Source organism: Ostrinia nubilalis, chromosome 22, assembly GCF_963855985.1.
Source record: "Ostrinia nubilalis chromosome 22, ilOstNubi1.1, whole genome shotgun sequence".
In the NCBI taxonomy this organism is placed as follows: domain Eukaryota; kingdom Metazoa; phylum Arthropoda; class Insecta; order Lepidoptera; family Crambidae; genus Ostrinia; species Ostrinia nubilalis.
In genome coordinates, this window is record NC_087109.1 from 8663531 (window position 1) to 8714099 (window position 50569).

The 50569-nt window shown below is 37.8% G+C and overlaps 2 protein-coding genes across 3 annotated transcripts; one reads left to right on the forward strand and one right to left on the reverse strand.

The window, feature by feature from the left end:
• The first annotated feature begins 9309 nt into the window (after window positions 1–9309).
• On the forward strand, window positions 9310–39670 carry LOC135082836 (DGAT1/2-independent enzyme synthesizing storage lipids). Its single transcript, XM_063977599.1, has 7 exons — window positions 9310–9620; window positions 29573–29711; window positions 30177–30271; window positions 30740–30904; window positions 31646–31839; window positions 32802–33005; window positions 36759–39670. Exons 1-7 carry the CDS (start codon window positions 9392–9394, stop codon window positions 36948–36950), a joined length of 1218 nt encoding a protein of 405 aa, XP_063833669.1. The 5' UTR covers window positions 9310–9391; the 3' UTR covers window positions 36951–39670.
• Window positions 39671–39728: 58 nt separating this feature from the next.
• LOC135082974 (AT-rich binding protein-like) lies at window positions 39729–50321 on the reverse strand. Of its 2 annotated transcripts, XM_063977739.1 has the most exons (4): window positions 50107–50321; window positions 49073–49198; window positions 43036–43123; window positions 41526–41616 (listed from the first exon to the last, which is right to left on the reverse strand). In XM_063977739.1, the coding sequence occupies exons 1-3, from the start codon at window positions 50239–50241 to the stop codon at window positions 43076–43078; spliced, it is 309 nt and encodes a 102-aa protein (XP_063833809.1). In that variant the 5' UTR covers window positions 50242–50321; the 3' UTR covers window positions 41526–41616; window positions 43036–43075. The 2 variants fall into 2 exon arrangements, with proteins under 2 accessions (XP_063833807.1, XP_063833809.1); XM_063977737.1 differs by lacking the exon at window positions 43036–43123 and having other exon boundaries at window positions 39729–41616.
• Between the last annotated feature and the right edge of the window lie 248 nt (window positions 50322–50569).

Consider the following 50569-nt stretch of genomic DNA (forward strand, 5'->3'; position numbering starts at 1 on the left):
GTTTCATCATTTTTTTGATGACATGCTTGTGTTGTAGTAATAACTAGCAAAACTGGTTAGTTTTGAATTAAAAAGAAGACAAAAATCTGTTATTGTGCATATTCAGATGTCTTATTGTAATCAAGTATGAGTTAGAAGTATGTTTAGTTACATTATGTTGAGTCACTATGATTATTAATTTTATGAAGTAGGTCACAATCATTTTGGTACTTGTACCACCAAAGATTGAATTTAGACTGCACAACTAGTTCAAGGCTGCCTAGATCTTGAAATTAAACTTGATATGATGACACACCTAGTTACAAATTTCTGTTTTAGCTCTTGAATCTTAGTTTAATTCATAATCATAACTTTTGCTTAACTTTCACTAGCCTATAACTATATCATTTCATATCTATGGAAACAAATCAATTTCTTTTTACAGTAAACATTGTTATTTAACACAACAAAATATTATCAGTCCGGGAGTCCATTCCGGTCTGATAATATTTTTTTTCATTCTTTATATTTTATCTCAATATCCTGCTAAAGAATGTAATCTATATGATAAAATATTCTCAGTTAATAATGAATGAAGTAAATAATATAATCATATTCATTTGGTTTTATATTAAACAACATTACTGTGCTATTGCTCATACAGAATAACAAAGATAATAAAAGTCTACCATTTTATCTAAACTTGCATCTAAAAGATCTGTATTTTAATCCTAACAGATGTAACAATAATAATTATTATTAGTTATTTTTGGATCGCAATGCAAGGTAATAATACAATAATATAATATTTTACTAATGACAAGTCAGGCTGATGCAATATTTTACTCAGATTGCGATGTGTAATTATTAAAAATTAGCTCTATTTCTGATGTATAAATAAATACTATAATATAAGAACTATTAGACTCGTCATTCAGAACAGGGTCAATTGATGTGCAAGTACATTAATTTTAGGTCAAATGATAATAGAAGAATGGCTAGATATTTTTTTATTTATTGCCAAAATGCTGACTGACTGACTAACAGTGATCTATCAACGCACAGCCCAAACCACTGGACGGATCGGGCTGAAATTTGGCATGCAGGTAGATGTTATGACGTATGCATCCGCTAAGAAAGGATTTTACGAAACTCCATCCCTAAGGGGGTAAAACGAGATCCACGCGTACGAAGTCGCGGGCGGCCAGTATCTTATAATTGTCGAATTTAATACTTCATTTTTTAATATCTTTTAATTATAATGCCCTACTGATGAGCAGTTGGTAAACTGAATGCATTATTTAATAATACACATAATTCAAACACAATTTTCATTATATCTAAGAGTTACTAATATATTAAGATCTTCATCAGAAACTTACATAATTTAAAAAATTATAATGTAAAATAATTATTTAAAAAATAGTTTTTCCAGTTGCCAGTTGATCCCTAAATAAAACTGTTCCTTTATTAGGTACAACATAGATTTTTAATCCTTATTTTATCCACATGATAAACAACAGTCATTTATAACCAACATGATGCAATAAACATTTATGACTATGACTATAATAGTCTACTCTGAATTATTCTTCTGATACTTTACAAGCTTAATATTGCCAAGATTCATCAAAATACAATCACTACCTTTTTCGTAAAAAAATTATCAGTTTTAATACTCATAAAGTGTACCTACTGATTTATAATTATTAATATCGTTCCCGATAGTAGGTTTTTGACGATTGAGACACAGAGACGTAAACAAAGACTTAATTAATTATTGTCAACAGATAGTTAATAAAAATGACTTTGCTCTCAGTAGTTTGGAAAATCTCGAATATCTACATTCTACATACTTTAGTTAGTAACAATATCTATCCATTTAGGATCTTCCCATAGGTCATTTTTAACGTCGGTAAATGCTTTGCGCATACGGTATGCGCAAAGCATTTACCGACGTTAAAAGTGGGTTGGGTATGCGGCATACCCAACCCACTGATCAATGGGGACGACCAGTGGGATAAGTGGGACTTCCCCTTGCCCACATAGGTCCTACCTACATAAACCCGACACGGTGTCTATCGGAGCCCAATGAAACGGAGCCGGGAGTTATTATTATGGTAAAGGAGAGGCCCCATTAGTCCGTTGCGCTCGCAGCGACGCTGCGACGTTTTCCATACATTTTTAATGACGCGACGCACAGCCGATTTGTATGAACTGCTAGGGAGCGGAGCGGTTCCTCCGGACCGCATTACTCTAAAACGCTCCCTTGAAGTTCATACAGATTGGCCGTGCGGCGCGGGTCCGCACCAGACGGTCCGCGTGACACTAAAACCAGCCTAATGGGGCCTCACCCTAACTTGGACATTAATTTCATCCGCAGCTCCGTCTTCATTGTCGTGGAAGTCTAAGGCTACGGCCGGATACTCGCGACACCCCCACTCGGGCGATGACAGAACGCCGCGGAGGTTTTAGACTTAGTCCCCCCTCTTTCCTCCATCGTCCTTTTCAGGACGGAGCAGCGCCCTTTTCAGGGAGCTGTGAGTCCCACACACTACCCTGTCCCCCGGCAGAGGTGAAGGTGCGCAAAGTATTTCCTCCGCGACAAAAAAAACCTCCGTCTTCATCTCAAATAAGCTAACTTCAAAGATTTTTTAGAATTTCGCGCTCTTTTATTACGGAACTGGTTCGGAACTCATAAAAGTCGCCTGAATCTTATTAAAAGGATTAATATGCAAGCCAACAGACTAGAAAAACTCCGGTGGGTCCTGCTGAAGGAGCTGCCTTGTAATCATCATAAAAGTTAACGTTTCAGCGTTGCGGTTTAAAAGTCAAGGTCGCTCGTCAGTTAGCTACAAGAATGCATGGACGGTAGGCTCAGACTTAATTACATTAGTATAATAAGCTCGATCAAGTTCCAGTTCTGTCCTGATACTTGAATCCCGTCGAGCGTTAAACTAGTCTAGTGTAGCCGGAGCTACTAAGCCCACTAAGGCTAGCGGGAATATTGGTAGTCAGATGCGGGACTTCGTAATGTTTTGACATAAAAAATCTAAAGTTCGATGAAAACTTTAGCTTAGCTAGGAAAACCTATCGTATGAACAACAAATAGGGTCCTGCGATAGCTTTGTCGCGACCTTAAGAATTGGCTCATCCAGTGCCTAACTAGCTCAGATAGAAGATCAGTCGCCCGGCAAGCGAAAGGTCGTGTAAGTATGGATTCGATTTGATTTTGTATGATTATAAACCACAACCAGCCGGGCTAGGATACGCGCCGTGATATACTTTATCGACTTCAAAATGTATGGATAAAATCGATAAAATAGCGTGATAACTGCTTATTGCGGCACGCATCCTTAGAGTAGGCGCACACCGTTGATTTTTCGTCGGCCGATAGTTTAGTCGGGCAGTTGATCAGTATGGGCATGTATGGGAGTGCGCACACTACGCCGATTCGATTTGGCCGATTCTTCATACAAATTAAAATCGGGCACAACTATCGGCCAACTAAAAATCAACGGTGTGCGCCTACTCTTAGCCTACAGGCTAGAGCTAGGGTAGGTTTACGACAGTTACAGTGGAGAAAGTTCTCGTAACCATTACAAACTTACCGTTTCCATTTCCATTGTGCTAGTAACGTTACGCTGGGAAGGCAGGTGTATGTACGTACCTCAGCTCGTATAGAAAACACGCGATCGGGGTAAAAAACTAGTTGCGGGATGAGCAGGTGTCGCCAAGTGGGGTTACGTATGAATACCGAGAAACCTAGATTCGCGTGCAGATATTAAATTGCAATAAACATGTGCAGGTTAAAGTTTAATAGCTTTATTTTCTAACTATCCTTTAAGTTTGAAAGGGTCTATAAAATTAAGTTGCCGCCCATGTCCAGAAGAAATGGAGATGCCTTCATCTCCATTTCAGGCAGGCATCTCCATTTCTTACGAATAAAATTATTTTTTTAAATATTTCAATATTTTCGGGTTTTCGGTGTTCCTCATGTTGGAACTTTGCTTTTAAGTGAGAGGAATGAATGAAACTCCTAAAAAGAACTGCTGAAAAAACTGAAATAGTGTAGGTACACTATCGCCCCAATATCTCGATATGTCAGTTTCTTTACTAGCTCAATTTAACTCATTGTGATATTTGTGATACGATACTACAGCCCAATAATTTTTTTAAATTCTTGTAACTATAAGAAGGGTTCCGTCAGATCTCTTAACAACCCTAGCTTGTCGCAATTGCCCGCTTTCCGCACCAGTTCTTTAAAGGTTAATGGCCAGCCTAATTATTACCTACCCTTAGCATCATCCACGGTCATCATCTCATGATCAATAACTGTAGCTATTTTTATAAAACTCGTCACTAGATAGGCATTTATCAGCAGGTTCAACGAGCATAACTTTAAATACAAAAAGAAAAGATAAAAAAGATGTTATTGTTTTTCGCACCAAGAAAGCTGAAAGTATTAATCTTGTAAAGAGCTTTTATGTGTAGAATTTTGGATACCTAACACCTAAACATTATAGTCCAGTCGATCGTGGCAAGGCAAACAAAACTATGCTGTTTCATTTAAGATTTCAAGAAGTATGTAAGTAGTAGATCGCCCGGGGTTTCGTAAGTAAACAGTTGATCTTATAGTACGAGAGCCCACGACCAAAACCATGTCTCATAGCAATACGGCAAAAACCCTATAAAATCGTTAGATTGTATGATTCTGAACCCGACTAGGTGTGTAGTAAAGGTCGAAAGTGTAGCAACTGCGTGGGAGGCCATTTCTGCTGTGTCAAAAAAAAAGACAGTCGGTATTATAGCAATACGTCTGATAGTGAAAATGTACATAGATTTTATAATTGTATTACGAAAAAGTTTGTTTTCAGACATTTTGCGCGTAGCATATAGCCTGAGCGCATTTTTGAAAATGTAAACAAATTTAGCCGACCTGTATCATAGCAATACGGATAAAATTTTTTTTTCAACTTTTCGTATTGCTGCCATGATTACCAAAAACCTGTTTTCAGACACTTTAAGTGTAGCATATACTTCCAAAAACGAAAATATATAGTCCAACGATTTTGAAACGTCAAGTGGCAAAAATAAAAAACGAACAACCCAGTATTGATAGAGCCTTCCTTCAAATATCATAATCAATTGCTTTAATCTAAATTTTCCATGCAACGTGGCAGTAATCTGGGACGGTACAGTCACAGTCATCTTTATTCAATACAGCAGCATCCGCCTTTAATGACATCAAAGCTAATTGACAAATACGTCATTACTTTAAGCCTATTATAGTAGCCAAACGGACGTCACACACCAAAAAATCATGGGCATACCTTCTCCAGAAAACACACAACTTCCGATTTCTGTTATGTACCTACCTAACTTACATACAGAGAAAATCGTTAAAAAAGATGCGCTTACGCGGGATTATTGTACTTTGTTCACCTGGGTGATATGGACGACCGCTTTACGTATCAATTCACCTGGGAAAAATGGTTCCGAGGTGAAATGAGGACACTGAAAATGCCACTTCCTTCACCCAAGATGACCCAGGTGAACAAAGTGAACTTCATGATCCTTTACGGGGGCAATTTGCTCTCCTCGGGCAATTTTTAATGCTCGGTTCGTGCAATTTAATTGCTCCACTCGGGCAATTTTTTCGCATGCGTCATACTACCGTCTGTGGAACATTACACCCTATAAAGTTCAGTGCCTAGTCGAAAACTCATACGTAAGACCGTACTATCCTTTGTAAGGAATCCCATATCACCCATTGTTTTAACAGCCTGTCAATGATCTTACGGAGGTTGTTGGGGATTATAATGTTGAGACTAGCTATTGCCCGCGGCTTCGCCTGTGTAGTTTTTCGTCTGTCACAGCAGAAAATCTTTCGGATATAGGTACTGCGATCAAAAACAATCTTCTTGCCAAAAGCTTCTAAATTCCCATACATGAAGTTAGAAAGTTCTCCACACATCATTTCAGGCTTATTATGGTTTTTACGACATAAGAGAGATGGCCTTTTCCCATTGATACTGAATTTGATGCTGAAATTCCGCATTTAAATTCAGTGTGAAAACTAACAAACAGACATACTCCGCATAGTCGTACTTTCGCATTTATGATAATAATATAGTTCAGATAGATGATAATATGATTGGGAGTGATACGACTGTTTGTGAATGCGTCACACATAAACAATAACTTGTGTGCACTTCTTATAGCTTTTTTTTATTATCTTCTCACACATATTTCTCGAACAAATCGAATTCATTATGACTAACAGGGACCTAGGTGCCCTCTGTCCTGTGTCGTTTCAACCAAAACTCTAGCTAGAGACTGCATTTTGTTACAATGCATATTAACAACAATTATTTAATGACTCTTTTTTTAGGTTTGTTTATTACTAGCTTTCCGTCACAGAAAAACTTTATTGCGGCGTCCCTGTTTAAAAAACCGGGATAAAAGCTATCCTATGTCCTTTCCTGGGACTCAAACTATCTCTATGCCTTTAATCAAAATCGGTTCAGTGGTTTAGGCGTGAAAGCGAGACAGACAGACCGACAGACAGACAGAGTTACTTTCGCATTTATAATATTAGTATAGATAGATTATTTTTTATCAACCATATTAGGCTGTAAGTATTCCGCTTTGTATTGTAACTTACTGGAAAAGTCCTCAGCTTCGAAATCTTTTATTTTCTTCTGAGTCATTTTGTTGCGTGACTAATGGACAGTTAAACTTCACTGTTTGGGTTTTATTGACTCATGTTATGGATCCAGATCTACATATCCATCCATCCAGATAAGTATTAAGAACAAGAAGTAGTAAATGATATAAAATTAATAAATGAATATTATTATTGTATGTAGGTAAACGTTCTGTAAATGAAAACATAATAATTATTTCATTTTTAATTGAATTATGAGAGTGTTGAAGGCCTATTGTGCACGCGATTGAACGTTTCGAAGATTCTACAAACTACTTATGTAATTATAATAACTTTCAAAATCATCCATTTTATAAAATTAACTCAATTTTTTTTTAAATATGATTTTGCAGGCCGCTACCAACCGGGCAACATGGAAAGCATTTAGGGGAGGCCTATGTTCAGCAGTGGACGTCCTATGGCTGAGATGATGATGATGACTTTGAAAGTTTGTAAATGTAGAGCCGTGTTGGTCCGGCGGAGTAGAATAGGAACACACCCACTCCACTCTACGCGGTCAAATAAAGGCGTTTGCATTGGAAATTCTCTGCTTTGGAAAATGATTTCCACGTCGCATAATGAGTACATGTACCTACAGGGTGTTTGGCGGAAGGTTAGACAAACTTCGTGGGTGTATCTACACTATATATAATAATATTATAAAGAGGAAAACTTTGTTTGTTTGTTTGGTTGTAATGAATACGCTTAAAAACTACTGGACCGTTTTTAAAAATTCTTTTACCATTCGAAAGCTACATTATCCACGAGTAACATAGGCTAAATTTTATTTTGGAAAAAAATAGGGTTCCGTAAAATATGTAGATAATGTAGTCCACGCGCGCGAAGCCGCGGGCGGAAAGCCAGTAGGTAATAATTTTCAGAGTACAAGTTCGCTCATTTGATCCTAAGGCCCAGTTTTTTGATTCGTAGTTAAAATAACAAATTGTTAAATTTTGCTACTAATGGTTAAATATTAACAAAATGTTAAGTAGTAGTTAAAAAATGTACTAAAAGTCAAGCTAACCATTGTTCGAAAAACATTTTTTTCTGATATTTAACCACTTGTCATTTGACATCTGTCAAATTTGACCATTGGTTATTTTAACTACGAATCAAAAAACCGGGCCTAAGCTACTTATGTCCGAAATTTAGGTCTTTCAGAAAAAAAAAATACAATCCCAACTAATATTATAAATGCGAAAGTAACTCTGTCTGTCTGTCTGTCTGTTACGCTTTCCCGCTTAAACCTCGCAACCGATTTCGATGAAATTTGGCAGGGACATAGTTTGAGTCCCGGGAATGGACATAGGATAGTTTTTATCCCGGTTTTTGAAACAGGGACGCGCGCGATAAAGTTTTTCTGTGACAGACAAAATTCCACGCGGGCGAAGCCGCGGGCAGAAAGCTAGTTCTAAATAAAAGTTGTAGTATACTGCAGAAGCGTAGCAGAACAACGGGCTCAAAATTAAATTCTCCAATCACCAGCTTCTGCAGGAGGCCTGTAGCGGCATAGATTGGCTTCTAGCTTTCTGGGGGGATCTGGGGAGGTTGGAGTAGGAAGATAAACCACAAATCGCGCACAATGGCCCAATCATGAGGCTGTGACTCGATTGCCAACTGTTAGCTAACTAACTAACGCCCGTATTCACAAACGATGCTTGCTTAAGTGAAGCAGCAAATCGAACGCACAGCGTTGAATAGAGCTCTGTGATTGGTTCGTGCGTGACCCTGTGCGTCCTCGCACACTGTGAGACCTCATAGTAATGTTTGTGAATACGGGCGCAACATGTAGGTATTTATAACCTAAATGGAAACATCTCGACTGGAATTTGGGAAGTCTCAAAATACTTGGTTTTAACGTCTTTGTCTCAATTTATGTCGATGCCCTTTGAAACAGTTTCGGCAGTTATTTATAAATATTGACCGCGAAATTAACACTTTCCCTGCGTTTTCGTGGCAAAACATACTTGCAAGTTCGGGGAAATTATAAATTTCAAAAATCAAAATCATCAAAAAACATTTATTAAACCCTTCACAATTTAGGTTCTTAAAAGTAAACTAGGCAAAAGATTTGTAACCCAAAGTGTGAGGGACTGGTGCCTAAAATAGGTTTCAAAAGTAACCAAAACGTTTTCAGACGCATTAATCTTTAATGTAGTAGATAGTAGTACGTAAACATTTAATTACTGTACGCGTTATTTACTTACTTTAACACCACTAAAAAGATTCACACAATTTTGTCATTTCATGTATGTATTTCTGAAAACTCTCCCTTGGCGTAACAAACACTATTGACCAAAGGGTTAATGGAAAAAAAACCCTGAAATTTATTTTTAAAAGATTTTCCTCTGTCTGAAGGAAATAAATGTATCAGTTCCTTAATTACTTACTTCAATACTCTAATCATTCAGAAAAAAATAGTGAAAAAATTAACTCTTAAACGCTGCGTCTTCTTAAGATTAAAAAGTAATTACACTTACTCTTTTACGATGATCGGTAACAGCAATTAAAACCAACCTCTGTCTTCAGCATAGATACAACGAGTGCTCGTGTACTTATTTATTTATTGACATCCGTTTTTCTATCTGTAACACGAAAGCGCGTTAGATACATACAGACCGGTGCCGGAATCGCACGCGCAGTATAACGCAGCATAACGTACGAGTCGTCGCGTCGATACGTTTGAAAGAAAAAATTCGGTCCATGCACCCGCCGGATGCAAACCCGCTCTCGGTCATCGGGTTATCGAGTGCAGTTTTAAAAATTAAAAAGATAAGCCAATATTTTGCAATGGTGGACAAACAGTGTGTCGCCGGGCCCGTAAAGGCTTACATCATGAGTGACCTGCTGAAGAAGGTCGATTTTGACACGAAAAATGACTTCGTCAAAGTCGCCGTCGCCATTGCCGGGTTCTACATGGGAATATTTTATCGTATGTATTTTTTTGTGATTTTTTAATGTGTTTTTTTACGCTGCGAAAGTTTTTTTGTGATATTTTAATCGGTGATTTTTTTGTGTTTTTACGCTGAGAGAGAGTGAGACATATTTTAAAGTGCATGTAAGTTTTCTAGACTATTATTTTAATATTATATTTTTAACCGTCTCGAATTTATCTGTAAGTAAAACAATGTACCTATCAACATCTTATTAATACTTTAAAACAATATAAATACAAAAAACAGTGTCATAAAAACCGTTTAAACGTTATTACAAACTCTTCATTATTTTTAACAATATCAGTGTTGAAATAATTTATTGAAAAATCTGTGTTACATGATATTATCATTGCGTGTTGTCTGCAACTACATTATAAAACAAATTCTTATTATTTTTAGGCCAAACCAAACGTCACAAAAATAACAACGACTCATCAAAAAATAGTTTTAATCGGAACTCGCGTTAGGTGTAAAACTAATTATTACATAATTATGTATCAGATTAGCTGTTTGAGGGTTAAATATGAATAATTGTTTATCTGTATTAGGTCAGGTCACGTCTGGCCGATGTACAGTCAAGTCGAAAGTGAATTCGCACATTTGGTAGTGGAAATTAAATAAAAATGTCTTTATCCATTTGACCAAGATTTGGCGTTTATGAAAGAGGAAATTGTTACTGGTGTTGGTGTCAAACTAAATGAACTTTCAGGCGTTTGAGAAGCCTAATCGTCAGCTTAAATAGATCTGTGACAACTTTTCAATTGACATACCTTTTATGACCTGTCAAAAAGCGTCTCCTTAGATTTTGTATCATTGTATGGCGAAGGGTATGGCGTCTCTAGCTCGTCCACTATTTTTATTGTCTAACTTAATTGATTTGAAAGCTACTAAAACTCTAATTTTACAACAAACTGAAAACCAACTCGGTTTTCACGACAAAAGACTGAAAGAACTCATCTCTGTAAGTACCTAGTTGCTTAACGATAAATAATTTTATACTAAAGAGATAAGAACTTAACTGTCTGTTAAAAGTGCACTATCCACTTTTGTTGCTGACCGTACATGGTCCGATGTGGTCAATTTCTTCATCATGCGGTTTAATCTAATACCCACTACCGCATGTGTACTAGTGGTAACTTTTACTTTGGAGCGGGTTCAAAAAGATTCTTTGGAGAAAGAGAAAAGGAAGAACCAAGTAAATAATTAATAAGAATTTATTTATTTAAAAACTTTATTGCACACCAAAACTTGAATTGTGTATTAGGACTGGAGTAAGAGATGCCTATCAAATTACACTGGACGCCCGTTTACACAAACGATGCTTGCTTAAGTGAAGCAGCAAATCGAACGCAATTTTTTTTATCTACAATATTAAGAGTACTTTCCCTCCAGGTGACCTTACAAAATTCCACCCTGTCTATGTAGTATCCGTTAAGCTGGCACCCATAAAACAAGCATATTAATTGCATACTTTGAGGCTAGATAGCGCTGTGTGAAATTGTCCAAAGATATTTATTTATTTATTTATCTCCATTGCAGGATAACGACATTAACGACCTTCTCCAATAAACCTGAGGAAAATTGAGATTTTGATTGAGTGTTCCCTCCCCCTTATTAATAAAAGTTAATTAGTTGAACTCTTGACATAAATTGTCATTTAGTATGGAAATGTCATTTTAATTTGAGGTTCATTCTAGGTGGAACTTTTTATTATTAATTAATTGTTTTGTACAAACGGGTTGGCTTGGGTTATATTGTACTCTCTTAAAATCTGTTACTCACCCGTCATACTTTCCGATAATATGTCGAATGTTGTTAATATTATGTTAAGTAAGTAAACAAACCAACCAAGTATGTCAGCATTCCGCTCACTCGGCAAAACAATGAAAATCCGCTAAATAATTGGAAGTGTGTTATGGTCTGGTTAAAGTTAAATTAATGTAAAATGTATATGATGTGGTTAAAAGTGATGAATTTAATATTCAATCGTTAACCAGGCCCAGAACTGAGATAGAAATTATAATTTTAAGATCAGGGAGAAATATCTTATAAATAAATGATTATATACACTAATTCACTAATAATAATTATCAAACTCCAAACTTATATTTAAATAAAAATACAGTGAGATCTCACATTTTGTGCTTATACTCATACTATGACAACTAGATAACGCATAAACATATTAAATACTTGCGATACATAAACTATACATACAGTTGGTGACTCATTTTATTCGTATTTCTACTCTTAAACATTTCTCATCTAAATATATCAGTCATACACGTTCTCCTCTAGTAACAGTAACAGATAATGTTTCATAGAGACCGAAATGACTTGATTTAAAAGTGACTTAACTATTTACTTTACTCTACATTTTTTACTTAAAATAATGCAAAGATAAATTGTCTGACTAAACTGTGCACCCTTTAAATCATCATCATCATACTTTTTGGATATTATAGGGTAGTATTGCGTATCGATAGTCCATCATCGATATTCTTCCCTTTCAAGTGAGTCTCTAGAAGTAAAAATTATGTTTACTGTCACATGAAAATTTATTATATTCCAACTTACACACACTTTGCATAGACCCCTTTGGTGGTCGATATTTAAACCACTTTGGGTATCACTTACTAAATACACTGTAATCTTGTAATTCGTCGTTATTTTATCTCTAAACATGTGCTTTCCAATCACGAATTAATCCATCAATAAATAATGTAAATCTCGTCACGTTAAATGTAAATAAATGCCTAATCTGTTAATCTCTATCAATGACCGATAAAGGTGGTTTCAAGATAAAAAATACTACGATGTAGATTTATATTTTAATGCATTGCACTGTGTTCCTGCATTAAGAACTTTTAGACTCGATCTACTTTGATTTTTTTAAAGAATATTAGTAGTTTGTAAATTATTGCAAAAAAACTAATAGTCCCGTTAGCCCCTCGTACTAAGCTTGTGCTTGTGTTACGAGTGGGCTCACCACAATAGTCGAGCGGCGGCGGGATTCGAACCCTCGTTCCTCGGATGACGAGTCGGCTAGTCTTCTACCCATCACCGCTCGGCTATCGTGGCTTCAAATGCATATTCACATTGCATAGTATAAGGCAAGTGACGTCTATCCACTAAAGCATCATGAGGACATTAAAAAAATCCTGTAGGGATGTTTCCTGGGTAAAAAAGCAAGAGTTTTAATTAGTCCGTTAGTTAACTTATTAAAAAATACTCGACACCTATTTTTCACTTTTTCAAACTAATGAAAATTTAAAGAGATACAGCGCGCCAAAGTTCAAAAGAAGAGGCCCGTGACGTCAATGAGTGCTTAAAATTGCAGCACTTTGTGACGTCGCGCGGAACTTCAATGCACCATAACTTTGTAATTGTGTGTTTGATTGACAATTAAAAATATACGTGTCCAATATTTTTAGATATTAAAATTTACAGAGTAAAAAAATTTTTTTAGGAAACTAGCCTATTACTTGACTCCTATTTTTTCTGATTCCTTTCCATATTGGAGTACGTTTGACCAGTAGGTCTAAGAAAACGACGATGATAATATTTGATTTGATACGACGCAGAAAATTGTATTGTGTTACAGACGAAAAGCGAGCTGCGAGAGTAGTACGTAAAAACAATTGACAGCTTTTTTTCCTTTTTTTCTTTTTTTATAAAAAATTATCGAATCAGCCAGTATGCTGAGCATGGAGGTATTAAACATACCCCCCCACTTGAAATCACTTAGGGATTTCAAAAAAAAGTAAATTAAACCTCTTCAAGAGGAAAAGAAGAAATAATAAAAACACTGCACGCATTCTTACAGGGACAGTGAAAATTAAATTATATTGCACTCTAGCAACAAATTAAAAGTCGCAAGGATAAGTACTTGCATTAAAACAAAATTAATGAATTAATTAATTAGGAAACTAAAACAAAACTTCCTAGACCTATATACATATTATTATTATACACCTCAAAGCGGGAAAAAACTTAACTATTAATAGGCAATGGACAAATTTTTGTAACCGGCCTACGAAGAATACCCGTTGCCGTTCGGAGCGTAACTACGCGCACTACATTATCTGCTCCCGGATGTAGTTCTACTACCCTACCATAACGCCACTCCAAAGGTGGTAAGTTTTGTTCGACTATGATAACAATGTCGTCAAGTTTAACGTTAGGCTTATTTTGAAACCACTTATTCCGTTGTTGCAATGTATGCAAGTAATCACGCGACCAAATGCGCCAAAATCTTTGAGTTAACTTCTGTAATAATTGCCACCTTTTGCGAGGAGGTAAGTAAGCGTCGTCAAGATTCGGTTCCGGTAACGAAACTAACGGTCCGCCGACCAAAAAATGACCAGGCGACAGAATATCAACCTCACGTGGATCTGAAGAGATCGAGCATAGCGGCCGTGAATTAAGAACGGCTTCAATCTTAGTAAGAACCGTCGTGAGCTCCTCGAAGGTGAGAATCTGAAGGCCGACTACGCGTTTAAGATGGTATTTCATTGACTTAACGCCGCTCTCGAATATACCACCAAAATGGCTGCCCGTTGGCGGATTTAGTTGCCATACAATGCCACGTTCAGTGAAATCCTTATCCAGATCGGACTGATTTTCTAACAGAAACCTTTGAGTTTCGTTAAGATACCGTTTCGCTCCTATGAAATTTCTACCGCAGTCACTGATTATGAGCCTGCACAGTCCACGGCGTGAAACAAACCTATCAAGGGCTGCTATAAAAGCTGGAGTCGACAAGTCAGTAACAAGCTCCAAATGAACAGCCTTAACTGCCAAGCAGACCATAATGCAAACGTAAGCCTTATAAGTGCGAGCGTTACGTCTAGTGCTTTCTTTGACAGTGAAAGGTCCGGCGAAATCTATTCCAATATTTTGAAAACAACGAGCTGGTTGTACTCTCGGGCCTGGAAGGTCTCCCATCAAGGGCTGTGCTGGTGATGGCTTGACCTTGAAGCATGTGACACATTTCGCAAGTCTGGATCTTATCATATTGCGAATACCAAGAATCCAGTATTTTCTTTGCACCAAGGACTGAAGGACACGCGGCCCACAGTGTAAGTATACCCGGTGGTAGTGATCAATAATTAGCTTCGACAAATGACAGTGCTTCGGAAGCAGAAATGGGTGAATCGCTGTTAATGGAAGCTGCGCATTACGCAAGCGCCCCCCCACACGCAGTAATCCAGCTTCATCAAGGAATGGACTGAGCTTGAGCAGCGATTTGTTACATCTGGAACTGGAGTTGGTAGCAAAAGAGTCCAGGACTTCAGAAAAATGGCGTCTCTGTTCATTATGAATAAGAACAACCAGTGAGCTCTCAAGTTCCGTGGTAGTCAAATCCGTATTATGTTCACGGTCGTCCCTTTTCTTTTTCATGTTGCCGATGAACCGAAGGCACCATGCGAGAACACGCTGAGAACGTAAAAAGGATGAAGATCTTTCCACGAGCTCGCTAATCGCATCAATATTAGTTTCCTTTGACGCAGTTAAAGTATGAGAAGCCGCCGGTTTCAATTCGGGTACAATATCTGGAGGGCTGATATCAGTTTGCACGGGCCACAACGATTTCTCAGTCACAAGCCAAGCAGGACCATGCCACCAAACTTGGTGAGAAACAAGCTGGGAACAGCGAAATCCACGGCTGCATAAATCCGCAGGGTTATCATGCGTTGCTACGTGCTTCCAGTTATCAACACTGAGATCATCCGTAATTTTTACGACTCTGTGAGCAACGAACATTTTCAATTTGTGTGGTGCTGTATTCAACCATGCCAACACAACGTTACTATCTGTAAACGCCGTAACCTGAACGATGTTTATTCTGTTTTCCAGTAGTTGGTGCATGTGCTTGAGAACGCGTGAAAGCAGTGCGGCACCTAGTAATTCCAAGCGATTAATAGTCACAGGCTTAATTGGAGCAACGCGAGACTTGGCTATCAGCAGATGAGAGGTTTTGGGCTCATCTAACGTAAGTAAATATACGCAGCATCCATACGCCTTAGAAGATCCATCACAGAATCCCACTAGTTCACATCTAGCAGTAGTTGAGTGAACTACTTGCCGAGGTATACTGATACTAGATAAATTTGTCAGTTCTCGTACGAAATCTTGCCATTTCTGTAACATTTCAGTAGAAACTGGTTCGTCCCAGTCTAGTTGTAGACGCCACAGTTCTTGTATAAACATCTTGGCCAATAGTACCACTGGCGTTAGCCATCCGAGTGGATCATAAATTCTTGCCACACTCGAGAGAACAATCCGCTTGGTACAAGCCGGGTTCATTTCTGAATGAGTGTAAGTAAACTTGTCATTGAGTGGGTCCCACTGAATGCCCAGAATTTTGAGTGTACATTGAATTTCTTTATCACAAAACGCTTTAGGTGTTTGACAATGATCAGCTGGAAGATGTGAAAGAAAATCAAGAGAATTACTGCTCCATTTACGCAGCTCAAATTTTCCACAATCGAGTAAGTTTATTAGCTCGTCTTTTATTTCTAAGGCAACGTCCACTGACGGAGCTGTCACCACGATATCATCCATAAAGGTGTCTTTGAGCAATGCAGTTGCTGCACGAGGCCATTGCTCACCATGATCCTGAGCCAACTGATGAAGTGTACGAATAGCCAGATAAGGTGAGCTACTCACACCGTAAGTCACAGTGTTTAATTCAAATTCACTCACAGTCTCTTCCGGTGAGTCTCTCCAGAATATATGTTGATATTGTCTGTCCTCGGGACGCAGATCAATATTTCTGTACATCTTAGATATGTCAGCTGTAAAAACTATACCATCCAGCCGAAGTGCTGTGATAATATCAACAATGTCATTCTGTAGTTTCGGTCCAGTATAAACAATGTCATTTAATGATTTTCCATTTCCAGTCTTCGCGCTAGCATCAAAGACTACACGGAGTTTTGTGCTGCTGCTCTCCGGGCGAATCACACAATGATGTGGTATGATGTTTCCATTCGCACCTGAAGGTGAATCCACTAAAGTCATGTGTCCCAAATCAGAATACTCTTGCATGAACTGAACATAGTCAGCTTTCAACTGTTGGTGACGAATAAGTCGCTTTTCCAAATTATGCAAGCGAGACATAGACATTTGATGCGAATCACCCAATTCTTCAAGTGGATCCTTAAGCATTATAGGCACCACATAACGACCATCTGAGTTTCGCCTTACAAGATCAGAAAACATGTTTTCACACTTCACGTCTTCTGGGTTAACAATCTTTACTATAGGAGGTTCTTCAACTTCCCAGAAACGCTTGACTACATTGTCTAGGGCAAGTGTAGAAGCGAAGAGAGAGGTGGTTGAAGTTGGTGGTCGACAAGAAAGATCCAATTTTCCACTGATCACCCATCCGAACACGCTGTGAAGAGCTACTGGCAAGTCAGAGCCAAAAGACAAACGTTGGCCATCATAGATGTTATGAAATAACTCTGCTCCAAGCAACAGATCAATTTCTGCAGGTCTATCAAACTGATTATCAGCTAACACCAAGTGTCTAAAAGAATCTCGAACGTGTGAAGGTACTTGCGCTGTTGGCATTTTATTTGTAATGGTATCCATTACGATTGGTGAGATTTCAAACCGAGGTTCTTCAGATAAACAGGGGTGGATAACGCATGACGTCACACCTTTCACCTGGTGTACAGTATTTTGTCCTAGTCCAGCAACTGTAATCCTACAGCGCCGCAATGGCAAGCCAAGCCGCTGAGCGCACGAAGAAGTCATGAAACAATCTTGGGCTCCACTATCGATAAGGGCTCGAACCTTAATCACACCGCTGGGACCACGAGCTTGAACAACACATGTGCCTAAAATCAGTTGCGATTGGCCATGAGTTACATGGGCACTAGCATTCACTGCATTCACTGAAGTATCAGTGTTAGGTAACTGCTTGACAGTCAAAGAGGTACTGGGGCAAGCAGTCACATCCTCATGAAGTAGTGTGTGATGACGTTGCTTGCATTTTGAACAATTTGATTTAGAAAAACAATTATCTTCCTGATGGTTCAGGCGTAAACAATTGCTGCAAAGGTTTTTTCTTTTAATAAAACTTAATTTATCAATGGTTGACATTCCATGAAAAACTGGACATTTGTAAATAGAATGATGAGAATAACCACAACATGAACAGTCAGGGAATTTATTTGATGCTGAATACACCCCTGTGTTCAAGTCTGGTTCGGAATTACAATCCTCCCCGTGATCATCAGAAGTCAAATACGGCCCTGTGCATGAGTTCGACCCTGTCTCTGAACACAATCCCGACTCAATAGGAAAAGAAGAAGATTTTTGATTATAATTTGTTTTAGGTTTTGCACCCTGGCCCTGCTTAGAATTTGAGTTTTGAAAATTGTTTGTTTTGGTAGAACGACCGCAGGCTTCTAAAATTTTGATGTAATTTAACAAAAAAGTTTTTAAGTCTTCAAACTCAGGTACTATATTTCCAACCTTAAAGTTCTCACTCTCAAAACGCTCACGGGTTTGAGAATCTAATTTCTTGGATGCAAGATAGAATAAAATAAATTCACCCAAATTTGAAATTTTCATTGCTTTTAAAGCATTAACAGATTCTACTAGCAAGTTAGTTAACTTTTGCAATTCACTGAAACTATTTGTTTTCAATGGTGTGAAATTAAATATTTTTTCCAAGTAATTGACAGCTAAAATTCTTTTGTTATCATATCTTTCAATCAATGCGTTGAAGACAATTTCATAATTATCAGCAATTACTGGTATGCTTTTAACCGTTGACAATGCAGATCCAGTGAGACAAGAAAGCAAATAATGATATTTCTCAATAGTACTGAGGTTTGCGTTTTCATGAATTAAAGAAAGATATGTGTCATAAAATGTTCGCCATAACTCAAGATTGCCATCGAATTTTGGTAGGTCGATTTTTGGCAAACGAACCTGGGGACATTGTTTTGGTGACGCGGGGTCACTGACCTTACTCGCAGCCGCGGCAGAATTTGACGCTAACGACGGCAACACCTCGTCAGCCACCGAAACAACGGAATAATACAACAAATCAAATGATTCTACCTTCTTGTAATCAATTTGTGTGTCTGGATTAATTGTTAAAATTAACCGGTTTATTTCGTCTGTAACTTCGACAAATTCAGTTCGAATAGCATCTATGCGCTTGAAACGACTTTTAAATATCGCAAGTTTGCTCCTGTCTGTCGTAATTTGTTGAGATAAATCGTACAATATTTGAATCTCACGAAATACATACTCCCGACGAGTATTCAGTAAAGTTAACTTTGAATCATCATCCATTTTGGATATTGCTAATACGACAAAATGTTAAGTTATCAACGATGGAAATGAGTGTGAAATGACGAGTTATTATTACGATTTTACGATATAATTGACAAGTAAAACTGTGTTTGCTTGAGTCAACGTTTAAATAACGTAAAAGTAAAACAATAAAGATTGAATTGATCATGAATATTGCCAATACGACATAATGTTCAAGTTTTCAACGATGAAAATTAGTGTGAAATGACGAGTTATTATTACGATTTTACGATATAATTGACAAGTAAAACTGTGTTTGCTTGAGTCAACGTTTAAATAACGTAAAAGTAAAACAATAAAGATTGAATTGATCATGAATATTGCCAATACGACATAATGTTCAAGTTTTCAACGATGAAAATTAGTGTGAAATGACGAGTTATTTATTACGATTTTACGAAATAATTGACAAGTAAAACTGTGTTTGCTTGAGTCAACGTTTAAATAACGTAAAAGTAATACAATAAAGTTTGAATTTTCGACTTACGAAATTAACAATGGCGTGCTAAAAAGTGCTACCTGGAAATTTTAGAGTTTTCGATGAGCGTTTTTTATTGACTGTAGAATCCAAAGAGCTATCCGGCTCGAAGGACCACAACAAATATGGAGTACGTTTGACCAGTAGGTCTAAGAAAACGACGATGATAATATTTGATTTGATACGACGCAGAAAATTGTATTGTGTTACAGACGAAAAGCGAGCTGCGAGAGTAGTACGTAAAAACAATTGACAGCTTTTTTTCCTTTTTTTCTTTTTTTATAAAAAATTATCGAATCAGCCAGTATGCTGAGCATGGAGGTATTAAACACATATGGATTTGAGTTCGACCGCGAATCAAATAAATGACAACGTGAATCATACAAAAAGTAAATTAAGATACATGTTAACCTCGACATTGCACAATTTTATTGCCTCTCGTTCGACTGATAATAACAGAACAAACACGATTCAAGCTGCATATAACTTTAGGTAATCGAATATCTAAATTAATTGTTTTGTTTTACTGAAAAATCTTTTGTGGGGTCACTTTAGATAGACCCTAACTGATCAGCCACTGTTATATTATCAACACAATAGCCTTATCTTAATTCATAAAATATAAAATAAACTGGCAAGTGATCTTGAACCCACTTGCGAAAACACACTGGTCATTTTCAATGTCATTTAGTAAAAATATCTTATCGTTGAACTGCCTACGGACCGGTTGGGCGGTTACAGGGAGTCCCTTTTTATAGTGTGCGAAATACTTGCTCATACCATGTAGTTCTAGCAACCACCCGTCATGTGATATGCCTAAAAGTGGTGGGGATGAGTAAAAATGGTGTAACTGGCACATTAGTTTCGATAATTATAGGAATTTAATAAATAGCAAGTAGCTTAGTTAAAGGTCCCCCTGATCCTCTCGGACTCGATATAGTTATTATCAAGAAGAAATAAATACAAGGAACTGAGACTAAACTTTATTTCAAATATAAAGTTTGGATTCTTTCTACATCTTAGTGCGATATGATATCGCAAAAAATATCAAAAAAACAACAACATAATAACAGATTACTAAATTGCATCAAACTTTTTGTGCTTCCGAAAATGTATTTTTGGAATCTTATAAAAGAAACGTATCACAATCCTGACTTTGGTAAGGTTATTATTGTCTATCGAAAGTATCGATAGATATCGCTAGCGTATCTCACATAATTATCGATATAAATGGCGTAGTAGTAGGGTTCTTGACCACTGCGATGTTAGTCGTCAATTTTATTTAAGAGTTAGTTACAGACGCTTATGAACTTTGGGTGCTATTTCTAAAAAATTCAAAATTTCATGTTCTAGCTACTTCTTCATTATTAACTTAATTAAAAATGAGTATAAGTATCTCCTCAATAATATTGACGTCGACAACCGTTACCAATATATTCAAGCTCAACTATCGATACCCAAAATTTATAATTATCGATTTTTCCGCAACTCTAAATTTTTCCTGCATGCGTAAGAAGCCCATGATTCATTAAATGTTTAGGAAAATAACCGGTAACATGCATTTAATGACGATATAAAGATTTATTTGATTGCTCATCTCGTTTATTTCCACAAAATGCATGCACATTTTATTGAAAAATGCTGAAATGCGCATACAAAATCTAGACTTTACTTAATATTTTTTTGTTTTCTCGTGTAAGTAATTATTTATGCCCAATGACAATAGAAGGAAAAGTCCCTCCAGTTAAACTAAGTGGCGAGGATCGAACTAACTACTCTTTGAATCGGCTTTAGACATTTGCATTTTGAAGTTATTGTCGCTTTTCTAATAACTAGGTATGTCAACTATTAGAGTTTTTTTTTATTGATTTGGGTGAATGTTCCCAAAAGTCAACAATTGACCTTATTATTCAATGTAGAAACTGATATAACAAAAACAAACACTCTATATCTGCTATCAGTTGTTAAACAAACTTATTCTGGACGTTTTATCGTTTATCGGGGAAATTATGAAATTTCATAATTGTACCTAATCGTCCAAATAATCGTTACTTCATACTTTAAAGTTACCATACTTTCGGATTTTTAAGGACTTTTTGAGGACTTCTGATTTATAGACCCAATAAAAAATACGTTTCGTTACAATTCAGTCAGGATTTTTCCGAAAAAAAAAACAAAGATTAATGCGATACAATTTACAAGTCAAAATCTTACTCCATAGATAGAACTAAATTGACTAACTTTTATTGATTTTTAAGTTACTAAAAACCTAATTTTAGGGCAAAAAAATACGAGATTTCAAAGGGACAGTCTTTTTTTAAGAATTGAAATTGCATCTTGGATTCCTAATTCTAATAGTATCCAATTTTATCAACTATCCCAATTCTTTTTTAATTAATATATTGCTACACATTTTACTCATAAATAAATGAAAAACCTATCTTCAGATCCTAATTAAACGTAATTTATAATCATTTAACGAAATAAACGGAAATAAGCAATTTCACTGTTTATTGTTTCCTTTGTGTAATAAAACAAAATACTCTGAATATAAATTAAACGTAAATGCTATTATAAATATAAACTAAGGGCTAGTTTTAAAAAAAAGGATAAATAAAATAATTTCTAATTTAATATTGTTAAGATACTCTTTAAAAATCGTGTATTGCACTACTTTTACTCAGGCTTCGATCTATAAATTAATATTTTAAAATTTAAATTCATAGCGTGCTATTTTTGAACACCATTTACTTTAATTGAAAAATGCATGTCCATTCCATAAGCACTGCATGTACCTATTACTTAACCTGAAATGCTCATCTTACCATAATAGGTAGGGTGACCACACAACGGTTATTAATATCGGACGTGGACGGGACACTGACATCGCTCAAACATTTTAATGGCCTCCGGTGAGAACAGGCTAGGACAGGCTAGACTTGTCCTTGACAACCCACAATTACACCACATTTGCATAGTACTTGGAACAGTAATTTCATTTAGCCTGGGGTGGCATTAATTATGGAATTACGGGGATATTCCCGTTTTCAGCCACGCTTTTACGTTTAATACCTATATTCAAATGTTAATAGTAACTGTTTTTATACGTTTTCAGCTTCTTAAACGCGTACCAATTTTGATAAAATATTTGTTTAAACTTTTTTTTGGAAAATAAAAAGTACCTTTAAAACAATCTGTAAAAAATTGAAATACATACCTGAAATTGGTCATTTCTATCCTTTACTAACTTCTATCCTACAACATGATGATATTAACTTTTTTCACAATTAACTCCACAATTTTCCTAAAAAGGTATAATTTTAAACAAAAGATCTCCCCGACTAATTACAATGTATAGGCTTCGCTTGCCTTATACGATTTTATTACCAGTTTTTGTTATAAAAATATTGAACGCTGTGCAAGACCCGTGAACTTAGCTTTACCAACGCCGTGTTGCCAATTAAAAGTAGGTATATAAAATTAAATGCAATGATTGTACATATGGTTTTGCACGCGAAACTCTTTACAATCCACTGGTTATGGTTTTTTAAAAGTAATGGACGTAATTAAAACAAAATAAATTGAGATACTTTTTACTGTGTTGCCATACATAGTTTTTATTACAGAAATGAAATATGTTAGACTATCATAGTATAAAACAAAACAAAGATATTACAATTTATAAACCACCATCTATAAAAAAAAAACCCTTTGAAGTTGATACTATTGATCATAATCGAAGCACAAAGTTCTCTTAAATAATTGAATAGGAAATTCAATGTCTCTTCCACTTACTCTAAAATTACTTTTTACAATGTTAAGGAAAATCTATGAAGGAGTCGCGTTTTGTCAGTTCATAAAGGTAACATGTCATTTGAACTAATTTGGGGTGTCAGCAACACAATGAATTGATTTTTTATTATACTTAACAGTTGACACTTATCTTGTCAGAACCTAACTCTACCGTGTAGGGCCCAAAAGATAAGGAGACATTTAAAGTGCCCCTTCTTCTTCTTCTTCTTTTGGTTGATGGCTATGAACTTGCGTTTTTTCGCCACTGAGGGCACACTGTTCCGCCAATGTCACGTGTGCAGCTTTTACAGAGAACTAGTAACTCTAAAACGATAGCCCTAAAGGTGTGCCAATGAACCATCGACCCGGGTTACCTCATAACCTAACTCTACTATCTGGCTGTCTAGCCGCTGTCTAGAGTCCAAATCGCCAATTAAAATTATCGTCGTCCACAGTTCACGTGGCGACAGGAATATTTTTGTGCCGTCAACTTTGGACCGGATTCGATAAGGGACGGTTCCATTCCATAGGGTTCAACGGAGTTCGCGTCTGGAGGAAGCCACTTGGAATGTCATGGCAAAGTCGATTAAAATATTTATAAATTGGGTAGATAAAGGGTTTATTTACACTGCAGAAGACACATCATTAGAGTCAAAAAATATGAAACGTGAGCATCAGGTGCATTAAATTAGAAGTTGATAAAGTAAAACTACTTTTAGCTCAAAACTAAATATACTTACGCACTCATACAGTCTTATAATAATGGTATGTTGCCATAAATAGGTACCCTTAAATAAATAAGGCTTAATGTATCGTAAGACAGGCACATAAGATAGAATTCACAATTTCCATTAATTAGAAGCCCAAAAAATCAATACAGTTACCTGCATACCCAAATTGTGATTAAGATGGTATGGTACTGAGTAAGTGATCGCTTTGGCAATATTTTTTTCTTGTTATTTTTTTTTAATTACTAGAATAATTTGCCAAACAAAGTGGTTTTCTTTCTCCGTTCTATTAATTGAATAGAGTCTATTCGCATTCAAAATTAAAACCTACAAAAATACATAATAATATTATTATCAGTATTATCAAAACTATAGCAGTATTATCAAATAAACCCTGCTAATCGTCAATCCAAAACAAAAGTTCAATGCCTAACACTCTCGCAAACATAATATAGAAAACATAAATAATAATTTATGTATACCTACCAAACATTAATAATAATTATGTATAATAAACATAAATAATATTACTTCCGCAAACTATAGCACTTCTTTACCATCTCCCAATCGCATGAGTCAAGTATGATTTACTGCCGTGTCAAAAGCTATCACTGTATTATGAAACATTATTATATAACATTATTAAACCGCCTCTGTGGTCTAGTGGTAAGACCACCTGCTTCAGACGCAGAGGTCCCGGGTTCGATTCCCAGTGGGGGCAGATTTTTCTGTTCGGTTTGGTTGGTGGTAGGGCTTGTTCTAAGTCCGCCTGGCTAGCTACCACCATCTTACCTAAGTCTGTCGCCATAACAACAATGTTAACAGCATTATTGTGTTCCGGCAGTTAGAGGTAAGATAGCCAGTTCCTCCGTGGTTGAGGATTCCGGGTGAAGCTCGCTTCCACCTTCGGCCTGATCGTCACTTATCATCAGGTGAGGTACAGGCTAAGAGCTTCCTCGTTGTGGATAATAAAAAAAAAAAAAAAAAAATGACACGTAATCTCTGTTTATCAAGGATAAAAGCAGTTCCTCGGATATGACATTACTGACCTAATACTGTTGATTTCATTAGAAAAGTAGCTCTGTTATTTCTAATATTAGCCTACATTCTAAAAATTATTATGACACAGGACCGAAGAGTAAGATGACTATAATTTTATATAGTTTCTAAACGCCAATCCCAATATTTGAATTCAAACCTAGTCAACATTTTACTATGTCCTTCCCACCTGAAAATCCTGCACTGCAACTATGTATATTAAGTACTAAATTTTGGACTCCAATGATGCCCGACCACCAAAGGCTGAGTTGAGTAGTTACGGGAGATAGCTCAATATCATAGAATGCGCAATAAAAATACAAAATCTATACAGCCGAGCTTTACATGAGTTGTCTGCTGTACCCCAATTTGCTTATCTCTATCTCTTAAACATGCTCTATTCGCGATAGATGGAAAATAGAAAGATTTGCCTCGCAATCTTTTAGAGTTCAGCTATACCATTACAATCAAATGCCGTAATGTAGCATAAGTATAGAGCAATTTGTAAAATTACATAATACATAGACGTCAAAACAATGGTAATAAAATTGATTCTTGTATCTGCGTACGGTTACACGATGAAAAATCAGACTAAACATACATTTTTATTGCAAAATCTACCCTATTACAACTGAATAAAGTACCAAAATGTGTAGCTTGATATGCTTTCGTCCATATTTGTCTTGCCATAGGCATATTCACGTCTATTATTTGGGGTAAATGACATCCGATCAATGGGCAACTTTTTTGTGCATCGCAAATTATTTTTTAGACTATAATTTGAAGTCATTCGATGCCATCAATAAGGCATGCATAAACATAGTATGTTTAGCATACGTGTCTTATACGGCATGGCAAATTATCTTTGAAAAATATTCAACTTGTCTATCTAATAATGCTAGGCAAACGCAATGATGAAGAAAATTTAAATACAGGGGGTGAACCTCCACAAGAGCAAAAACTTTTGCTATGAAAATGACATCAAAATAATATACTTAGTACTTACCTATTATTTGTGTAGTAATGAACCCTTTTCGTTCACACATCCATTATCTATTCTGTAGCTTAGGTATTAGCAAATATTCACGATATTTGTGGATGATACGCGTGATTTTTAGCATATAAACCTCCTAAACAACAAAAAGAAACGAATATAATTAATTCGCCACGGTTTAGCTGGTGATAAACATATGCCTCCCGCGTGATCGAGCTGGGAATTGAACCCAGGGTCAGTGTCACTGCAGCAGATACTTAGTCTAACAATAGGAGATAAAACCCGGATGTGTGGGAAGTTTCTTATTTCTTACACAGACAGACATTATAGCAAATTCCTGATAAAAGTTCGATCAAGAAATTATTACTCATCTAGGAGCAAATGGCCTACAAATTGTCTGGAAAACTAAGTGAGTCAGGAACGAACGAGACCTTTCGCATGATGCATACTTGGATGTGGATATGTGTTCCGTCCGATAAATTAAGGTTAGTCATATGAAAAACATCTTAACTGCCTTATAAGTGGTGGTCGTGGAAATTTACAACGAAATACTAAGATGACACTAGGGCTAGGAACAAAATTAGCACTAGGGCTTTTTAGGCCTCGTTCTAGGAAATGGTGTGCTGTTCCCCAGATCTCTCCCCAAAATCACGATTTCTCTTTCTAGATCCACAAAAATTCACACTATTCCAAAATTCCTAGCCCTTAAATAAATCAGATCATTTGCAATCAGATTAAGTATAACAGAACATTCACGGATAAACATATTATTGAAATGCATATAAATATCATGTAGGTATGGCACTACGGTAACATGAAGAATCTTCTCAAAAATTTTGGTTTGTCCTGAATTTTTCAAACTCTTGGTGACCCTAGTTTTGACGGAAAAATTACATACATTATTTTTTTATCACTCTCACCTATAATTAGTTTATTGAACGAAAGGACATCCGCGGCAGACGTGATGGAAGCGTAGGAGGCAACAAGATAGATAACATTATTGTAACTGGCGTAGGCTACAGACGGGCAATAGCCTAGAAATTAACGTTCAGATCTATATACAGGGTGTTAGGTAAATGGGTATATGAGCCGACACTAGCCCATGTTAACATGGCCATATAAATGGTATGGTGAAGTCAGAATTTTGATATCATCATTTATTTTTTTAAATTTTCATACAAAATAAATTTTATAAAATAATTAAAATAAAAGATATCAATTTTCTGACTTCACCATACCATTTATATGACCATGTTAACATGGGCTAGTGTCGGCTCATATACCTACCCATTTACCTAACACCCTGTATAAGTTACATGTTTTTATTGTTTGCTCATTTGAAAAATGCACTGTTTTTTCAGTTGAACAAATATATTTTCTACAAACTAAGATAAGAAAAAAGTATGATAACGGACAACATCTTGTTGGTTATCTTACCTACTTTAATAAAATATGATTATTTTATTTATTTAACCTCCTCTCAAAAATGAACCCAAGTAAGAGTATTTAGACGCAATTACATAAATAAACATTTTTCAAGAGAGAAAACGGATTTAATTTTCTCCTGGTGGTTAATATACGAAGCACCGCAAATAAAACACAATAAGAACTTTTCATTAATAATAGGAATATGCAAACGTACAAAAAAAAAGCATTCTTTTATTTCCAGAGTGTCTGTTATTTTAAGAAAACGTAAAATCTTAACTTCTGGCTGAACGTAAAAGCAAAATGCCGGATTTATTCCGATACATGTGCCACTTGTTGTCTAAACTGAATAAATATTTTTGATTTTGATAAATATATGCTTACTTAGATGGTGGTGACGCTTGCTATTATACACAAACTTATTTACGCCCTTTGATCTGGAAATGAGTGCACATCTAAATTATATCTTTTATTATTTCGAATCAGGTGGCCATCTTACTAACCACTAGACAAAGTATGAATATTCATGAAATTCCTAAATACGATGTTATTACTTATGTCTAAAGGTGCAGACCGACTACAGACATCACAATAAGTATCACCCGGATGTGTATGCACAACCAAACGGATGTCATTTTTATATCGATAACGGTGAAAAATTATTTATATGTTCACAATATGATTGATAAATATAATAAATCAATGTCGGTCTTGCTGCATCCGAATAAATCGATTAGGTACTGAAAATGTTTAAATTATGTACCTAATAAAACTGCACATCTACGTGCTTCTACGCTATTATAAAGAGAAAACATTTAATTTTGATTGTATTTAATGGGCTTCGGAACTACTGGACCAATTTGAAAAATTCTTTCACGATTAGAATATTTCTATGGACCTAACTACATTACTTTTGAGGAACATAGCGTATAGCGTCGTCGTCGAACAAAGACGGATCGACAATAGGGATGATAGAAAGAACACGTCTCTGTACTGCGTTAGAATTATCACATCCGTCGGTATTTGATTCTGTAGCTTCGATATGTTTATGAATTTTGAAAAATAAACATAATTTTATTAAAGGAGTTACTTTAGAGTAGTTTAATGCCCAATAACAGATTTTGACGAATATAGACATGCGACGTTGTTCGACGACGATGGAGATAGACTGTTCGACTTCGAAATTCGCCGGAACAGCTACTGTACTGTTTATTTCATCCAGCGATCCAATTTTATTTATTAAAACTCAATACAAACTCTCTTAAAGGTAGCAGGAAGGCGCTGGACGCAGGCCGCTACCAACCAGGCAACATGGAAAGCATTGGGGGAGGGCCTATGTTCAGCAGTGGACGTCCTATGGCTGAGATGATGCTGATGATGATAACTAAATCTCTTATTAACGCATTATTGTACCTAAATGTTTTTGTTTAGTTTTTAATAATGTCAAGATTACACAGAGAATCATCTGATTAATTAAGTACAATAGGTAATTAAAAAGTTATTTTCCCTCTTGCCATTAATCTAAGGCATTTACTAACAAATGAAATGCAGTCTCTTATCAAACATTGTACAGAGGAATCGAGCGTAAAACAGATAACATTACAATAAAAAAAAAGTCGCAATATCTTCAAGAAAATTAAACTACAGCACTATTACAACTCAGTTTTTTTCCTTAATTAAAATAAAATGCTATTAAAAATGCAACACGTAATAATAAGTAATCGATTCTGTTACCATTTAAATAATACAATAGAGCTCTATTTAAGTCTTACATATCCAACCTACCTACAAAAAAACAAAAACACCATGGCATTGTTTTGGTAGATTTTCGTTTCAGACCTTTAAAAGTCTACGTACTTGCAAAATAAATGAATTTGAATTTGAAAAACAAAACATATCATATACAAAAAACATCAGCAATCTCCAATGTTCAGGACAGGAGTCTTTAGAGTAAAGCGTCATTATAAAAAGTGGAATGTGTAAATCCGACACTTAATATTCTTAGAGAACTGCCTCCTGAACTTCTAAAGTGACCCTTATAAAACAAAAACAAAATAGTTTTTAGTCTACTGCTGTATGCAAGCCTCCTAAAGTAAGCACGTTCTCCCACTTTTGTCATCCACTTCTAATATTTCCCTATCCTTGTTTCAGTGGAGTACGTAGACGCAGAATACAGCCTGTGGCTCACCTGGTTTCTGACGCCAGTCATCGTCACCTTCCTTCTACCGGCCGTCATCATCATCCTCATATACATCAGCAGCATCATATTCCACCTCTACAGGCTATACAGGTATGGTAACCATATGGTTAATGTGATAAATCGTTTAGGAACTGGGTCACAGTTTCCTGAAAATGTATTAGATTAAGGGTGGATTCCACCAAACAAGAGTAAATATTAATCTCAGAATAAATCGTCAGTTTTGACATATTTCCCATACTGAAACTATCAATGTGCCGGTTATACCTCGGATAAAAGTTTGGTCGAATCGGGCCTTAAGCTGTTGTTGGTATCTAACTGATAAGTCCAGGTCCTTCGAGCCGGACTCATTAGTAGTTTAAATTACTGAAAGCAGCATTTTTGTGTTAATTTTGATGTTACTGCGTTCTTTATGGGTTCCAAGTTTGTCAATTGTCTTGGTATTAATTACTTGACCTTCACTGGTTGAGTTTTTTTTGAAGACCAAACTGTACATTAGTTGCATTGAAGGAAACGAGAGGTGGGATTAGTAAAACGAAATGCTATTGATGATTTCAGGTTACGAGTGGTGGCCGGCGTTCAAAATGACTGGAGGCACGCGGCGAGATTGGCAGTGTGCGCGCTATGGGACGCACACGGCTGGCTGTGGCATGGTGAGTGTCTTACTTTTTCTGGTATACCCTAGCGCCAGATTTAATAAACGCGTCAGACATGGCTCAATCGAATCTATATTATCTTCTTTGGATATTCTGGTTCTGGTGAAAAATACCTGCAATGTCCAAAAACAGAAACAAAATACTCGTATTAATTTTACACAATGTGTATCCCATGATCCCATCTGAGAATTGAACACAGATCTCCAAATCCAGGAGTGTCTCTTAACTTTGGGCAGTGAGCAGGCCGAATCTTTCGCAAAAGAGAAACACGTCTCACGGCAAAGTTAGCGTAGAATAGTAGAACAGAATACCTATTAATTTACTTTTGGACGAGGGCATCTGCTCGATATGCTCGTGTGCTCGATGATGGAAGACCTCAAGAAGATTACTGTCAAAAGATTGTAGGGTTTCTTGCGTCTACTACTTCCATGGGCTTAAATGTTGATGATGACTCTTATTTTTCAGGTTACGACGTCCGAGGCCTAGAGAACATCCCAGACGGGCCGTTCCTTGTGATATACTACCACGGCGCGCTGCCCATCGACATGTATTACTTCATCGCGCACATGATGCTGTTCAAGCGGCGACTTGTGCACACGGTGGCGGACCGGTTTTGCTTCAAGATACCTGGTGAGAACCCATTTTTTCGTTCGTTCGTTTCAGTCGAAAGACGTCCACTGCTGGACAAAGGCCGCCCCCAAGGATTTCCACAAACACCGGTCCTGTGCCGCTCGCATCCAGGCACCTCCCGCGACCTTCACCAGATCGTCGATCCACCTATTTTTTAACCAGGGATAATGGACATACGGTAAACGAACTAAAGTTGCTGACATAGCCTGACGGATTAGGTTGAAGTGGCACGTAGCAGAACTGACGGCAGATGGTACAGTACGGCTGCTACCAACCGGTCATTATGGAAATCATTGGGGGAGGCGTATGTTCGGCAGTGGACGTCCTATGGCTGAAATAATGATTATGATAATAAATAGCCATACTCTTCATTCGGGGGTTGACTGCGAGTTAACTGGACAAGTCATTCAGAGCGACAATTGGGCCTAAAATCGTTTGAGGTCTTAGATGGTGCAGTTTTCGCGTTTTCCTCGTGGCTCCAGGATTTTTCAAGTCCTGACCCGATGTCTTCCCTAGCATTGACGTATCTAGGGTTATTTTTCAGTTGTAAGGTTTTCTGGAGTGGGTACTAGACGATTCTGGGGTGTTGTGTCGCATGTTCCCTAGGTCAGGAGGGATGTGTGCTTACTTTTTAACAATGTTTTGTTTATGCATGGTACATGGTAGCGTCCCGTCAGTAATAACAATTATGTTGTGACCATGAAAGTTTAAAACAATATAATGTTTTGTTTCCATTTCCAGGCTGGAAATCACTCCTGGAAGGTTTGTGCGTGATCCCGGGAACAGTGCAGACGTGTGCGAGCGTGCTTCGCTCCGGGAGCCCCCTAGCTATATCCCCGGGCGGCGTCTACGAGGCGCAGTTCGGAGACCACTATTATAGGTTGCACTGGAAGTCCAGGATAGGATTCGCTAAAGTCGCACAGGAGGCTAAAGTGGTGAGTGATTATTTTATTCTTATTTACATTATAGTTTCGTGTGGTTTGCACAGAATGCCAGTGTCAATTGATTAATAACCAAAAATTACAGGACACCAAACTTCTTTAAATCTCATCTAGCCATGAAAACTTAAAATCTGATGTTAGTAACTTTGAAATCCAATCGTTTTAGCGGTGCGGGGAGCCTGATCCGACCAATCCGAGCGTCATCATTGTAGTTTGCGCGCGCACTCACGGACAACTATTCAATGAGGGCTATCATTTTTATACTTAACAGTTGGCACCCCTGGCGATTGACAGGACCTTACTCTACAGTGGCGTCATCTTGATGAGTGCAAATGCGATAGTCCTCCTACCACTTTAGCGCTCACCAGTCGGCGCCACTGTCTTCGCTACTAGCAAGTGACAGGACCTTACTCTACAGTGGCGCCAACTGGTGAGCGCTAAAACGATAGCCCTCATTGCAACGCTGCCAATGCCAACAATGACGCTCGGATTGGTCGGCTCAAACTCTCCGCACTTCCCCCGACCAAAAAGTGGTGGGACGCGTCTTCGTGGATGAAACGATCTATAGCGTCAGCTGGTGAGCGCTGATGCGGTAGGAGGACTAGCATTTGCACTCACCAAGACGGCGCTACTGAAGAGTAGGGTCATGATAGTCGCCAGTGGTGCCAACTAATAAGTATAAAAACGATAGCCCTCATTCTTTTAACTGGTCCGAGAACATACTATTAGATCGTTTCATCCACGAAGACACCATTTTTCCGCTAATGTATGAGTGTTATCGGTACACGCTAAATTATCCATGAGTGCACACGCACACTACAATAATGACGCTCGGATTGCTCGGATCAAAGTCCCCGCACCCCGCGCTTCGTTCGACCAAAAATTGACGGGGCGCGTCTTCGTGGATGAAACGATCTATACCATGGATACTAATTTGTCTTCTTAACATCCCACAGCCAATCGTCCCGATGTTCACTCAGAACGTCCGCGAAGCCTTCCGCACAGTCGGTTGGTTACGCGGCGTGTGTTTACGAGTATACGCCGCCACGCGGGTGCCGCTAGCGCCGGTTTATGGGGGATTCCCGGTTAAGCTGGTGACACATCTCGGCCCGCCCATACCGCACGACCCCCGCCTAACGCCCGCCCAGCTGCAGCAGAAGGTAGCTATATTTCCGGACACTTGGACAGTACTGCCGGACACTGACAATACTGCGGACACTTCTAGAAACCTAGCATATTGACGGACACTTCCGGACACTGTCTACACTGCCGGACGCTTTCGGACACTTTGGCAATATTGCTGGACACTTGACGAGAAGCATGTCGTAACATTCCCTTAGGCAGCAACACTCCTTCCCCGTCAAGATGGTGACGCACCTCGGCCCGCCCATCCCGCACGATCCCCGCCTAACGCCCGCCCAGCTGCAGCAGAAGGTAGCTATACTGCCGGACACTTTAACAGTACTGCCGGACACTGATAATACTGCGGACACTTCTGGAAACTTAGCAATATTGACGGACACTTCCGGACACTAGCAATAATGATGGACATTTTGGGACACTTCGGCAATACTGCCGGACGCTTGACAAATAGCATGTAGTAACATTCCTTTAAGCTGCAACACTCCTTCCCCGTCAAGCTGGTGACGCACCTCGGCCCGCCCATACCGCACGATCCCCGCCTAACGCCCGCTCAGCTGCAGCAGAAGGTAACTAAGTAACCATGCTGCTGGACACTTCCGGATACTTTTACAATAATGACGGACACTTTGGCGATACTGCTGGACACTTTGCCAATAATTACGGACACTTCCGATCACTGGCGATACTGTCGGACACTTTAGTTATAGTGCCAGACACTTCCCCGTCAAGCTGGTCACACATCTCGGCCCGCCCATACCGCATGATCCCCGCCTAACGCCCGCCCAGCTGCAGCAGAAGGTAGCTAAGTAACCATACTGCCGGACACTTTGGCGATACTGCTGGACACTTTGCCAATAATTACGGACACTTCCGATCACTGGCGATACTGTCGGACACTTTAGTTATAGTGCCAGACACTTCCCCGTCAAGCTGGTCACACATCTCGGCCCGCCCATACCGCATGATCCCCGCCTAACGCCCGCCCAGCTGCAGCAGAAGGTAGCTAAGTAACCATACTGCCGGACACTTCCGGATACTTTTACAATAATGACGGACACTTCTGGATACTTTGGCAATACTGCCGGACACTTTGGCAATACTGCCGGACACTTTGGCGATACTGCTGGACACTTTGCCAATAATTACGGACACTTCCGATACTGTCGGACACTTAAGTTATAGTGCCAGACACTTCCCCGTCAAGCTGGTCACACATCTCGGCGCGCCCATACCGCATGATCCCCGCCTAACGCCCGCCCAGCTGCAGCAGAAGGTAGCTATATTTCCGGACACTTTGACAGTACTGCCGGACACTGACAATACTGCGGACACTTCTAGGCACTTGGCAACACTGAAGAACACTCTGGAGTCCGGACACTGTCTGTACTGCCGGACGCTTTCGGACACTTTGGCAATATTGCTGGACACTTGACGAGAAGCATGTAGTAACATTCCCTTAGGCAGCAGCACTCCTTCCCCGTTAAGCTGGTGACGCACCTCGGCCCGCCCATCCCGCACGACCCCCGCCTAACGCCCGCCCAGCTGCAGCAGAAGGTAGCTAAACTTCCGGACACTTTAACAGTACTGCCGGACACTGACAATACTGCAGACACTTCTGGAAACTTAGCATATTGACGGACACTTCCGGACACTGTCTACACTGCCGGACGCTTTCGGACACTTTGGCAATATTGCTGGACACTTGACGAGAAGCATGTAGTAACATTCCTTTAGGCAGCAACACTCCAACACTTAAGTTATAGTGCCAGACACTTCCCCGTCAAGCTCGTCACACACCACGGCCCGCCCATCCCGCACGACCCCCGCCTAACGCCCGCCCAGCTGCAGCAGAAGGTAGCTAAGTAGCCATACTGACGGATACTTCCGGATACTTTTACAATAATGACGGACACTTCTGGACACTTTGGTAATAATATAATATAGAATATGCCACTGTCATATGGGATCCCTTTTATAACATCTACATGGATAGATTAGAAAAAGTGCAGAAGAAATTCCTGAACTGCATGCACTTTAAGTGCCATAGAAGCCGACTGTCATATTCAACATTATTGCAGAAATATAAGATGTCTCATCTTAAATCCAGGAGAGTACAGCTGCAAGTAATGTTATTGCATGATTTCTGTCATAATAAGTACGACTGTAACGACATAGTAAATATGATTAGCTATGGAGTACCGGTCAGGCCGCGCGTTAGGACCTGCCGACCACACAAACTATTCAATGTTCCAACTGCTCGAACTAATGCTGGTAAACGCTCGCCTATTGCTCGCCTGGCCGATATCTATAACGAACATTTTAGTAATATAGACATATTAGCAAACAATAAGAACGCCTTTAGGAAGCTAGTTTTTGAGCAATTGTACTCAATTGACTAGTATCATTTGTAAATTTTTTTAAATTTCTAATATTGTAGCTTTATCTTCAAAATTTTTATTTTTTTAATATTGTAGCCTTTGCTATCTTCATAATCTGATGTATAAAATAATATTACCTTCCACTCTCATCGTAATTTACTCGTTTATATGTATAATATGTGGATGACGTGGTTGGTTTCACAATTGTAATCCTAGTAAGTAAGTAATATTATTTATAGTTATACATATTGTGAAGCTGTTTGTCTTCCCAAATAAATGAAAAAAAAAAAAAATAATAATGAAGGACACTTTGGCTATACTGTTGGATACTTCCGGACACTTGACTATACTACCGGACACTGGCAATACTGACATACACATCTGGACACTTTTGGTTTGTTTAATGTTATTCAAGTGCCAACGTCAGTGTTTTAAAAAGTCCAAGGCACACACAACACATCAGACTATACATTTTAGACATTACATTATTTTACATTAAACCCACAGTATTTAGCTTGACGTGTTATCGTTCTACAATCCTCAGTCTGATGTATAGCTTTCTTTTTAGAAAATTTTATTTATAGCCTGACCAGGAACATAAAAACCCTGGCATAGAGGCGCCTCAATTGCATTTGATAGTGCAACACTGAGTACAGTCGTACCTGTGTTAAATTAATAGGCTAACTTTATTTATGTATCAGGATTCAGGATTACGGGCTAATTTGATATTTTCATAAATTAACGAAAAAATATTATTATAGGTAACCTGATTTAAATAAATTAAATGAAACCATCAATCGAGCTAGTAGATTTATTTTATTATTCATCAATAATCAAATTCAGAACTTGAATATTCAACTGCAATGTCTGCTCATGAACGCTTCAAACTCGGTACTTCTTTCCCAATCCCATAAAATTCAACACTTAGAAAGTGACAAAATTTTTAAAATAGGTAGTTGAAACAAACCACAGCTAATTTTCATAGTGGACTGTACTATACGATAAACATGACAGTCAATTTGACAACCTTTGTCGGAAACATTATTCAATGAAAATATTGTCCGAACCCTTGGTATTTCTCTTCGACAAATACTTTAACACATTGTGAACCACTTTTCTTTCACGACTATAAAAATATTTTAGCAATTTAATTCATAAAACCAATTGCGCACATTTAAAATAAAGTTTGTTTACACTTTGACAGCAATAGACTGACATGCAAGGTGACATGTCAATGAAGTTTTCAGTTACTGTTGCCATTAAAAGAAATTAGTACCATTAGTTTTCCGCAACATGGCGAGGGTTTTTATGTTCCTGGTCAGGCTATACCTACTATTTTGGACCTAACAAGTATTATTGCAACCTTTGAATAAAACATGTTTTCACCACCAGGTGGCAGAAGCTATTGAAAAACTGATCGACGAGCACCAGCGAGTGCCCGGCAACATCCTGCTTGCCCTCACAGAGCGCGTCTACGAGATGCCCAAGCGGAGGGCGAAGCCCCGCGACCTCCCCAACGGAAAATGCCAAAACGGCGCCACCTCCAGTGACAAATGTGACAGTGACGAAGCCAAAGTTTCATAACTCCCGCCACTTTTTTGACGTAACTGTAAAAAACTTTTTAAAAGTATCAACGGCCATGTAAAAATTCAGTATTTCCCCGCGCAAATACTCTGTTTTTACACATCTTGGGTTCAAACCCATTTCTGTTTCGGGCTCGCCCGTCCGCCATTTTGTTTAATCGCTATCAAATTCGGAATTACTCAATTTAATATAGAATCATTGATTTTCGTTCTTGGCTCTAGAGCATTGGTTCCCAAAGTGGGGGGCGAAAAACCTGCGACCGCTGTGAAAATGCATTCCAGACTGCTCGATACGACCAATAAATGATCTTGACTGGAGGAGGGGGGGGCGCGGAATTTTTGTATGGTCGAAAGGGGATGCGTCTCAAATAAGTTTGGGAAAAAATGCTCTAGAGTATACGTTACCTAATAAAGTTACTTTTTGGTCTTGAGTTAGTACAAAGATACTTCTAAAATTAAGCATTTGAAATATACTCAGCTTATTCTATTAATTAGGTACGCAACAAAACTGAAACGTCGCAATGTTAACGTATTACAAGTGCTCATAATGTTTGTATTTATTTTAATAAAAAACACCATTAAAAATAAGTTATAAAATCTGAATAACAGGACCGATTTTGTAGAATAATAATATAAAAGTTTGACAATCGGGTGTTGACAACGATGATGGATGACATAACATTTTACTATATGTTTGCAGTTTATGTATTCCATTTTAAAAATATACCATAAACGTTAAAAATCAAATATTTAACGTATTTACGAGATTTAGTTGCATTTATAGAAACAAAAGTTCAAAAGCGATCCAAAATATAAAAACGTATCAGTACAAAACTATGTACAGATCGTTATTAAAGGTATTAAATACTTTTTAAACCTTGAACTAGAATAGAGAAATATCTTGTTGATGTTGGAAACACCAGGTAAAGGGTTATTTAAGAAAACGTAATTTAATACATAAATTATATTATGTATAGTCTGGTCTGCGAGCACGTAGAATTTTGTCCAATGACCCCAAACTACCCCTACCCAAGCGACTGTGCGACGGGCGCCCGCAGTGAGTGTGCGAGCGCGACAGCAATATAATTACGCGCGAGCGATAAGGATGGTTAGCTTGGGGTCATTGGACAAAATTCTACGTGCTCACAGACCGGGCTTTAGTTTGAGTGAAGCAGCGTGATTTTACTAAAATCAAGTTTTATTGGCAAATCATGAGACACTCGAGTGTTTTGCACGATCATATTAAGTTCTCTCACAAACTATTATAAGTTATTATTAGTATCTAAAATGTATTTATTTATTTAAAAATAGAGCATTGCTTATTTATGTTAGTATTTATTGAATTTTACGAAAAATGTGCTACTTAATCATGGCTTTTAGATAAACTCAAATTAGTTAAATTAGATGATCTAGGTGCAAAACACTCCTGTAATAATTTTAATATCGAATTTACATTATTATTTTATATTTTTAGGATTTGCTTTTAATTTTATTCGACATATCAAACAATTATGAATTTTGTGATAGTTTAAAGACATTATTTGTATAAAAAATAAAAATATGCATTTTGTGTCAAATTTTTTTCGTAGTTTGTGTAACTAAATTATATTTATAATCAACAAGGACGTGGTTCGAAGTATGTATGTGTATGTTTATACATGTTTAACTATTAATCCGACACTAGAAATAATTTTACAATTTCTATGTTTAGTGCTTAGATATTTGAGAGAAAAGTCTAATATACGTTCAGACTAGCGGTATAAAATTTACATTGACCAGTTTGGGAATTATTTCACTGGTTTGCCACTTTTGCTTCCAGTGAGAGCATAGACGACTTTTAATCGATCATCAAAAGGGCCCCGGTTATCGATAAGGCAGATGTAGCCACTCGGAAAAGTATGAAAATGTGTCATAAATTGAAAGATTTAAAGGTAATGGAGTCTCAGATGTACTTTGCCTTGGGTTTAATCAGGCCCTGTGTATCAATGTCTTCTGACATAATGATGACGTAGGAATTTGTATCTTGTATATTTGTATTAAAATTCAAGTTTGTTCATCATTATGTTAGAGGTATTGATGATTTTCGATTGCCTTTCTCTAAGTCTACACTTCCTAGTGTGAGGTAATATTAGCGTATGTATTTAACATAAGTTAGCAGTAGTGCTGGCGCTACTATATGTAAGCACTAATATAAAATATTGTGCTTATTTACTTTTGGATGTGTCATGTGTAGAATGAGGACTTAATACACTCTGGACAATCTTGTTAGTTGCACTTCTAAAGAAGCACTGAATTTGGGCAAAATACTAAATTAATAGCGTTTAGTAAAATTAGTAAGTGTGTCAATGTCATTAAACTTTAACAATAATGCTAAAATAAGTTTGAATATATTAATTTATATCATAAAGTAACAACAAGCCTGCTTGACGGTAACCCTACTAAATAAGAACCGATGTACAGTCACGCGCAAAAAAGTATGAAATCAAATAAATATTCCAATCTCTACTAGAAATTATCTTCTTTCTTATAATGAACTTATGGTGATATGTGGTCATATTAATTGAATTCATACGTTTTTGCGCTTTACTGTACATCTTTAACGTGCCAGTTGTGTGTTAGTTCGCCTGCCCCATTTTTGACTGTTAGTAAGTTTGTACTGTATAAATATACTTAATTGCGAATGGATACTTATTTAAGTATAAATATAATATTTTCTAAGTATGCGTGAATTTTATTTGTTTATCCCAATGTAAAAAATAAAAAATATTTTTTAGTCAAATGTATCATAACATTTTATTCAATTAATCTTAACTAATTAAAACACTTTACATATCAGCATTTAAAAAATCTCTTACATTTTATCATTTATTTTACAACAATTCTATTATTTATAGAAATATTTACTATTATTATCAGACTCGTACAAAAATTATCATTTTATAATCCACTCATTTCAAAATACAATTTGAGTGTATTTTTTACATGAACTGTACCTATTAATATCTACAAATTACATCAGACTATGATCTTTGTACACTTTACAAAGTTAGAAAAAACATTTAATTCAACATAAAACATTTACTTTAAAACAATTGTCGCTTTTGTGACTGTATTGAAATATTTAAACAGTTCTTCATTTTATAGTTTCATCATTATGGTAGTTTGTCTGGAAAATATTTAAATTAACCAACATTTCACAAATAACACGATTCAGAAATAAGTAAAGAGAATTGAAAAGATAAATCACCATTAGATAAGATTTAGAAAAATTAATAAAGAATTTTTATAGATAAAATCAGTCAGTACTAAAAATTAAATATATATCGATTATATTTTTATAAGCAACGATATAAAATGTCTCTTATCTCCATAAAATCTATAGCCAGGGTACAAAACAAAATTTTAATTAATATTTTAGTGGCGCCACCTAGCGGTACAAATTAACTACTGTACATTAAAATAAAGTAATAACTATCGAGGAAAAGTACCAAAGGAACTTTTTTGGGCTATTCATCTAAAAATATATTGAGATTTCTCTAGTGTTTAGTATTACTACATCTACTTTTCATAGAAAAACGGGCATCGTTTCCCGAAATAACATACAAAATTGAAATCTATATCTGTATTATTTGACTGTTTTGGAATAAGAATTGGAAAAGTACCAATTTCTAATTTTATTTAACCCTATTTCGCAGGCAAGCTATAGTCCCATCATTATCACTTTTTTATAAGCTTTATAAATCATTATTACAGTATTATTTACTTAATTTGGTATATGTCACAATATACACATTATTCTTTCGAAATTGCACCCATTACAGGCAGCGTCAAATAGTTTGTGACACAACATGTCTTTTTTTACAATAGACGTGTTGACACCATCATCAATCAATTGACGTACTTTTTAAAACTGTCAAAACGAGACTCCTATTTTGTCAACTCAAACTACTTTTTCAATGAGGGTTTTCGCGAATGTAAAATCCGCCAGACGGCAATACGTAGACGCGAGGTCCAAATGCTGCATGATTGGTTATTTTTGACATGACATTGACAGATATGTCAAAATCCACCAAACACGCAGCAGTCAGACCCGACATCCACGTCCCGCCATCTAGCGGATCTTTCATTCGCGAAAACCCTCATTGATGTACTTTTAAAACTGTCAAAACGAGACTCCTATTTTGTCAACTCGATTAAACTACTTTTTTCAATTACAATCCGACCAAAAATCTTAATTTACAGATAATTTAAAATTAATAAAGTTTTTAAGACCAGAATGAAGTGTCTTTTTAAAAAAGTTGTGATTTCGAATTAAAAGGGGAATGGTGTCAAATAGTCTATTAAAATAAGGTTGTGTTTTTAACTTTTTGGCCACTTTGGGCGTTGTGAACCATTTGACGCGGACTGCACAAGCAGCATAAGGTGCAACATTCATCTTGATTCGCCATCCCTACCTACTTATTCACATTGCCTTATAATACACTTCAGTGGCGTCAAACGTCACTTTAGTCCATGAACCGCTCGTCGCTAGGCAAGTCACACAGCGAGGAGAAGAAGTCCGGTTGTAACTGTTAGAGGAAGTCGTTGTAGCTGGGCACATCGTCGAATTGCTGGGTTTGGGTTGTGGGACGCGTGGCCGCGCCGCCCGGACGGTATTGTTGGGGTTGCTAACAGAAATACGGGTTAGAATACATGGAATAAAATTTTTGTCTTTTCTTTTAAAGTTGTTGGTAGTTGACATCGTCTCTATCAATTGACATTTTATGGCGCAGATACACTATGTGCGAACTTGATCGAACATAATGTCAACTGTAGTCCGGTCCCTGAGCACGTAGAATTTTGTCCAATAACCCCAAGCTACCCATCCTTATCGCTCGCGCGTAATTATATTGCTGTTGCACTCGCACACTCACTGCTGCCGCCCGTCGCACAGTCGCGACAGCAATATAATTACGCGCGAGGGCTAAAGATAGGTAGCTTGGGGTCATTGGACAAAATTCTACGTGCTCCGCGACCAGACTTTACCTACATATATCTTATATTTCATATTTAAAAGTTCCCTTATAACGAATGAGTTTATTTTGAAAGATTTTTTTTTAATTTGCTATTTGACAGCTGTTTTCTGAAACATTAATTATGTGTCTTAATTTCTAAATGTGATTTGGCGGTAGATTGTGCAGTAATGGATGGATGAATGAACTTAAACAAAACTTTTTAGTGGAAACAAATTAATAAATAAAGGTCATTCACACGAGTGCTGTTAGGGAAATAAGCATAACACCTTTAGTTTAAAAAAGTAGCATCAGTATAACATCTGTCCATCCCTTTCACTCATAGCTAAACACAGCAAAGAGCGACAGAGATAGACAGATGAGACTATACCTACAGATCACACCATGAGCTAGATAACACATTTTAGCGATAAAGTCAACCAACGCTTTTAATTAGAGCTTGATTTAACTGACTTAGCTATTGTACTTTTAATTTCATAAGCTCGTAGTGTGGACTGCTTTTCTATAAGAAAAAAAACCATCATTTAAGAAACATCTAAATTGTCTTCATAGGTAAAAAAAATTGAACCTACGGGTAAGTGGTAGCGAGGGTACAACAAAAAAAGTATAACAACTAAGAATATAGGCTTTTTGATGTTCTTGCATGATACTCATGAAGTGTATTGGTGTCACGTTTGATTTCAATTTACTTTCAACATTTTAAAGTTTAAATTCAGATAATGGCAAAGAAAAGGCAACCTGCAGAGCTACAATGCGTGCCACAATAAAATATCGTAGTATTATATCGATTTTTTGGTGTTATCATCTAAAATCGACAATATTTTATCGTTGGCGCGCACTTTAGCCCTTCTGCGCGGCTTTTTTAACACTGTGAATTAGCCCATTTATTGTCCCGAAGTAGTGCCAGATTAAAGTAATACTGGGACGTGTAAAAGCGCTTTTTAAAAGGTTATGTGCAGAAAACTTTGTTTTAAGCTAATAAATAAATATCTTAACTTATGGTCTCTCAGCATTTAAGCAATCAAAATCAAACGTAACACCAAAGCGTGGTTAGTACAGAAAGGTGAGCATTACTTGCGCGTGCGCCGCTTGTCTACTACTGCGCCTCAGTTAGCTACATGTGCGGGCGCGGGCCGCGTTGCTGCTGCTGTTGTTGTTGTTGCTAGAACGACGAGGCAGCTGTATAGGGTTACTCCGAAAAACGTTAAGTTTCGGATGTCACCATCTCTCTCAGTGAGAAGGCACACGGTCATTTTGCCGTATCACTGTACACATAGTATGCAGCGCCGCACGGCATTGTCTCGCTCAATCGAAATGCGGTGTGCCTGCGGTGCGTCGCCGGAACGCGCCGTTTGGCATATCATTGGTTATTATATGCAGAACGCCGCAGCGACATCGCTCCGGCGCCGCGCCGCGACCGCACCGCACCGTGTGGCTTCTCCCTCACGCAAAGCAAGATGCCAGTATGAGCGACAGTGACAAAGAGAGCCGAAACTACGTACAGCGTTTCGGAATAGCCCTATTCAGACCGTGTTCGCATGAAGGGCAGGTGGAGCATAGATAAAGGATTGATAGTCCGCGACAGTGATTTAAAAAAAAATCCTACTAATATTATAAACGCGAAAGTTTGTGTGGATGTTTGTTACTCTTTCACGCAAAAACTACTGAACGGATTTTGACGAAACTTTACAGTATTATTATTTATAACCCGGAATAACATATAGGCTATACTTTATGACGATCTGTGACAAACTAAATAGTTTTATTTTAAATAAAAATACTGCCTTTGCCGAGGGTTGGTAGTTCGAATCCCATCGCTACTGGACTATTGTGGTGAATCCACTCGTAGCACAAGCACATTTTAGCTCAGCTCGAGGGCTCAACAAGAGTATTTATTAGTAATTTATATTACACAAATGTTCTTTTAGAAAAGGGGTAGTTTTGATGTGACAATATGTGTTTTCAGAAATGCGTAAGTCCATTGGCGTTGGTGCAGGCTATATCTAGCCCTAATGGGTAGGTAAGGAAAAGCACAGGGCTGTGACTGTGAGAAAGCGAGTTATAAATGCTACTTCTCTATGTATGCATCGTATACTTCATCGGAACACGGTCTGTTACCCTGTTTCACAAACGCCAATCATCCGTGAGCACGTAGAATTTTGTCCAATGACCCCTAGCTAGCTACCCATCCTTATTGCTCGCGCGTAATTATATTGCTGTCGCGACTGTGCGACTGGCACCCGCAGTGAGTGTGCGAGCGCGATAGCAACATAATTACGCGCGAGCGATAAGGATGGGTAGCTAGGGGTCATTGGACAAAATTCTACGTGCTCACGGACAGACTATAGTTACTTTTTTCGTTAAATTCGATTGGCGGGTCGAAACCGAGTTATAAATAATTTGCTCGGTGTGATTTAAGCTGTGAGCGTGTTAAGGAGCTGTGGGCAAAGCATGTTAAGAAACAGATTAGGTTAAAACATAAAGATAAAGAGTATAACATCGACGTAACAAAAGACATTGATTTTGAACCATTGGGCGCTTGGAAAACTGCGTAATGTAGTTAGTTTGTTACTTGTCATTTACATTCGTCAATTATTTTTCGTTTATTCAAATTACGCGTTTTATAATTAGATACATATGTATATCTTTTGTTTTTTCGATGCTCATAAACTAGTTTATACAGAATTAAATTAAATTTTAGTTATATTGCTGATTGTACAAAATAAAATTACTTGTAATGTTAAGTACAAATTTTTAAATTCTGTTTAAACATAGTTTACTTCACAATAAATAAAAACCAACACATTAAATTAAGATTTTTTAAAAATAATTTCAATAATATGTTAATCAAAATAAATAGGTTTGTTAATAAAATTGCAGCTATAAAATAACCTTGGCTGGTGAAAAAAAGAGAAAGCCAGATAGAGAAAATGTGAGTGACTTGCAGTTATTGACTATGATGCAAGAAGAGTACATTGCTGTGCACTGATGGAAGTTTAAGACTATTTATGAGAAAAAAAAGGATACAATGAAGTGGATGTGTTTGAGAAAAGTGCATGGATTTTACCTGACTCGATGTTGTCCAGAAATAGTAGAAATGTAAGCTATTATCTGGGACGTAATGTCCTGAAAAAGCTTAGCTAAACATGGGTCCCAGCAGTAGACATGTCTCGTACACTGATAAAAGGTACCGTCGTCGATTCCTGAACCTCGGATCTGTGTCCTGATCTTTGGGTCTCTGTCTGGTTAGTTTTTACCTGTTGTAGAAGGTGCCAAAGGCCGGGAATTGAGGGCGGCTTGGAAAAGCAGACTAGTTAAGCTGTAAGAGTACGCAACTTTTGTTGTTGTTGCACAACACAGAAGTTGCGAACCATTGGTAATAAGAGGTGGGAATAGTCCGGTAAATTGGTTGAAAGGCGTCGACACCCGGATTCCTCCTAGAGTCCCGGTTTGTAGAGCCTGATGCCTTAGTTCTGAGGCCTATTCCATAAATACCAGGTCCTGGTTCCTATTTTCTGGGTCCTTGTCCCTGGATTCTGGGGCTTTACACTAAGACCAGAGTCCTATGCCCGTTTTCACCATCAATCCCTAATTTTTAAGTTTCCCCCTATGACCATAATTTTCCTGTTAATTGTTACTATAGGGGTCACTTAAAAATTAGGGATTGATGGTGAAAACGGGCATTAGTCTCTGGATCCTGGTCCAGGTCCTTTGTATCTAAGTCTAGCTCCCTAGGTCTTGGTTTCCGGCTAGCTATTGGTTACCTGCTGCAGCAAATGCCTGAGGCCGGTGTTGGAGGGCAGCATGGGCCGCAGCAGGCCGGCACTGGTCGAGGAGTGCCGTCACCCGGTCTGCTCCCTGCTCCTGTATGGCGGGTGTTACCTGGTGCCTGAGGCCAGGGTCGGATTGCATCATGGCGCGCATTGGACAAATCAATCTTCAACTGTGGAAATAGACTCGTACGGTAAAAGGTTGCCGACGTCTAGCCCCATACCTGGACCCTGGTCGTTGTGTCCAGCTTGTTGCGTCCTATTAGGTCCCTGCCCAAGTAACATTTTACTCCATTTAAGAGTAGACTAGTCGTTCACATGTACTCCACAAGCTGTGTATGTCAGCTGTATACGAGCTGTATAGCTTGCTATAATGCTTTTATAGAACCAGTTTGGGCACAAATTAGACAGCCTTAAGTTCACTATGGCTGTACATTAGCAGTATAATAGCATTATAATAGCAGTTTAAGTAGTAACATCGGACTTAAGGCTGACTTACGGCACTATATGGGACGCATTGTGAACCATACAACGTACGTGAGTGTAATAAAGAGTAACAAGTGGCTAAATGCACAGCTTTCAAAGTTATAAAGTCCGACAAAAGTACTCCAATGCTACATAAAGTTCACGTGTGTCCTAAATTATTTCCACATTTTAATATTAGTTTGGTATTTGTACGTGAGTGCTAAGAGGGAAACAACTCGGGCGGATAATCATTTATGCAAATAATAACACGGGTTTTAAATACTTAATAATGTTAATGCCATTGGGAATGCAACTTTATCGTGAAATGTATACATATTTACAGCTAAAATATTTACGCGCCTCTGTAAAAACGCGATATTCATTTTAAAATATTTAAATCTGGCTGAGAGGAAATCTACAATTTTCAGTTTTTGATATTGTATTGGCATTATAATTATATTACGGTAATTAATTATAACATGAAACCAAAACTCAATCGCTCTATCTGCAAATTTTGTAATAAATCTGCATTAATTTTGGAGATTTATTTGGTAAATATTTTAGGTTATGTAGAACAAAATGGTGGAAATGAAATACGGCTATGTGAACTGTTATAACTCCGATTTAATGCGGTGAGCGTATATTAGGTTCACATGTGTTCTGTTAGAATGCTGTTATCTATATGAAGTTCCACATTTGTACCACTACAGCGCTAATGTCTATAAATTTATTCTAATGTGAACTTATGTACAGCTTTAAGATGTGCCTAGTTCAGGTCAATTGTGTATCTTTAATTCTTTCAAATACTGAAATTTTAGAGATCCGCAATAAAAATTTTAATGTCCGTTAAATCGCCTAGCCCAGCTACTAATAGTCAAGTATGAATACCTAAAGCATCAGACGGTAGTGTTCCTGGTTTAAATTCGTTTATTATGCCTGACAATTTATTCAAAGCGGAATGAGGAATACGATTTTCAATAGCCCATGTTCTTATTTTTTTGCGAAAGGTTAAATAAATAATTGTCCAAATCAAAATTGTATTCACTATCACTAGAACTGCAATCATCACACTCTGATATCTGTATATTTTGAAGGGAACTTTCAGGTTCAGGCATAATATTTTCCTCTGCATCATGTACAGAACCACCATGAACAACTAAAAACAGGCTTGGGGAAAAGTGTAATAGAATATCACATTCACATTCATGTTCAGCTTAAAGCAAATAAGAGTAGTACTTGTGGACAAATAAACTGCTATTGATGTTAATGGACAACACATATAGTCCTTTTAACAGCCTACAGTGCACATGCGAACCATTGAAACACTTTTGTACAGATAGTAAAAAAAGGTTATTTAATTATCACAAACAAGTCCTACTACAGCTACTAGCTGTATAACAGTCTAAAACAAGTAAACATAACAGCCTTTGGCTTTATAAATGACCACGTGTGTTCTATTAAAATGCTAGCTCTATAACATCGTACAAGTAGGCCGTTAAACAGCGATTGCCGTATCTCTACCCTCCTATAATGCTCTTAGTCAGACGGCTGACTAAAGGATAGTTGTTAGAGTATTATAACACCAACAATCGTATAAAAGTATAACTCTACACTAGTCTACACTCCTATAAGTCCCTTAGACAGGTATAGGTGTAATTAATTGCAATAATACAGCTTATACATCACGAGTGAACTGTACTAATGCTTTAAGTACACATTGGAACTAAATGTGAACTCTTAAATGGAGTAAAATGCTACTTGGGTGGTTCCTGGCTAAAGTCTGTTCGCCGAGAGTTGATAAAAAAAAATATCAGAGGTTCTAAACTCATTATAAATTGCGGCCCGCTAATTATTTTTGTCGATATAATGAAAAAGTTGGTAGATTATTTGGCCTGGCCTTTTTTTTTGGCCTGGATTCTCGGCTCGGTTACAATTTAATTTTGGACTACAATTTATAAGAATGTTCTAAAAATACGAATTATATATCAAAATCTACTAAACGATTTCGCACTACTAAATCATCGTTCTCTTTGCCTCAAATCTACCATAAAAGTAGAAATCTACTAAAAGTGGTCACGCAGCTGTGGCCGGGGCGCTTGACGACAGCTGCGTGGCTCGTACCATGGTACTCAGTGCGCGTTGTGACAAACGACGTCCGCCATACAGAATGCGATAATTAAGCGACAGTCGCTATTGCAAGACATTTCATATTTATCAACTCTCGGCGAACAGACTTTAGAAGGTGGCAAAGGCCTGGAACGAAGGTCAGCAAGGGTCAGCAAACTGGTTAAGTTCCAACGGCCTCCGCAAAAACTCACTAATTTCTCCTTGAGTCTTGGTTCGTAGGAGTTGGTCTCTCGAACCTGGGTCCTTGGTTTTGGTCCCTAACACCTGGATCAATAGTCCTTTGCCCGTTTTCACCATAAATCCCTAATTTTTAAGTGACCCCTATGGTAACACATGACAGGAATTTTGTTCTCAAAGAGGTCACTTAAAAATTAGGAATTGATGGTGAAAACGGGCACTAGTCTCAAACCTGGGTGCTAGTCTCTAGATCTTTGGACCTGGGTCTTAGTTCTTATGTTCTTCCTGGGTCCTTGGTCTTCGCTCCTAGGTCTTAGCTCCATTCCTAGACCCCGGTCCCTGTGTTCTGATCTTTGAGTCTTTGTCAGTTTAGAGTTACCTGTTTTAGAAGATGGTAAAGGCCTGGAACGGAGGGCAGCAGACTGGTTCAGTTGCAACGGCCCCCGCCAATACCCATTCATTCCTATTTGAGTCGGTCCGTGGGAGCTGGTTCCTCTAACCCTTCTTTTTAGATCTTTGCACCGAGCTCCTAAGTCCCTGTTCTTCCTGGTACCTGGCTAGCTATTGGTTACCTGCTGCAGCAGGTGCCTGAGGCCGGGGTTGGAGGGCAGCATGGGCCGCAGCAGGCGCGGCTGGTGCTGTGCGCCGCCGCGTAACTGCTGCTGTAGCTGCTGCTGCAGTTGATGCTTGCGTTGCTCCTGCAAACGGTAAGGTAACTGAGATTTAATCTTCATCTTCAAAGGCTCAGGGCGCCTGTTGCATTAAGTGGGAGCTGGGTACGCGATAGAACAGCCAAGATAACCCTTTCGCGTAAATGCGCAGTGGCAGGGTTAAGGACAGAACAAGTGATCTGGCGGTTATAAACATAACATGAGAAGATAATTAAGAGAAAAACACAATTACAAGAACAAAAAAAAACCTTTCAATAGTCAGAGACAGACAGACAGCTTTAGTATGTATGACAAGCATTGGGAGAGTACAGATGATGGTCGAATAAGATCTTTATGGCTGGTGAAACCATCAGCAACAGGAGTAGACTATGTCCATCTGGAATTGGACTATTCTCGCACTTACCGTAGATGTCGTAAGAGGTAACTAGGAGACAAACATGCGAACATCAAATGGGGAGTGTAAGCACAATCCTCTGGTAAATTATAGAGTTGTTTTCCTGCCAGTGGAGACTAAAGGACCCTTCAAACTGAGGCGTGAGAAGGCCCTGGAGAGGCGCCACTACAGCGCTTACCCTTGCTTCTAATATGAAGGTGCCCTAAACAACCTGGTCATAATATCATAATTCGTCTCAGCATCAGCCCATGTATTGTCCCGAAGTGGTGGTAGCGCAAGCTATATTTGTGATGCCTATAAGGACCCAGGAAAGGGTCTGCATACTGCATAAAATCTTAAGACTCTAGCTATTTAATCAGCTCACCTCCAGCTGCTTGTAATGCTGCTCTTGCTGATGATGATGGAAACATCAAATGAAGAGTGCAAGCCCGATCCACTGGTAAATTATAAAGAGTTGTGCTCCTGCAGTGGAGACTAAGGTGCACCTGCAAAGGCCCAAACGACCTGGTGATAGTGACGTAACAATACGTCACCAGCTCACCTCAAGCTGCTTGTAGTGCTGCTCCTGCTGCTGGGCCGCGTGCAGGTGCTGCATGATGTCCATCTGCGACTTGAACTGCTGCTGGTGCGCCGCCTCCAAGCTCTGCTGGAGGTGCTGGATCACCTCCAGCTGCATACACAGCCTTGGGAGTGGCGAGTGGAGGCCTAATTGGAGACTGAATGATCTGATGATGATCTAATGAGATCTTCATGACTGGTGAGACCATCAGCAACAGGAGTAGACTATGTCCGTCTGGATTTGGACCATACCCACACGTAAAGTCCGGTCGCCGAGCAGATCAATTCAATTCAATTTCAAAATATCTTTATTTCGTAAAATAATGTTACATTAAAACAGTTCTAGTGTACATTTTTAATCCTAGGCTGTTATAAAAATTAACATTTAACTGTTTTTAAGCTAATTCGCTTGTTAAAAACTTATGAAATATACATTTTATCTATAT

What these genes read in the sequence shown, in the direction of transcription:
- LOC135082836 (XM_063977599.1), top strand. Translation starts at nt 9,392, where the DNA reads ATGCACCCGCCGGATGCAAACCCGCTCTCGGTCATCGGGTTATCGAGT. An exon ending in CTACATGGGAATATTTTATC is followed by an intron (nt 9,621 to 29,572) that starts GTATGTATTTTT and finishes TCCTTGTTTCAG; the next exon opens with TGGAGTACGTAGACGCAGAA. An exon ending in CCGCCCAGCTGCAGCAGAAG is followed by an intron (nt 33,006 to 36,758) that starts GTAGCTATATTT and finishes TTTCACCACCAG; the next exon opens with GTGGCAGAAGCTATTGAAAA.
- LOC135082974 (XM_063977737.1), bottom strand. Translation starts at nt 50,241, where the DNA reads ATGCAGCTGGAGGTGATCCAGCACCTCCAGCAGAGCTTGGAGGCGGCG. An exon ending in AGCACTACAAGCAGCTTGAG is followed by an intron (nt 49,199 to 50,106) that starts GTGAGCTGGTGA and finishes TACCGTTTGCAG; the next exon opens with GAGCAACGCAAGCATCAACT. An exon ending in TCAGGCACCTGCTGCAGCAG is followed by an intron (nt 41,617 to 49,072) that starts GTAACCAATAGC and finishes TATTTCTGTTAG; the next exon opens with CAACCCCAACAATACCGTCC.